Source organism: Lacerta agilis, chromosome 2 (genome assembly GCF_009819535.1).
Source record: "Lacerta agilis isolate rLacAgi1 chromosome 2, rLacAgi1.pri, whole genome shotgun sequence".
NCBI classification, from domain to species: Eukaryota; Metazoa; Chordata; class Lepidosauria; order Squamata; family Lacertidae; genus Lacerta; species Lacerta agilis.
In genome coordinates this window covers 112202955-112272641 of record NC_046313.1, presented here as the reverse complement: position 1 = coordinate 112272641, position 69687 = coordinate 112202955, and the positions used below count along the sequence as shown (strand labels likewise).

Below are 69687 nucleotides of genomic sequence, written 5' to 3'. Positions count from 1 at the left end.
TTAGCTAAAGTGGTGCTTCAGGTTAAGAACGGACCTCCAGAACAAATTAAGTACGTAACCAGAGGTACCACTGTCCATTTCTCCCGACTATCTCCAGCCCCTTGGAAAAACCTACAGGCGAAACTCGAAAAATTAGAGTATCGTGGAAAAATCCATTTATGTAAGCAATTGTTTTCATTAGCTACTGAGTTTAATATATGAGATAGACTCATGACACGCAAAGTGAGATATGTCAAGCCTTTATTTGTTATAATTGAGATGATTATGGCGTACAGCTGATGAAAACCCCAAAGTTGAAATTGTTAATTTGGAGTTCTCATCAGCTGTACGCCATAATCATCACAATTACAACAAATAAAGGCTTGACATATCTCGCTTTGCATGTCATGAGTCTATCTCATATATTAGTTTCACCTTTTAAGTTGAATCACTGAAAGAAATGAACCTTTCCATGATATTCTAATTTTTCGAGTTTCACCTGTAAACTACAAATATTAAAATATGTGCATGTATACACCTGAAAACCGGAAAAGAAATACTCTGACACACACACAGAGAGAGAGAGAGAGCTGGTTGAGGTAAGGTGGGAAAATACCCTGCAGTTAATACTGTGGGAGATCCTACTGGGCTGATTGCTATTCTTTCACTCTTTTCTTCTATCACATTGTCTAAGGTGGGGCTGGTAGAGTTGGGACTCTCTTCATTCCCTCACAGGGAAATTTTACAGGGCTCACATGGCACCAGAGGCAAAAATACAAATTTGTATGCAGAGCAACATACAGATTTAGTTTCTACACACACCGCCCCCCTCTGTGCTCCATCTCAACAAGAGAGAGACATTAATCATTTAAGAGTTTAAGGCCACCAGGCAAAAAAACATTCAAGGTCACAGAGCCTGGGGACACTGGTGTGGGGTGGGTGAAGTTCAAAGGGCCGAAGAGAAGGGTCTGGAGGGCCGCTTTTTACTCCAAGGGCCAGAGGTTTAAAAGGCAGGTGGCATGTATAAACTCGCAGAAATCTATGGCTCAAGCACAGGCTGGGCAAGGCAGAACCAAACGCGGAAGCCAGAAGATGCAAATCACCCATTCGATTCTAAAGAGTTTTATTCAGAGCTATATCCTTCGTGAAATGCAAGCGAAGACAAGGGTTTTTATATAGTGCTGACATAGATAAAAGCCAGATGGGGGGCTTCAACGACCAGAAGGATTGAGAGAGAGGGAGGAGGTGATCTTGGTAGATATTTCAATAATTTTGAAGCAGCTGCACGATAACCCAAGCCCTGAAAAGGGACTGAGTTTCCGCACAGAACTCGTGAGAAGGTTAAAGATACTCTGCCGCAGCGGCGTATGTAAAAAGCTTTTTCTTTTCTTTTTTTTTCTTTTTAAAAAAATCAGGTTCAGCAAACTGGCTAGCTTCCAGAATCCTGCATGGGAAAGAAAACAAAAGAGCATCACAACGATTTGCTAAATGAGAGAGAGAGAATAAATACAAACACATCTTTCTAATATCAGGGCATGAAAATACTTGCAAGCATCCTTTCCACAAGTAATAAAAGACCTGTTCCTAAAACAGTTGTAGATTAATGTCCACAGCTATGTGAAAGCCATGTTGGTTTAAAAAACAAAATGAAACACAGATTTATGCATTTAGGAAATTTCTGCCCTGGTCAAAGCTTTTGAGCCTTATCATGTAATATGGTCTTCACTTGCATAACTTATTCTGTATTTCATATACAGTATATATCTTTGCTTTGGCCACCTCCATTGTTGTTGTTGTTGTTGTTCAGTCGTTCAGTCGTGTCCGACTCTTCGTGACCCCATGGACCAGAGCACGCCAGGCACGCCTATCCTTCACTGCCTCTCGCAGTTTGGCCAAACTCAGTAGCTTCGAGAACACTGTCCAACCATCTCATCCTCTGTCGTCCCCTTCTCCTTGTGCCCTCCATCTTTCCCAACATCAGGGTCTTTTCCAGGGAGTCTTCTCTTCTCATGAGGTGGCCAAAGTACTGGAGCCTCAACTTCAGGATCTGTCCTTCTAGTGAGCACTCAGGGCTGATTTCTTTAAGGATGGATAGGTTTGATCTTCTTGCAGTCCATGGGACTCTCAAGAGTCTCCTCCAGCACCATAATGATATTATTTTAAATAGCCATGGCTTCTCCCCAAAGTATTCTGGGAATTGTAGTTTGTTAAGGGTGCAGAAGTTTGTTAGGAGACTCCTATTCCCCTCAGAGAACTATTATTCTCAGAGTGGTTTGACAATCCCTATTCACAGGGAAATCTGGGAACTGTAGCTCTGTAAGAGGACTAGGGATCTAACAACCCTTATAACTATGGGAGTTGTAGTTTGCTTTGTGCCGCTGGAGACACAAGGCAGGGTCTGCATTGTTGACCTGAGTGCACTATCTATATACCCGCAGGTCCCACTTACTGAACACATTGCATTCCTTGGAAATCATTCATTAAGTGAGTGTTCGCATAACAAGATTTCCATTGATTCCTATGGGAATATTTCTAACTGGGGATTTGTACAATCTCTCTGTGGTTCCTTCCCGATGTGGCTGCAGCCAACCAGCAAGGTTTGGGCATAATTATTTACGCTCGGATAAATGAATTTTCTAAGAGTGAGTGGGTGGATAGCGGGACCTACCTGTACCTGTATCTACAGGTGAAACTCGAAAAATTTGAATATTGTGGAAAGGTTCATTTCTTTCAGTAATTCAACTTAAAAGGTGAAACTAATATATGAAATAGACTCATGACATGCAAAGTGAGATATGTCAAGCCTTTATTTGTTATAATTGTGATGATTATGGCATACAGTTGATGAGAACCCCAAATTAACAATCTCAACTTTGGGGTTTTCATCAGCTGGACGCCATAACCATCACAATTATAAAAAACAAAGGCTTGACATATCCTGCTTTGCATGTCATGAGTCTATCTCATATATTAAACTCCAGTAGCTAATGAAAACAATTGCTTACATAAATGAACTTTTCCACAATATTCTAATTTTATGAGTTTCACCTGTATGTCTATACTTCTTTAACAAAATTTCACAATACTGCCTGATTGCATTGATTATAAATACAAAGGAAAAAGTGTAATATATGAACATATAATATGAAAGGGAATAAGTTGTCAATTTTATTATGCTGTCAATTCTATGAAGTTGTATTCAGAGCAGACCCATGGAAATGGAGTTACGTTAGTCATGTCCATTGTTTTCAATCAGTCTACTCTGAGTAAGCTGGAGACAACCCTCTGATGTTCAATGAAGCTATTCATTTTTACAGCTTTGTCGTTCTTTCCATCTCCTCATTCCTGTCGTTTCTAACAGCATATTCTTTCTGAATACAGGGGTACCTCAGTTTTCGAACGTAATCCATTCTGGAGGACCATTCGGGTTCCGAAACATTCGACAACTGAGGCGCAAAAGGCGGTCTGCAGTTTCAATGGAGAAAATTGGGGAAAACGCAGTGGAAGCCGTTCAACTTCTGAGGCGTGTGTAAAAACGGAAGCATTTTAATGTGTTTTTAATCTTTGTTGGAAGCTGCCCAGAGTGGCTGGGGAAACCCAGCCAGGTGGGCAGGGTACAAATAATAAATTATTATTATTATTATTATTATTATTATTATTAAGCATTTACCTCCGAGTTTTCGGTGTTTGAAAACCGAAATGCTCGGCTTCCAAGACGCTCAAAAACCGAAGTACCACTGTATGTCGAAACCAACCAGAATGTTTGGGAGGCAAAGGTGCATTAGAAACGGAGACCCTACTTCTATACATTTATTCTGCTTAAACAGGATGCTAATAAACATCTCTCCAGAGTTTATTAATAAAATCAATTGGGCATGGGTGACCAGCAGGTTCTTAAGGGAGAAGGTGGTTTTTAAGATATCTGAGGGATTTCAAGGTAATAAAGCAGCATTTTTAATGGGTCTGGGAATTATTACTATTTGCTGTGCTTATATCCCATTCTCCTGGTGGGATACAGCAGCTTCTCCACTCTTTCTCACCCCTGTTTTATCCTTGCAACACGGAGGATAAACTAAGGAGGAGGAACTGGCCTATCGTCATACAGGAAACTCCGTGGATGGACCATGGAATTTGATTCTTTGTCTGCCTGGTCATCACACAAAAGTCCAGGCTCCACAACACACCGGCTGTTGCTCGTCTTACCCCAGTGCAGCTTCCCGACGTTTCCTGCTCTATACAGCCGTGGTCAAAATAATGGCATTGCAATCCAAGCTCATCTGGAACAATCAAAGAGTGTTATGAATAAGTTACAAGTAGGTAGCCATGTTGGTCTGCTGTAGTCAAAACAAAATAAAAAATAAAAAAAATTCCTTCCAGTAGCACCTTAGAGACCAACTAAGTTTGTTCTTTGTATGAGCTTTTGTGTGCATGCACACTTCTTCAGATACACACAAAAGCTCATACCAAGAACAAACTTAGTTGGTCTCTAAGGTGCTACTGGATTGATTTTTTTTTATTTTTTTATGAATAAGAAAGATGTCATCTACACAGCCCAGCCAAGGAAAGGCAGCTTTGGCAGATCCAGACTTGGACGTGGTTTAAGTTTAAGGCTCCTGTGAGGGATCCTATTCCCTCCCCTTTCGATACTTCCACGACTGTGACTCTCCCTAAATTTCACTGACAACTAGGATGAATCCTTCAGTGTTCATATGGGAGCTGTCTCTGGGGTACCTCAGGGCTCTACGTTTGAAAACCTCTTGCCACCTATGGGATCTCCCTACCAGGGTTCCCAACTACTGCAGTTTGCCTTCACTTTAGGCAACTACGTGGCACATTTGGCTTCACTGTCCAGCCCTCTGTATGACAGGAGAATAAGCAAACAGTTTCCTCTTCCACAGGAAAGCTTTGTTCTCTCCTCTTAGTCACACCTCTTAAGGTACTGATCCACTGCCACAGTCAGCGAATGTTTAAGCACATTTAACTTTATTAGGTAACTTGAAAACATGGATGTCTCGGGTTATTACTAGTACAAATCTTCTACTCATGCAATTCAGCTTTGTTATAATATTTCCTGCATCACTTTAGCAATGGTAATGACCTTTCCTCCCATTCCCCAAAGCCTAACCTCCTAGTTTCTCTTTCTAATCCTCCACCCCCAACTGCCAAACCCCCAACTGCCTTTCAAGGTTGTTCCCCCTCCTTTTAGAATGCCAACTAGCTCCGCCTCCCAGGGAACACCTACCTAACATGGGAGTGATAGGTTAACCCCTGATGAACCAGGCATTATTCCGCCACAGCTCCCATCTGCATTACTACTTTGAAAGGACTTAACCGTGAAGGACCCCTGGATGGTTAAGTCGACTCAAAAGCAACTATGGGGTTGCGGCGCTCATCTCGCTTTCAGGCCGAGGGAGCCGGCATTTGTTCACAGACAGCTTTCCGGGTAATGTGGCCAGCAGGACTAAACTGCTTCTGGCACAACAGGAAACTGTGATGGAAGCCAGAGCACACGGAAACGTTGTTTACCTATTTATCTACTTGCGCTGGCGTGCTTTCGAACTGCTAGGTTGGCAGGAGCTGGGACAGAGAAATGTGAGCTCACCCCGTCGCAGGGATTCGAACCGCCAACCTTCCGACTGGCAAGCCCAAGAGGCTCAGTGGTTTAGGCCACAGCGCCACTTTAAGCAGTCATGGCTTCCCCTAAAGGATCGTGGGAACTGTAGTCTGTTATGGGTGCTGAGGATTGTTAGGAGAACCTCCGTTCCCCTCCCAGAACTCCATTTCCCAAGGTGGCTAAACAATCAGTCCGCCTTCCCAGGGAATTCTGGGAATGAACTCTGGTAACAGCTCCAGGGAGGTGAGGGAGCGAGCATAAATCTCGCTGGCTGAGCAAAGGTAACATTTCATTGGCTGCCCCCCCTCTGGCCCCGCCCACCAGTCATGTGGCCCCAGCGGATTCCCCAGAAAGGAATGAAAAGGGGCCTTCCCCGATTCCTGTCATAGACTAAAGAAATAACGATGTGGTGTAATTAAAAGCTTTCCTAGGCAAAGCAAAATGAGAGCTGTTCCTTACCACGGCGGTGCTGATTTCCTCCACGGTGAGCTCCGTAGATTCGGCAATGAAGCCTGAAATGTACAAAAATAAATTGGTACAGCGTTTTTATTCAAGGGGAGTGGGGAGACCACAAAAGGGGCAGGTGGGGGAACAACAAGGAGGATGTGGGCGTGTCATGTTCTGAGGTGGTTGTTGTTGTTGTTGTTGTTGTTATTATTATTATCATTAATTGAATTTATATACCGCCCTATACCCAGAGGTCTCAGGGCGGTTCTCATAAAAGATTGACATAAAAAACCAGAATGTACTGTATAATCAACATAAAAAACAACCCAATAACCCCCCCCCAAAAAAAGAAAGAGCCACGTTTTAAAAGGGCATATAGGATGGTTAAAAAGGAGGCTTAGCTATGGGCTGTTCCTTGGCATGCTGCCAGAGATCCTGACAAGACAGAAGTACTGTTTTGGGGGGACAGGGTGCGAGCGGGTGTGGGGGACTCCCTGGTCCTGAATGGGGTAACTGTGTCCCCGAAGGACCAGGTGCGCAGCCTGGGAGTCATTTTGGACTCTCAGCTGTCCATGGAGGCACAGGTCAATTCTGTGTCCAGGGTAGCTGTCTACCAACTCCATCTGGTACGCAGGCTGAGGCCCTACCTGCCCGCAGACTGTCTCACCAGAGTGGTGCATGCTCTAGTTGTCTCCCGCTTGGACTACTGCAATGCGCTCTATGTGGGGCTACCTTTGAAGGTGACCTGGAAACTGCAATTAATCCAGAATGCGGAAGCTGGACTGCTGACTGGGAGTGGCCGCTAAGACCATATAACACCAGTCCTGAAAGACCTACATGGGCTCCCAGTATGTTTCTGAGCACAATTCGAAGTGTTGGTGCTGACCTTTAAAGCCCTAAACGGCCTCGGTCCTGTATACCTGAAGGAGCATCTGCACCCCCATCATCCAGTCTGGACACTGAGGTCCAGCTCTGAGGGTCTCCTGGCAGTTCCCTCACTGCGAGAAGCCGAGGTTACAAGGAACCAGGCAGAGGGCCTTCTCAGTGGTGGCACCTGCCCTGTGGAACGCCCTCACATCAGATGCCAAGGAAATAAACAACTACCTGGCTTTTAGAAGACATCCTGTTTAGGTTAGTTTTTTATGTTTGATGTTTTGTCGTGTTTTTAATATTCTGTTGGGAGCCACCCAGAGTGGCTGGGGTATAAATAATAATAATAATAATAATAATAATAATAATAATAATAATTATTATTATTATTATTATTACTTTTAATCCAGGTATTCCTGGGGTCGAACCTGGAAAGGAGGTGCTCCACTCACAGAAGCAAATCACCCCACGCTATCCATGCCGCTTCTCACCTATGTGCATCCTTTCATGTTCGGCGAGCTGGGATCTCCTGCTGAAGCTTTCCGTGCACTCCGAGCACTGATACGGTTTCTTTCCCGTGTGAGCCGCCTTGTGCGTGATCAGGGACTTTTTCCAGCTGAAGCTTTTCCCGCACTCGGAGCACTTGTAGGGCTTCTCCCCCGTGTGGGTCCTCTTGTGCACGAGGAGGGCGACTTTCTGGTTGAAGCTCTTCCCGCAGTCGAAACAGGTGTACGGCTTCTCTCCCGTGTGGATGATCTCGTGGCGCGCCAGGTGGTCCTTCTTGTGGAAGCACTTCCCGCACGAGGCGCAGGCGTACGGCTTCTCCCCCGTGTGGATCCTCATGTGGTTGATCAGGCCGACTTTCCAGTTGAAGCCTTTTCCGCACTCGGAGCACTGGTAGGGCTTCTCTCCCGTGTGGGTCCTCTTGTGCGTCATGAGGCGGTCTTTCTTGTAGAAGCTCTTCCCGCACTCTGCGCACTCGTACGGCTTCTCCCCCGTGTGAGTTCGCATGTGCGCGACGAAGTTGGCTTTCACGCTGTAGCTCTTCCCGCACTCGGAGCACTCGTGCGGCTTCTCCCCCGTGTGGGTCCTCTGGTGCGCAAGGAGAGAGGACTTAACGTGGAAGCATTTCCCGCACTCGGGGCATTCGTATGGCTTCTCCCCCGTGTGGATTCTCTTGTGCTGAATGAGGATCCATTTGCCGCTGAAACTCTTCCCACACTCAGAGCACACGTACGGCTTCTCCCCAGTGTGGGTTCTCATGTGCACGTTAAGAGCGGATGACCAGCTGAAGCTTTTGCCACAGATGGCGCAGTCGTGTACGTTCTGCTCCCCTGTATGTTTCCTCATGTGCATGATCAGGGACCGTTTCCAATGGAAACTTTGGCCACAGTCAGAGCATATGTGCGATCGCTCCCCGGTGTGGGTTTTCTCATGTCTTAAAAGGTAAGAGGAGCACGAGAACCCTTTCCCACAGTGTGAACACTGATATGGTCTCTCCCCGGTGTGAGTCCGCTTATGCACGTCAAGGTACGATTTCAGGATGAAGGATTTCCCGCAATCGGAACATCCATATGGCTTCTCTCCGGTGTGGGTTCTCCGGTGCGTAATAAGGCCCGAAATCTGCTTGAAGCTTTTGTCGCACTCGGAGCACTCGTAAGGCTTCTCTCCCGTGTGAGTCCTCTTATGCGTGACGAGGGTTGCGCCGTGGTTGAAGCTCTTCCCGCACACGGAGCACATGTACGGCTTCTCTCCGGTATGGATTCTCCGGTGTGTGATAAGGTAATCTTTGCGGCCAAAGCTCTTCCCGCACTCAGGGCACTCGTAGGATTTCACGACGGGTCCTACCGAATGGGACTTCTTGTGTCTCCGGAACGATGCCGCATAGCGGAAGCACTTCCCGCACTCGGAGCACTGAAACGGCTTCTCCGCCGTGTGGCTCTGCTTGTGTATGTTGAGGGTCCCTTTCTCGCGGAAGCTCTTCCCGCAGTCGGAGCACTGGTACGGCTTCTCTTCGGAATGGGTCCTCATGTGCACATTGAGAGCAGATTTCACAGTGAAGTTCTTCCCACAGTCGGAGCATTCGTAGGGTTTCTCCCCCGTGTGGATCCTCCTGTGCACGGCAAGGTGAGGCTTCCGATTGAAGCTCTTCCCACAGTCCGGGCACTTGTACAGCTTCTCTCCTGTGTGGATTCTCTCGTGCAGAATAAGGGACCCTCTGCGATAGAAGCTCTTCCCGCACTCGGAGCACGTATATGGCCTGTCCCCCGTGTGGATCCTCTTGTGCTGGACAACGTACGCTTGTTCCCGAAAGCTCTTCCCGCAGTCTGAGCACTGATAAGGTTTCTCTTCCGTGTGGCTTGTCTCGTGGCCGAGAAGCTCGGGGCGGGAAGAGAAACCCTGGCCGCACTGGGAGCAACTGTACGGTTTCTCTCCAGCATGACCCCTCTGGTGTATAACCAGCTGAGACCGTTTATGGAAACTTTCCTCGCAGGAGAGGCATTTATATGGATTCTCTTTCGCTGGTATCTCCTTCGGATGCTCTGTGTGCTGCAGGATTCCAGGTGTCCCTTCAGTCTTAAGACCCTGGGGAGATTTCCCGCTGACTGTCCCCAAAGTTTCTCCTCCTCCTCGCTCAGCTGTTTCCAGGTGACTCTCCTCTTCATTCCCTGGCACTTGATCACTGCCTGCTAGAACAAAATGAGAGAGAGGGAGAAGGGTGTCACAAATGGGTCCTGCAATAAAACATTACAGTGTGGAGTGTTCCTCTGGTCGGCCAGCCATACCCCCTCCTACGAGACTCCATTCCGTTGCCTCTCCCATCTGATTTTCTGGGTCCCCCGGTCCCCAACAATCAGCATGCGACATCCTCATTGGGCTTTTTGGAAGAGTGGATTCTACCTTAGGGATTTTTTGTATTTCTGAAAGCCTTGAGGTTTCACCAAGCCCACGGATAGCTTCTCCTTGTGTGTACAGGTGAAACTCGAAAAATAAGAATATCGTGGAAAGGTTCATTTCTTTCAGTAATTCTTCTTAAAAGGTAAAACTAATATATGAGATAGACTCATGACATGCAAAGTGAGATATGTCAAGCCTTTATTTGTTATAACTGTGATGATTATGGCATACAGCTGATGAGAACCCCAAATTAACTGTACGCCATAATCATCACAATTATAAAAAACAAAGGCTTGACATATCTCGCTTTGCATGTCATGAGTCTATCTCATATATTCAACTCCAGTAGCTAATGAAAACAATTGCTTACATAAATGGACTTTTCCACAATATTCTAATTTTTCAAGTTTCACCTGTATGTACGTGCGTGTAATGTGTTGTTCTGCTTGGATAATGCAACATAAAAACCATGGAAATAGCCTGCCAGTTCAGATCGAAGACTCATCTGGCCCATCAGCCTATTCTCACACAGCAGCTGGTCTTTGGGAAACCCCAAGAAACATTAGAGAATCTGCACTTTTTTTTAAAAAAAGAATATCCCTCCCTCTCCTGTACACGAGAGGAAATTGTTTTTTGAAGCCCATCTTAAAAGAGACATTCTTCCTTCTCGCACAAGGGTAAACGCCTCTAACACACACATACGCATTTGAGTTCAAAATCAAATTGTTTCTACTCACAAACAAATTTAAAGTCAAATTGATTAAATTATGATATTAGCAACAGTATGTTTATGCCACTTGTTTAAAATGTTTAGAGTGAAATTGTGTTCCAGAGCAGTTTACACAATTAAAATGTGGGGAGTGCAATAAAAAATCACATAATAAATTGAGAAGCAAAGCAAAATCAGCAGATGAAACAGTTGGCAAGCCAGTATTGTGTGGAAGTATGGGAAGACCAGGGTTCAAATCCCTACTCAGCCATGAAACTCATTGGGTGACCTTGGGCCAGTCACTGCTTCTCAGCCTAACCCACCTCAAAGGGTTGTTGTGGGGATCAAATGAGGAGGGGGAGAACCACGTCCGCAGGCTATGTCCCAAATGTTTGATGTTTTTATTATGTTTTTAGATATGCTGTAAGCTGCCCAGAGTGGTTGGGGAAGCCCAGCCAGATGAGCGGGGTATAATATGATATGATACGATATGATATATTAATATAATATAATATAACATAATATAAAAATTTTCCCAGTAGTAATGTATGGAAGTGAGAGCTGGACCATAAAGAAGGCTGATTGCCAAAGAATTGATGCTTTTGAATTATGGTGCTGGAGGAGACTCTTGAGAGTCCCATGGACTGCAAGAAGATCGAAGCTAAGGCTCCAGTACTTTGGCCACCTCATGAGAAGAGAAGACTCCCTGGAAAAGACCCTGATGTTGGGAAAGATGGAGGGCACAAGGAGAAGGGGACGACAGAGGATGAGATGGTTGGACAGTGTTCTCGAAGCGACTGGCATGAGTTTGGCCAAACTGCGGGAGGCAGTGGAGGATAGGCGTGCCTGGCGTGCTCTGGTCCATGGGGTCACGAAGAGTCAGACACGACTGAACAACAACAAAATATAAAAATAATAATGTAGTGGTACCTTGGTTGTCAAACTTAATCCGTTCTGGGAGTCCGTTTGACTCCTGAAATGGTTCAAAACCAAGGCGTCGGACGTTTGGCTTCCGGAAAATGTTTGCAAACCGGAACACTCACTTTCAGGTTTGCAGCGTTTGGGAGCCGATTTGTTCGGGAGCTAAGGTGTTTGAGTACCAAGGTACCATTGTAATAATAAATATGTATTATTATTATTATTATTATTATTATTATTATTATTATTATTATTATTATTATTATTATTATTATTATTATTCTGGACGTATTGCAACCCTAACAGAACAATTGCTAAAGTGAATAGCTAGTCAAGAAAATTATAAACAACTACATAGGATGAGACGCCGGAAAGTCAAAGGCAAGTATTCTATTGATATATTGCAGTTATTTTAATTGCTATATTTCTATAACTCATCTCAGACCATTTGATGACAAGCAGGGTATAAATACAAACTAAAACTGTATCTTTATTGTTCTAAAGAGATGGATAGATTTATATATATATATATGTCTGTGGCCTTCCAGATGTTGCTGAACTTTCCGCTCCAATCATCCCTGACCAGTGGCCATCAGGTTAGAAGTGAGGAAATCAAATGGAATGTACCATGTCAGACGACAGGGGGAGGAAGGGCACTTCTGAGTGCTCCACTTCCAGAAAGGGGGGGGGGGGGGAAAGACCACATAATTGAAGTGGCAGATGTTAAAAAACAAGAGAGGTTGGGGTGTGGAACAAAAAGGTGACTAGACGACAATAAAAAAAAAAAGCTGTGAGCCCAGGTGCTCTAAGGCACTTGGGCTCACCCAAGCCTGTACAGCTGAACTGTGTGTGTTTGTGCGGAGGTTCTGAGTTCCGAAACAGAAGGAAGGTGCGCCTGTGAGAAGATGAAGCCCATCTGGCAGAAAGCCAGTGCTTACAGCCTCTTCTTCTTCAACAACCTCTTCTTTGTTCTGGGGGCCGTGCTCATGGGCTCCGGAATATGGCTCTTGTTTGACAAGAGAAACGTCGTCACCGTTCTGCAGATCTCGACATCCACCATGAACATCGTGCCTTACACCCTGATCGGCGTCGGGGCCGTCACCATGGTGATGGGGTTCCTGGGCTGCGTCGGGGCCTCCAGCGGGACCCGCTGTTTCTTGGGGCTGTACTTTGTCGGCCTGCTGCTGCTCCTGGTGGCCCAGACCGCCACCGGCCTGCTCATCTACCGCCGTGCGAAGGCCATCCAGACAGAAACGCCCGCCTCTGTCCTCCACCTCATCCAGTACTACGACCTGAGGCACGAAACCAACAGGTCCGCCATGCTCGCCTGGGACTATTTCCAATCCAAGATGTCTTGCTGCGGATGGATCGGGCCGGAAAACTGGAAGCTGAACCTCTTCCTCCGGCACATAAATTACACGCAGTACCCTTGCTCTTGCGGCGTCAACGCCACCGGCTCGGGGACGGAGATAGGCTTCTGCTCTCTGGCCGCTCCATCCGACGACTTTGACAGCTGGCCGGTGAGGAAGACGGGCTGCGTGGTCTCCGCCCGCAACTGGTTTCACGAGAACAACGACGTCATCATGGGGGTGTGCGCAGCCGTCTCTCTCGCCGAGGTGTTGGGAATGGTGCTGTCTGTTTGCCTCTGCAAGAGCAAAGTACCCTAAGGAGAATTCACCGGAAGTGGCCAAGTGGAAAAGGCCACTTTTGATGCCGACACAGAATCGGGCAAATCTCTTCCTTATTTTATATTTTCAGTCCACTTCTGGGCCTGTCTTGACAAGCCTCTGAATGCGCCTCCTCTGCAGCTCTCTGTTATCATGGCTATGTGTAAATAAACCTTGTGCCCTACCCAATTAAGGGTAATTTGGGGGACTTTTGGCCACTGCTGTTGGGAGTGCTATCTCTCTAACTTTCACTGTCAAAAAAGAGAACCCTTACTCTAATTCGCCTCCCTTGCCTTCACTTCCTCAGATCTACTGTAATGTACCTTGAACCGGTCTGCCGCAAATGTTTTCACTACTTCGCTAAAAAAAGAAAAGATTAAAAAAGTAAAATATTTATTTTTGCTTAGTGCTCAGTCTTTCGGACACCAATCGGACTAAGGCTAGGCAAAGACGCAAGCGTACAATTTCACCTCTGGCCCTTTGCAGACAGGGTGTGCACAGCTTGGGAAATTTGATTTTAACCTCGGGTCCTTGCTGCAACGTTTGTCCTCTTCACAGACGGACGGACATGGGGGTGTGTGATGCCCCCTGCCACCCCCACCCCCCCATTTGAACACAGAAACATAGGAAACTGTTTTTATATTATCGGTCTATCTAGCTCAGTACTGTCTACGCTGGCAGGCAGCAGTACTCGAGGGTGGCAGGCCGAGATTGAATATGGGATACCAGAAGTTTTCAACAAGGTACATCACCAAAGCTTGGCAGTCATGGGATAAGTGGAGGGGCCCTCTTGTGGATCAGGAATTGTTGAAGCAGAAAGTAGCGGTTGGCTGAGAGATTTAGAAAGTGGGATCTCCACCCCCCCCCCCAAGGATTGTAACTATGCTTTTTAACTTGTTCATAAAAAAGAGGACCCAATCAGTTCATGGAGCGTAGGACCATCAATGGCCACGAGCCATGATGGCTCTGGTCTGCCTCCACAGTCAGTAACCCATCTGAATACCAGCTGCTGGAAACCACATGAGTGGGGAGTGCTCTTGTGTCCGAATCCTGCTAGCGGATTTCCCACAGGCATCTGGTTGGCCGCTGTGAAAACAGGATGCTGGACTAGATGGGCCACTGACCGGATCCAGCAGGCTATTCTCATGTTCTAAGCAAGGGTTATACCACTGAGGCACGGCCCCATTCCCACATTTTTTTTGGGGGGGGATGTATCCTGCTACAAGAGGTCTGCTACTCTGCCAATTAATCATTGAAAGTGGGAAACGCCCCTGGGACTTTGGGGCTCAAATCTCAATAGCTTAAGGCAGGGGTCCCCAAACTAAGGCCCGGGGGCCGGATGTGGCCCAATCGCCTTCTAAATGCGGCCCGCGGACGGTCCGGGAATCAGCGTGTTTTTACATGAGTAGAATGCGTCCTTTTATTTAAAATGCACCTCTGGGTTATTTGTGGGACCTGCCTGGTGTTTTTACATGAGTAGAATGTGTCCTTTTATTTAAAATGCACCTCTGGGTTATTTGTGGGACCTGCCTGGTGTTTTTACATGAGTAGAATGTGTCCTTTTATTTAAAATGCACCTCTGGGTTATTTGTGGGGCCTGCCTGGTGTTTTTACATGAGTAGAATGTGTGCTTTTATTTAAAATGCACCTCTGGGTTATTTGTGGGGCAGAGGAATTGGTTCATTTTTTTTTTTTTCAAAATATAGTCCGGCCCCCCACAAGGTCTGAGGGACAGTGGACCGGCCCCCTGCTAAAAAAGTTTGCTGACCCCTGGCTTAAGGTGTTTCTCTTCAGCCTGGCCTTTGACACCTGAGGTCAATATTTTCAGCACCTCCCTTATTACTGCAGTTGTGATTTGTTTTAGACTTTTGCTTTTAATGATGTGTTTTACACGGTTGTGACTTACCCTGGGACCTCAGGATGAAGAGCGGGGTAGCAAAAACAACCAAGTGAACAGAAATGAGAGACTACCTGCCAGTTTCTTCTTCCCCTTCTCAGGTGCCTCAGATCCCTGTCGCCTCTTTGTTCTTCCCAGACCCCTGGAGTTCTCCTCAGTCTCTGTGCCCTCGCTTCCTTCGCACGGTGCCCCACACAGCTCCCCTTCGTCGTTGCTCTGCCACCCGTCGCTCACTGGCACAACTATAAGGATGAGAAGGGGGGGGGGAATGGAGCCTGAAAACTGCTGTGCAGAAATGGGGGTACAAGGGATGCAGTCAAACATACACCATTTCTGAGCAACGTTGAAGTTGCTTTGTGATTGTAAGAGGCTCTGGAATGGGTATCTGCTCAGAAAAAATCAACCTAAATATATTTAAAATAAAAACTAATAAATTAGCGAAGGTCTGACTGGTCTGACCTGATTTAATCTGATTTAGTCAGATTAAATCAAATAACCAAGGGATATTCCGTGTTATGTTGGAGGGAATGCCAGGAAACAGGGAGTTGTGTTCACACGTGGTGGGGGTGCAAATAAGTACATTTTTTCTGCCAAAGGGTGTTTAACAGAAATCACTGGGTTAAAGCTGACCAAATGTAGCATCACTATCAATTTACGATGGGGTGGAAGGTTCGCAGGCTAGGAAGGACTCGCTCACAAATTTGTTGGCAGCTGCACGAATTCTTCTAACTAGGAAGTGGAAGGGGCAAGCAGAATATAAAACGGAAGAGTGGTATAAAGAGTTACAGGTAGGTAGCCGTGTTGGTCTGCCATAGTCAAAACAAAATAAAATTAAAAATTCCTTAGCACCTTAGAGACCAACCAAGTTCGTTCTTGGCATGAGCCTTCGTGTGTGCATTTATTTTATTTTATTTGGTATAAAGAGGTGTGGGATATAGCTATTAACGATAAATTGACATTTAAGGTAAGACGGGGAATATGCAGGAGAAATGATTCTGAGGAGATATGGAGGGTGTTTGTAGAATTGGTACTGTTAAAACGGAAAGGGGTCAAACCATCGCAGGAGGTGCTGAAATTTTGGGAGGCTGGATGGTTACAATGGAATGGCCTTGCGGGTGTGGTGCACATTTTTATTCTTATTTATTTATTATTATTACTTTGTCAAAATAAAATAATGGGAGCAGGGGAATAAAAATAAATAAATAAGCAAAGGTCAAATAAATAGCGCTCAGCGCACGTCTGAGAGTTCCTCTCTTGGTTACTCCCTTCTTTCCTTCCATGAGGTAAAATATGAGTGCTGGTCTAACATTCTTAATCCCTTCGAAACCCTGGCAGGCTTAGACCTAGAGACAAGGCCCAGATCTAAGCGCCGCTACCTTTACTCAGGGCGGTATGACAAATACAGATCTATTCTCGACAGAGATTGCTTCTATTAAACCAGGGGTCTGCAACCTTTAAGACCAAAAGAGCCACTTGGACCCGTTTCCGAAGGGAAAAAAAAACCTGGGAGCCGCAAAACCATTGCGACATTTAAAACAAATATAACACTGCATTTTATTTTTAAAAATCTGATTTAAATTTTTAAAAATCCGATTTAAATAAAAAAAAAAATCATTCATTTTTATCCACCCTGGGGACCACTACCAGGTCACAGCCTGATCCAAGGTGGGTTGCAACAGCATACAAATATTTGATTTGTTGTTTTTTTTAAAAAAAAATGAGTCCTCAACTGCACACTTGTGTTAAATGTTTGTCCCATGTCTTATTGAAGACTGCTGGCTTTTACAATAATCTTAGTGTCTTTTACCCTTAATATTCCAGACCAGAGGCTATGTTCACCTCTTCCAACCTCCTCTCTTGCTAAATAAAGCACAGAATTGCACCAGAGAAGCCTGTGATGTTTGTGCTGACTTCCATACAGGTGGCTGTAGTAGTTCGTAGTGTTCAAACCTTTTTAGGGGAGTTCCCTGCCCCCTTAATGACAATGGCGATAGATTTTGCACATGAACACAGATCCAAGTTAGGACTCCTCTCTTCCACGCCAACAGGTGCTTTGTCAAGGCTCCCCTAACACACAATCAGGACAGAGGAAAAACTGCAAAACGTCCCGGCCTTGCTCCGGGGCGGAGAGAGACGCGCGCTCGCGAGAGCGTGGTCTGAGGCTGCGAGCGGAACCAGGAGCGAAGGAGGCAACGGCAGGGAAACAGGCGCCGCTTCCTCAACCATTTTTAAAAAGAGGGCTTCCCCCCTCGCCCGCCACCCGTCGCCCCTGGGCCAGCCCGCAGCTGCCTACCTCGTCATCGTCTCGACGCAGCAGCCAGCAGCCTTCCGAGAGGAACCGCGGCCAGCCCTCCCCCGCAGTCCCACGACCCAGCCGAGGAGTCCTGGCCTCCAGTGCCCGTGCGGGGACGCGTCTGAAGGCCCCCTTCCTGCCCCCATCCCGTCCCGCCTCCCAGCTGCCTCTGGATGCCGCGGGGTCCCACATACCCGCCGACCCCGGAGCTCCCCTGTCCGCCCCAAGGCCGCCTCCCACGCTAGGAAGACTCCCGGAGCTGGGCAGGGTTGGTCCCGCCAGGCAGGCTCGGGGGGCGGCCTCTCCCATTGGCGCCTGCTTCGGAGGCGGAGGTGGGGTCTTCAAAGTTCCCCCTCCCGCTCGCCCAGCTCCATCTCTTCCCGAAGGAGCGTGCGCGCCTCAGGCGCGCTCCCCGCCAGAGCCCTCGGCTGAGCTGCACCACTTCTACTGCGTCCCCACCGCCTCCGAGCCCCGCTGCCCCGCTGTTCAAGGCCAGGTGATCCTGGGTACGCCCCTGAGCAGCGCCCTCAGCCTCCGGAGGGCGGGCCGCCGGCCAGCTGTAGGGCGGTCGCTGCCAGCTGGAGAAGTGGACGGGCGTATCCGCCCCAGAGCCCCGGAGCCGCGGCAGCCGTGTAAAAGAGCCGCATGCGGCTCCGGAGCCGCAGGTTGCTGACCCCCGTATTAAACGAACACCATATTTAATGAGTACCCACTTTCAGCAGCCTCAGTCACAGAGGAAACTTCCTCCTGAGACACTACTTCTTCAGATGCAGGGACCTCGTCTTGAATGATCTCAGCCTGGTTGTTGTCGCTCGCAGGCACATCTTCTGGAGGATCAAGACAGACAGAGATGGGGGAAATGAATTCTAAGGAAGAAGGAAAAAACTCTCTCTCTCTCAAGAAATCACCTAAGAAACCAATGGGTAAAGGGTGCCATATATGGTTTGCTTCAGGGCTTTTTTTTTTTCAGCCGGAACTTTCCGGAACTCAGTTCTGGCACCTCTCAGGTGGCCGCCATTACCATTACATGGGAAACTCGGTTTTCAAATGTAATCCGTTGTAGAAGACCGTTTGACTTCTGAAACGTTCGAAAACCGAGGATCAATGGGCAGTCGGCAAAATCCATGGAAAAAATGAAAAACATGCAGCAGAAGCCGTTTGACTTCTGAGGCATGTTCGAAAACGGAAGCAATTACTTCCGGGTTTTTGGTGTTCACGTTCTGAATCATTCGGCTTCCGAGACGCTCGAAAACCGAGGTTCAACTGTATATTAGAACAAGGGAGGTGTTTGTGGCGAGTTCCAGCACCTCTTTTTCTAGAAAAATGGCACTGGTTTGCTTCCATAGTTGGCTACGGTGTCCTAAAAAGACCTCCATTTTAGATTCTGTCTGCACTGCTTTAGTTAGGAGTCCACTGGCACATCTAGTTTAGAACGGTCCACACTGACTGGCAGCAGTTGCCCGGAATTACAGATAGGGTTGCCAGGTCTGCTTCCAAAAAATAGCGGACAAGCGGGGTGGGGGTGGGGTTAAATTAGCCTAAATTAAATTATATATTTTCTTACAAACATTTTAACACGTATTAAAATACCATTTCATCATAAAGCTTTTGAATAAAAAAAAAAATGCCCGCTATTTTGTGAAGAAAAATAGTGAACATAATGTGAAAAAGTGGACCGTCCACTCAAATAGTGGACACCTGGCAACCCTAATTACAGACTGGGGTCTCTCCCAGCCGTACCTGGAGACACCATTGGGGAGGTTGAACCTGGGATTTTCTGCATTCTCTACCACTGCGATATGGTCACTCCCTTTATAGATAAAGTAATAGCCCAGTCCTCCTACTTCTAAAGAAACAGAGAATCCTTTTTGTGACAGGCTGGGGGTAAGAACGGCCCCTCACAAAGGACTAGCGCATAGCTGTCAACCCTCCCTGCTGTTCTCCACTGCTATAAAAAGGGAATTTCCCGCAAAAAAAAGGAAAAGGTTGACTGCTGTGGACTAGAGTCTTGTAACAGCAGCCCTCAGAATGTGAGGCAGGCAATGGAGGAGGGGAAGAGGAGGCGAGAGAAAAGACATGTCACAGGAACAGGAGTGGGGAACCTTTGGCCCTGCAGGTGCTGCTGAACTACAACTCCCATCAGCCTTTGCAAGCAATGTCAATGTATGATGGGAGTCCAGCAACATCTGGAGGGCTGGATTTCCCCCCTTCACCCGCCGTAAGGGAAGCACAAAGAATTGTTACCCAGCACAGGAGAACTTCCATCTCCCTTCCTGGTGGGCCTCCTGACCCGCAGCGAACGCCGCACCTCTGGGGGAGCCTTCTCGGACTCGGGGAGATTGGCTGCCATCTCGGCCAGCGGCCTGCGCACCTACAAACAGGAAAACGGGTGAGGGAGAGAACGCGGCGCAGCCCAGAAAGGGATAGGCTCTGTTTGTTCAGGTCTGTGCGGCACTGTGTCTGCTGGCGAGGTAGCTGCCGTCAATGTGGCAGTGTTAAGAACGCAACAAAAGCCTGACTGCTGGATCCAGTACGTTCAGGATTGGCACTGTCCATAAGAAATCCAGTTGCAACAGAGTTAACTTAAACCTACGATGACTTATAATAAGACTAAATCTTAACACTAAGCATACAGAACACCACACCAGACGGAAAAGAGATAGAAAGAGAAAGTAGAAACCCAGGCTCCTTCTGGCCTCTTATTATAGACAGCATGACCTTGACTGAAAGAAATAACAGAACCAGTGTAAACCAACTGTATTCAGTGTCTCTGAAGGAATAACCCAAACAGGGCACACCAATACACATATCACGCACACAAGAGGTTCCCTGTTGCAGTTCTGCCTGAGTCTATGCTCAATACTCAGCTTCTTTCCCTTTGAGATGGCCACTCTTGTTGGAACTCTATGCTATCAGCTTGTGCAACCGGTCTCCGTGGCCTGGATCTGCCATAGGGGGAATGAACTCACCTCTTCCCCTTGCCCTCTCTTCAGGAAATCCTCGGCAAGGGTCACGGCACTATCACAGTTTGTTGGTTGTTCTTCCTTGACGTAGTCCTGCATCTCCCAGGGAAGACTGGCCAGGAACTGCTCCAGGATCACCAGCTCCAGAATCTGCAATTTGGTGTGCTTCCCGGGCTTTAGCCACTGGTGGCAAAGTTCCCAGAGCCGGTTGCAAAGCTCTCGGGGCCCTTTGACCTCCTCGTAGCGGAACTGGCGGAAACGCTGGCGGTGGGCGTCCGAGTTGTCGACGGGCTCCTCCGAGATGTTTTGCCATGTCCTCTCCCTGCATTCCCTCCAAGGCCTGGGCTGGAGGAAACGATGGCCTTTTCCCGCCGTGGGGTCAGTCAGGCCGTGCTCCCGCGCAAATGCCAAGCGAAGATCCCGGGCTAACAGTTTTTAAGGACAAGAGGTGAATACCAGGATGGGGCATTTGATGGTCAATTCAATTGGCTCAATAGCAAACTATAAATTACGTTGCTCAATAAAAAAATATTTTTAGGGGTTATTTATGTGGGATGTAATCCATTGGAGCAGTCAAATACAACATTCCTCGTTTCCCTAGAGTGGACACAGGCAGGGGGATGTTACTCCAGTCAGTATAACTTCCTGTTCCACTGGTCTGTAGTGTCCTCCCCCTGCATGTGAAGAGGGAGATGGGTGTGACCCTCTCTGACTCCATAAAAGAACCGAGTCACGCAGCCATCTTCCTCTTGCTGCCATGCTGCTCTCCTGCAGCCATTTTCTTCTCTTGATGCTGTTCTCTTAATGTATTTTGCTGTCTGCTGGCTCTCAGCCAGCAGCACGTGGGCTCAATCCCCATATGGGATGAACTCACACTTTGTTATGTAGCTACTAGCTAAAGCCTGCCTTCAGGGATCATACTGTGAACTGAATGTGAGTAAACGTCTTGTTACTGTTAAGGAAAGACTCTTGTGTCTTTTAAGACGGATAAAAGGGGACACCAGGAATAATCCATCTGGGCAAGCCAGATTGGATTGCTTAACTAAAGCGATTCAAACAAATCCGCAAACTAGCTTCCTGCTGAATTGAGGGGAATCTGCTCCGCTACATGACTCAGTAGCGTGAGTGACAATATTTAACCAATGTATCCTCTCCTACTATCCTTAACATTCCCACAATTTATCTATTAAATTTGTATACTGCCCTGTACCCGCAGGTCTCAGGGCGGTTCACAAGATAAAACCACAAAATAAAATCACAAAATACGTAATCCAGTAACACACACACAACCCAACACATTTTAAAAGGGCGTCAGCAAAAGGCCTGGCTGAAGAGGAACATTTTTGCAACCTCCCTGGGGAGAGCATTCCACAAACTCACAGGCTTGGGCTCTTTTTACAGAAAGCTGTATTCCAGCAGCGCCTTTTGTGAAATTTAGTCGCTGACCTACCTGGACTGGCTGGGAGAGAGTAGGAGTGCTCTAACCCGACAACATCACTTCCAGGGGAAGGCACTTCTGCATCACTCTCCTTGGTTTTCAACTGACGGCTTGGTGGAGGATCACGGCGGACGTGGGGCCGCCTCTTTTTACCACCCTATATGAAAATAAAACTTTCAGCAGTGGCCTACCATTGGCCTATGGGATAATAATAATAAAATAAACAACAACAACAACAACAACAACAATACTTTACTGTATTTATTTATACCCAGAACATCTGGCTGGGTTTCCCCAGCCACACTGGGCGGCTCCCAACAGAATATTAAAACATCAAACATTTAAAACATCAAACATTTAAAACTTCCCTAAACAGGACTGCCTTCATACGTTTTCTAAAAGGCAAATAGTTGTTTATTTCCTTGACATCTGATGGGAGGGTATTCCACAGGGCGGGTGCCACTACCGAAAAAGCCCTCTGCCTGGTTCCCTGTAACCTCACTTCTTGCAGGGAGGGAACCACCAGAAGGCGCTTGGAACTGGACCTCAAAGTTCGGGCTGAACGATGGGGGTGGAGACGCTCCAGGTATACTTTCAAGGTCATCACCAACACTTTGAATTGTGCTCGGAAACATACTAGGAGCCAATGTAGGTCTTTCAGGACCGGTGTTATACGGTCTCGGTGGCCACTCCCAGTCTCCAGTCCAGCTGTTGCATTTTCCGGGTCACCTTCAAAGGTAGCCCCATGTAGAGCGCATTGCAGTAGTCCAAGTGGGAGATAACTAGAGCATGCGTGCAAGCACACCAGCACACTCCCTACTTATGATTCAGAGGCATACCACCTCCAGCTATGGAAGTAATAAAGGCCCTCTCTACGCACTGGGTCTAAAATGCTCCCACGAGATCTCACAAGAGCACCCCAGGGCATCTGGAGTCAGAGCACAGAGTGCGCCTTGCTCCCTAAGGAAGGCAGAGAGGCAAAGATTCTTCTCTCTAAGGAGGAAGGGGTTCCTGCATGGTGAGGCTGCTCTCGCCAGCGGCTCCAGGTGCAACAAAAAAAGTCAAATTTTAAGAGGCTCTGAGTTCCTTGGGGCAGCGAGGCCCTTTCAGCAAGCCAGCTACAGGGAAACCGGTATACTTGTGAAGGGACGGCTCCAAGGGTTCGAGTACACACATTTCTGCATATACGCAAACACTCTGAGCCAGACCCCCGCATAAGGCACAATCGTACTGTATTGCAAAGGCATCCGTCCATGAGATGTATGGGAGGAGGGTGAGATTTACCTTCTTTAGCCGCTCGGGTATGTTAAACACTGTCGGAATTGCTTCAGGCTTTAAGTACCGCCTCCCAGAAGCTACGTTTTCAAGGTAGTCCGTCTCGCAAAAATGTTCCGAGCAGATCACATGGTGCCGCGTGGGAGTGAAGTTCTTGCGGCGGATGTTCCAAACCCACTTTTTCAACAGATCTTTTTTCCCCAGAGGAAACCTATGACCAGTGAGATATATATTAAATAATGCATTCATGTTCAAAGCACAAATGGGTTAAAGTCCCAGACTCCTCTCCTCAGAGATAACCAGAAGCTGTGCTCATAACTATAAAACAAACACACACGGCTATAATTAGATAGAGAGATAGAATCAGAGAGATGGAAGGGACCTCAGGATCATATTCTAGACCAACCCCCTGCCATGCAGAAATATGCATCTGGCCCACACGGGGTTTGAACCTGCAACCTTGGTGTTATTAGCACCATGCTCTAACCAAATGAGCTATCCCGGCAAGAACTGCCTGACCTTTAGTCAGACCCTTGGTTCATCTAGTTTAGCACATTCTCCCTCACAGAGCTACAATCTCCAGAAGGGTTTGACAGCCAATCCCTCTCCCCAGGGAACTCTGGAAATTATAGTTCTGTGAGGAGCATAGGGGGTTCTCCTAAGAACTCTCCGCACCCTTAACAAACTACAGCTCCCAGAATTCTTTGGGAGAAACCATGACTGTGTTGAAGGAGGTTTACTCTTGCCCAGGAAAAATGTAAGTGCTGATTGCTTATATCTGGCCAAATCTGCATGGCAACTGCTGAATCAGCAACTGGCATCCGGCCAGGATGTGATTGCCCTGCCTACATAAAGAGGACTACACCAGCGAATTCTACCTGCTGCACAATATCTCTGCTGTATGACACCTACCTGCTCGCTGCTGCTGGGCTATGTGCTGTGCTTGGAGCTACATATGAACCTGCAACCTGGATCTGTACTTTGCTGTGAGTTTTGCTGTGCAGGCCCGGTGGCAATTCTCCATCTAAAGGAGTACCCCTGCTAGTGCTCTAGCAGGAGACTCTGCAAACACGTGTAACTGTGTATGCTCAAGCCTGCCAGTAAATGAAGCCACTGACTGAAGTTTGCCGTTTATTTTTCCCTTTCACTGGTGCAAAGTGAACTAGCTCAGGCCTCTCACATTTGGAGCTGTTTCCTGACCGTGCCCAAGTGCTCCAACAGACTGTGTAGAGTGGTATGATATTGCTTTAAAGTTATAGTGCAGATGGGGCCACAGATGTTGATGGAGGGGGGCAGAGGAGCAAGGAAGCAGGAACACTGGCTGGCTTCTAAGAATCCCAGCATCGGCGTGTTGATTACAGATTTAGTTTGGGGAACTACCAGTTTGTGGGCTTAATCCAGCCCACCAAGTCTCTGAAGGTAGTCCCCAGTACTCTTCCTATGCCCCGGCTCTCTCCTGAAGTGCAACTTTATGAGCAGCAGAGCATCACCAGGGCCGGTGGAGGCGGAACCACAGAGTGGAGATGACAGTACGTTTCCGAGCACAATTCAAAGTGTTGGTGCTGACCTTTAAAGCCCTAAACGGCCTCGGTCCTGTATACCTGAAGGAGCGTCTCCACCCCCATCATTCAGCCCGGACACTGAGATCCAGTGCTGAGGGCCTTCTGGCGGTTCCCTCACTGCGAGAAGCAAAGCTACAGGGAACCAGGCAGAGGGCCTTCTCGGTAGAATAATAGAATCATAGAGTTGGAAGAGACCACAAGGGCCATCCAGTCCAACCCCCTGCCCGCCCTGTGGTACGCCCTCCCATCAGGGGTCAGAGAGATAAACAACTACCTGACATTCAGAAAATACCTGAAGGCAGCCCTTTTCAGGGAAGTTTTTAATGTGTGATATTTTTGTATCTGATTTTTGTTGGAAGCCGCCCAGAGTGGCTGGAGAAATCCAGCCAGATGGGCGGGGTACAAATTATTATTATTATTATTATTATTATTATTATTATTATTATTATTATTATTACTACAGCTCAGCAATGGGGAAGAATGAGCTTGCAGTCAAAGCTGTATGCAGACAGTACCATTTCAGACTGCAGGTGGGGTGCTCACATAATTTCAATGCTCAAACGTTTCCCGCTTTAGTTAATAATATATATGTATTATATATAATACATGGCGTTATGGGTTAAACCACAGAGCCTAGGGCTTGCCGATCAGAAGGTCAGCAGTTCGAATCCCCATGACGGGATGAGCTCCCATTGCTCGGTCCCAGCTCCTGCCCACCTAGCAGTTCAAAAGCACATCAACGTGAAAGTAGATAAATAGGTACCACTCCGGCGGGAAGGTAAACGGTGTTTCCGTGTGCTGCTCTGGTTTGCCAGAAGCAGCTTAGTCATGCTGGCCACATGACCCAGAAGCTGTATGCCAGCTTCCTTGGCCAGTAATGCGAGATGAGCGCCGCAACCCCAGAGTCGGACACGACTGGACCTAATGGTCAGGGGTCCCTTTACCTTTATTTAAAGATTCCTTGCTTAGAACATCAGGAGGAAGCCATAATTATAAACCATCCTCTCTGACACGGTAACATAAAAATTGGTAGAAGAACCCTGCCAGATCAGACCAATGATGCTGCCACATCACTCACTGAACATCCTCCATTATTTGCTAGCTTTCTAGATGCAGGGAATGTAACAAGTATGGAGAAAATTCAGTTCAAGCCTAAGGGCACCTTACCTGTGAAATGAGATATTGTTGCCCAGCAAAAATTTGTTGTTGCAGTTTATTGCACAACATGATTTCACCATGATCGCAGAGATGTAGCTGCTGGCCGAAAACTGTAAAGGATAACGGTAGAGTGTGGTTAACAGTATGGAGCACAATTTGCAAGAGGGATCTGAAAGACTTCTCCTCCCTTACATACTTTCTCAGGGGTTAAGATCAGCAGCAGAGGGGGTTGTCTTGGTAGTTCCGCCACCCTCATTCCGGGGGGGGGGGGCAGCCCAAGAGAAGGCTGTCAAACGTCCTTTTTTTGCATTGGGAAACGGCCATAGCTGTCAACTTTCCCTTTTTTGGCAATGGGAAACGGCGCTGGGATAAGGGAATTTCCCGCAAAAAAAGGGAAAGTTGACAGCTATGACCAGGTATCTTCATTGTACAGCTTGCAGTACATGCAAAAGACACCCATCTTTACTTTGGCGTGCGTTCACACACACAAACACACTCGACCCCCCCCCCCAGGGTCATCTAGTTTAACCTCCTGCAATGCAGGAATCTTTTTAGATCATATTTTTTATTAATTTTCAATTTCAATCCAATAATACCCTCGTTATAACAATACCAAATTATAATACAATTACAAATACCAATTGTTCAAATACCAAGTTATATAATTTAGGTGGCCTCCCGTGTGCTACAATCGATGTTTTGATGATTTTCTTTATTCCTGCGTTGCAAAATCTTACTACTTTCAATTACATCCCAGTCAAAATAATAATCCCTTATACAACAACTGCAATATTAATAACTTCTATTCATGCTGACACATTAAATGATTTATAGAACTACAAATGAGGAACTCAATCTATATCCTTGTTCTTCCTGTTCGTGGCAATTACTCTGTCCATGTTATTTCTGTAAACTGTTTTGTCTATCTTTTCCCGGTTGTTGCTGTTCTCCATCATGCCTGAGCTGATATCCCATTGCTGTTTCAGAGATTTCTCCATTGCTCCGCCCCATGCTTCGTTGTTTTGCAACTTTAACAACAGCTGCAAAAAGTTGCAAAGTTGCAATGCAGGAATCCCAACCAAATCATAGATGGCCATCTAACCCAGTGTTTTTCAACCACTGTTCCGTGGCACACTAGTGTGCCGCGAGATGTTGCCTGGTGTGCCGTGGGAAAAATTGAAAAATTAAAGAGAATTACTTTATATATAGTCAATATAGGCACAGAGTTAAATTTTTTAACATTTTCTAATGGTGGTGTGCCTCGTGATTTTTTTCATGAAACAAGTGTGCCTTTGCCCAAAAAAGGTTGAAAAACACTGATCTAACCTCCCCTCCACCACACTTATGAAAGATTTCATAGAATCATAGAGTTGGAAGAGACCACAAGGGCCATCCAGTCCAACCCCCTGCCAAGCAGGAAACACCATCAAAGCATTCCTGACAGATGGCTGTCAAGCCTCCGCTTAAAGACCTCCAAAGAAGGAGACTCCACCACACTCCTTGGCAGCAAATTCCACTGTCAAACAGCTCTTACTGTCAGGAAGTTCTTCCTAATGTTTAGGTGGAATCTTCTTTCTTGTAGTTTGAATCCATTGCCCCATGTCCGCTTCTCTGGAGCAGCAGAAAACAACCTTTCTCCCTCCTCTATATGACATCCTTTTAAACATTTGAACATGGCTATCATATCACCCCTTAATCTTCTCTTCTCCAGGCTAAACATACCCAGCTCCCTAAGCCATTCCTCATAAGGCATTGTTTCCAGGCCTTTGACCATTTGGGTTGCCCTCCTCTGGACACATTCCAGCTTGTCAGTATCCTTCTTGAACTGTGGTGCCCAGAACTGGACACAGTATTCCAGGTGAGGTCTGACCAGAGCGGAATACAGTGGTACTATTACTTCCCTTGATCTAGATGCTATACTCCTATTGATGCAGCCCAGAATTGCATTGGCCTTTTTAGCTGCTGCATCACACTGTTGACTCATGTCAAGTTTGTGGTCTACCAAGACTCCTAGATCCTTTTCACATGTACTGCTCTCAAGCCAGGTGTCACCCATCCTGTATTTGTGCCTTTTGTTATTTTTTATTTTTGCCCAAGTGTAGTACTTTACATTTCTCCCTGTTAAAATTTATCTTGTTTGCTTTGGCCCAGTTCTCTAATCTGTTACGGTCATTTTGAATGTATTACATTTCAAAGGCCTGTCTGATGGGGCTGTAACTCAGCTAATTGGGAACCACTGAAGACCAATCCTATGTGAAGTACTGTGGACCCCCTGCTTTTCAAAAGGCCAGCCACAGACCCCCTACATTTGAAAATGTTGACACCTCTATGGTCGTTTTTGTTATGTGAATGGTGCTCACGGACCCCTGGGTGGGTTACCTAGCCCCCCTGGGGTTCCACAGACCACCGGTCTAAAACATTAACAGCCACCTTGGACACAGAATTAACCTGCGCCTCCATGGAATCTGTTGAGTCCAATATGACTCCCAGGCTGTGCACCTGGTCCTTCAGGGGCACAGTTACCCCATTCAGGACCAGGGAGTCCCCCACACCCGCCCACACCCTGTCCCCCCAAAACAGTACTTCTGTCTTGTCAGGATTCACCCTCAATCTGTTAGCCACCATCCATCCTCCAACCGTCTCCAGGCACTCACAAAGGACATTCACCACCTTCACTCGTTCTGATTTCCTTCTGATGCCTTCCCAGCCTTTAACCCCTCGGGAGTTGCTGTTTCTCCCCCTTCTGCTATCTTCTCCCTATCAAACCATAACCACAACATTATGGGTAGGTAGCCGTGATGGCCTGCCGTAGTCAAAACAAAATAAAATAAAAAATTCCTTCCAGTAGCACCTTAGAGACCAACTAAGTTTGTTCTTGGTATGAGCTTTCGTGGTATCTGAAGAAGTGTGCATGCATTTCGTGCATGCACACGAAATATGGTCTGAAGCTCAACATCAAAAAAACTAAGATCATGGCCACTGGTCCCATCACCTCCTGGCAAATAGAAGGGGAAGAAATGGAGGCAGTGAGAGATTTCACTTTCTTGGGTTCCATGATCACTGCAGATGGTGACAGCAGTCACGAAATTAGAAGACGCCTGCTTCTTGGGAGAAAAGCAATGACAAACCTAGACAGCATCTTAAAAAGCAAAGACATCACCTTGCCGACAAAGGTCCGTATAGTTAAAGCTATGGTTTTCCCAGTAGTAATGTACGGAAGTGAGAGCTGGACCATAAAGAAGGCTGATCGCCGAAGAATTGATGCTTTTGAATTATGGTGCTGGAGGAGACTCTTGAGAGTCCCATGGACTGCAAGAAGATCAAACCTATCCATTCTCAAAGAAATCAGCCCTGAGTACTCACTAGAAGGACAGATCCTGAAGTTGAGGCTCCAGTACTTTGGCCACCTCATGAGAAGAGAAGAATCCCTAGAAAAGACCCTGATGTTGGGAAAGATGGAGGGCACAAGGAGAAGGGGACGACAGAGGATGAGATGGTTGGACAGTGTTCTTGAAGCTACTAACATGAGTTTGTCCAAACTGCAAGAGGCAGTGAAGGATAGGAGTGCCTGGCGTACTCTGGTCCATGGGGTCACGAAGAGTCGGACACGACTGAACAACAACAAAAGGTGCTACTGGAAGGAATTTTTGTTGTTGTTTTGTTTTCACAACATTATGGTTCCTAACCCAGTTTTCCCCCCGTTCTTTTTCTGGAGGCGAAGGGCAGCGAAAATCAAAGGCGGGTCACCATCTCTGAAGGTAGGAGATCCCAGGATCCACCCCCAATGGCATCTGCAGGAAGGACTCCCTTCGGAAACCCTGGACAGCTGGCTAGAGCAGCTCCCCTAAGTTCCTAGTCCCTAAGAGAGGCGGCATTTGAACCAGCGGCTTACGGGCTCCAGCCTTTGAAGCCGCCCTCCGAGCAACCGCCTTCTGCCTCCACGGCCGCCCACAGCAACGGGGTTCCCCACTTCCCGCCCCCTCCCCCCGCTCACCCCCCAAAAAACAAAATCAAAACCGCCGCACCTTTCGCTGGCGACTCCCTCCATGCAACCAGCCTCCAGCTGCTCTGCGAGGCAATGGGGCTCTTCCTTCGTGGCCCGAGAGGAAAGGGACCGGAAGGTGCACCCGCTATTCTTTCCCCGCAACAACATCCGGGCCTTGGCTCCAAAGGTCTCCTTCCTTTCTAGGAAGGCGAGAGTTCGGCTGCTGGTTGCCTTAACCCCTTCATTGCGGGATCCAACCGCCAGGTGTCAGCGGACTCTCTCTCTCCCCCCCCCCCCGTCTTTGTTTCTTCTGGGTTACTGGTACTTACTTACTTACTAAATAAATAAATAAATAAATGCATTTTTATTTTAAAAAGGGGAGGTTGGTAGAGCAAGAAGAATTGCATTTCACGGGTTCTGCAGGGTTGGGCTTTTGTTTTGTTTTTTAAGTTGGAATGGAACACGCATTTTACAAAACGCACTCACACGAGAAAGTGCAACCGACGAAGAATCTTGAAAGTTGCGAGAACGAGGGGGAGAGAGAGAAAGAAAGAGAAAGAGAGAGGGAGAGGGAGAAAGAAAAAGAAAGAGACAGCGAAAGAAAGAAAGAAAGAAAGAAAGAAAGAAAGAAAGAAAGGCATTTCAGATTGTAAGCTTCACTTTTCTCGTTTGTTCGTTTTGTTTTGTTTTTAAACCAGGGTGTTGTTAATGGGAGGGGAAGGCGGGCTTAAGACAACCTGACAGTTTATCCCTGTTTATTGACTTGCTCAAAATCTTTTGTGTCCTCTGAGAGAGGTGGCCTTCTTGGTGGTGGCCCCCTAAAATATAGAAACACACCTCCCCCCCCCCAACACACACACAGAGGTCTGGGTCTCTGGCCCCATCTCTTTACGCCTTCCAGTTGGTTGATGAAGAAGTACTTCGAAAACCGAAGATTTTTGACTGCCATCTATCTAATACGGTTTCTTTGTTGCATTTCTATCCCACCATCTTGCCCAAAGAGCTCGCGCTGGTGCACATGGTTCTTCTCCCCCTCCTCAATGAATTGCTCCCCCAACAGCCCTGTGAGGTAGGCTAGGCTGAGAGTCAGCTTCATGGCAGAGCGCAGATTTGAACCCTGGTCTCGTTGTTAACTTTCAGGAGGAATTTCAAAGCATTCCCTGCTTACCCAAAGATTTGGTGGCTGGAAGATCTGCCCTGGCAACCCTGAAATTACTGGTTTTGAGAGCGGGTGTTGAGTTTTAGGACTTTTAAACTGTTTTTAGAAGTTTTGATTGTATTGTATCAGCATTGTTTGAAACCCTGGGCTCTTTTGGAGGAAGGTGAAATATAAACTTAAGTAAACTACCGTAGGCACATGGTTTTGGGAGTAAAAATTCCCATTTGCTTCGAGTAGGTTTTACAAAGCAATAAGTTAATTTCCGCCTGTCCCAGAGTCCATTTCTGTCTCTCCCTAAACTACACCAAGGCTTCACTTCGTCCTATATTTGACTTTCAAGTGCTTTTTGAGAACTTTTTTATGCCAACAGCTGTATGCCATTGTTTAAAATTTATCTAAATTTTCTCTTTTTTTAAAAAAATCTGTTTAAATTTCTCTTTAAAAGTAGCCAGCCACTTCCCTGATTGTTCTGTATTGCTTTAAAATGTTTTAATGTATGGCTGCATTGAATCATTGAAGACATGACTACTCTTGCCACTTGTGAGTGGATTGCTTATAAATGTAGACTTTGCATGGAAAAGTGTATAAACGAGTTTTCGATTTCATTACAACATATAGATTAAAAATAAATATAAATATGTATTTGGATAATAATATCTATACATTAGATAAGAATATATGGAATTGTAATTCTTATGGTGATATAGCATGCCTTTCTTTTTTATATAAAAAAATCACGTTCTCACTCTTCCCCCCTATGTTCTTTATTTTGTTGTTAAAAATGCAGTCCTTCCTTGTCTCCTGAGATGGATGGATGCTAATAATAATAATAATAATAATAATAATAATAATAATAATAATAAAATGAATAAAACATTTTAATGATGCTGCCCTCCTCTCTGAAGTTTTGCAAGAGCGTAGCGTATAAATGAATACTTTAATAAATAAACAAAATACAATTTCTTGCAAGGAAGATGCCCATTGAGCTCTGTGAGGCTTGCATCTGAGTTAAAACACACAGGGATCATCATATTCCCTTTCACTAGCAGATGATGTTTCTCCAAAACCGCTATCTTATTCCTGATGGTTGCACACACTGTCGCTGGCTTGCCCAGGATGTTTTCATTATTTTCTTTCCTGGTCTCTCTCTCTCTCTCTCTCTCTCTCTCTCTCTCTCTCTCCCCCCCCCCCCCAGCTTTGTAACTGCCCCACCACAGAGATAGAAAAAGAGAGGTATTGCAACAGAGCCTTCACTTCCGGCTCCTGTCTTAAGGCCTCTGCAAGGAGCATAATGCAAAGAGCAAGTTTTCCTCCACCAGCCCACCTCTGACCGTTTAATGCTATTAGTGTTGTTGTTCTTTATGTGGCGGCATTAATATGCACGGCACTTTGTTTGGGGGAGCAACAACTCATTAAAAAAAAAAAAGCAAATATAGCTCTGCTGGTCCATAAGAGGATGGTGAAATTCACAGCTACATTGACTGGTCTCCTGGACTACAACTCCCATCAGTCCCAGTGAGCAAGGGTTGTAGGAAAAAATATATGAGGGGGCACCAAGTCTGGCCTTAAAGCGGACTGTGTCGAGCTGGAAAGGGATTAGTTTAGTCTCTGGTTTGCTAGTAATTAAAACTGTATCGCGAAATGGTGCATGTCTAAAATGTGTGTCGCCAATATGAAAAGTTTGGAAAGAGTCTAGCTGTTTAAGGCTGAATCTGCAACCAGAGGATTTTCCGCCACCTGAAGATAAGGCTTTGCATTTTGTGAGGATTGCATTCCCCTCTGACCATAAGGAAATCACCTCAATTGACTACTTTTAATAGCAATAATAATTTTATGAGTTATACCTCGCCTGGGCCATCTGGCTGGGTTGCCCCAATCACTCTTTTAGCTAGAAAACCATTCAAAAGCAATTCCTGGTGTGTGTTTTGCTACGGATAAATATACAAGCTGAATGTTGAAAGATTCGGGACAGATTTTAAAAAAATCCTTCATGCAGCGCAGAGTTAAACTGTGGAACTCACTCCCACAGGATTCTACGGCATAAACTGCCTCTGATAAACGTGTACACAAGCTGACCTTGCGGGGTTACATCCAGCCAAATTTTGGTACTGTACTTAACAAAGAGCTCTTAATGATGATGAAAGGTTCTGTGGAACCCAGAGGCTTGCCAGGCATTCTGCCAGATAAGGGTTTAACTTTGAGTTGCATTTTATTGTTTTATGCCTTTTATTCTGGTTTATTTATTAGTCTTGCAATGTAGCTTCAGCTACACAGATAAATATTATTATTTAACTTCTGTACCACCCCTTATCTGAAGATCACAAGGTGGCTTATGCTATAGAAACAATATTCCAAATATAAACACAGCTATATAAATATTCAGAATATAAACACAATATTTGGAAGCTTTCCACACTATTGTGATATCTGGGTTGGAACCAGAACTCAATCCGTTGCCCCAAATACCTAACAATTTTGAAACGGCAGTCCGCAAGATGCTATGATTTCCACCATCACCTTCCGATTGCTACCCATCTATGGTTTCCATTCATCACTCCCCACAGGAGGAGAAAGTGCTCTTGGGCATAAATCCTGCTTGTGAGTTTCCCCACGGGCATCTGGTTGGAATCATAAGAGTGGGAAGGGAGACCCCAAGAAGTCATCTAGTCCAACCCCCTGCAATGCAGGAATCCCAGGAACGCCTTGTGGGGAAAACTCCCTGTCTGAAACGGCGGAGAGCTGCTGCCTGTCAGTGCAAACAATACGAAAGCTTATCCTAGAACAAACTTAGTTGGTCTATAATGTGCTACTAGACAATTTTATTCATTTATTTAGCTATAACTAACTAGCTAACTAACTAACTAACTAAAACACAGAGCTGGATAAGAAGCGCAATTTATTATTTTGGACCAGCAAACGCAAGGAACCCACAACACGCTCCTCTGCCTCCCCCCTTTTCATCTTTCATTTAGGGTGGCTCTTATTACACCAAACGGGAAGCGGCGCTAAAATGGACTGCGCCATTTCAGGCCACAGGGTGGGTAGGTTTATTTTTTAAAAAAACTAAGTAAAAATAAACCAACTGCACCTTGCAATGAGAAAGGTGCCGCTGTAGGAGGTTTTTTTTTCCCTCGTGCCGTGCTGCTTTTCTGCTTGCAGCGATTTTGAAACGGCCTGCATACACAGTATATAATTTCATTTAAAACTTGGTATGTCCCGCTAGCTGCCTGTCTGGAGCGGAGCAGACCATTTCGCCACCTTGTTCCGGGGGGTGGGGGGTGGGGAGGAGGAGTTGGAGATAGAGAGAGGAAAAAGAAGGAAGAGACCAAAGGCCTAAATCATTCCTGACTTCTTTTTTAATAGTTTAAGCCGGCTAAAGGGGTGGAAAGGGAGGCTTCCCCAGAAAGGAAGGAGAGGGGAGACTTTCCTTGACCCAACCCGCGAACGTGTGCATGCGACTCCTGGCAGGCTACAGTGTTTGCAAAAAAAGGGGGGAGAAACAGAGGAGGAGAATCTGGGCTCCGGCGAGTTTCCTTGCAAAAGGGGCTGAGTGCATTGGAAGGAGAAGCAAGTGAGTGCTGTTGTTTTCCTGCCCCTTCCTCCAAATGTGCAAGGGGGGCCCAAAAGGTGCGGAGCGGTGGGGTTACCTCTTTGCATTTCTGGGTGTCTTTGGTAGCGCGCTCGCGCTCCAAAACGTAGACTTATTAAAAAAGGCTGCATAGACTGAAGAGCCTCATTGTCCGCAGAGGAGACTTCGCAGTCGCTTGCGAAGCCATTTTGTTTGCGAGGAAGGCAGAGCTTTGCCTAGCAGAGAAAACACACCCTGGATGATTTATTATTATTATTATTATTATTATTATTATTATTATTTATTAATTAAACAGGGAGCTGTGGTTTTGGTGGCAGGGGAGGGGAGTTTCTGTGTTTTTGTTTTCTAACTCGCATCTTATTTCCTAGTGGAAATTTGTGGTTGTTGCTGCGTTGATGTTTTTAAAATACGCATTTGTTGGTTTTGAAAAAATGCTCGTGGGAAGGCAGGTTTAGCAAGCGGGGAGCAAGCCTTAGCCCAGTGGCTTTGAGGCCCCAGGTTCAGTCTCCGGGTAGAGCCTGGAGGCCCCAGCCTGAAAACCTGGAGAGCTGCTGCCAGCCCGTGTTGACTATATGGAGCTGTGCGCCCTGAGCTAGGTGGGCTCCATGGGATGGAGTCAACGCTCCTCCTGCTCAGAGTAAACCCATGAACATGCTTGACTTTAATTTCAGTGGGTCTGCTCTAGGCAAAACTTAAGTTGCAAGTGTAAGGCAGCTTTTTGTGTTGCAAAGGAAAGTATTTTTGTCACTGTCCTCAGTGTTGTGGAAACATGGGTGGCGACGACCCTGTAGGGTAGCCCTGGTGCACAAAGTGGACAGGACTCTTGCACCCTTTATTTGTCCAGCTGGGATAGCTCAGTTGGTTAGAGCGTGGGGCTGGTGACGGCAAGGTTGCAGGTTCGATTCCTGAATGGGCAGCTGCATTTTCCTGCATTGCATGGGGCTCCGACTAGATGCTGCTTAGGGTCCCTTCCAACTCTGTGATTCTATAATCTCTGATTAGTCACATCAAAGAGGGAGTTTCCTTCCTCTACATAACTGTTAAAGCTGTAAGGGCCCTGGCCTCATTTGCAACCTTACATCCCTTCAAGGTAGTCCACTGCTTATAGTGTGAGTTGCGAGGGTGGTTTTGTGCCAAACTTGCAATTCAGTCCAGTGCGGTTACGCTCTCGGGCAGCAATCCTGTACCCGTTTACCTGGGAGTAAGTTCCATTGAGCTTGTGAGGTACTGAGGCGTACTTCTGAGTAGGCTCATATATCAGCATGGTACTGTGGCTGCAGGTTGAGGGTTCCTGGGGTGGGTCATGTATCCCATATTACTACTACTACTACTACTACTAATTTATTATTTGTACCCCACCCATTTGGCTGGGTTTCCCCAGCCACTCTGGGCGGCTTCCAACAAAGATTAAAAATACATTAAAATATCACACATTAAAAACTTGCATAAACACTGTTTATTGCATTTATATCCCACTTTTTACTCCAGAGAGCTCAAGGGGGCATTTATGGTTCCCCCCCTCTAAATCATTAACAACAAGAACAACAAAGCACTCCTGGCAATAACAATAAACGACTCCTGGCATCCTCAGGCAAGGCTGAGAGAAGCTCCCTCCCTCCCTGGAAAACAGCTGCCAATCAATATGAACAATTTGTTGTTCAGGCGTGTCCGGCTCTTCGTGACCCCATGGACCAGAGCATGCCAGGCACGTCTATCCTTCACTGCCTCTCACAGTTTGGCCAAACTCATGTTAGTAGCTTCGAGAACACTGTCCAACCATCTCATCCGCTGTCGTCCCCTTCTCCTTGTGCTCTCCATCTTTCCCAACATCAGGGTCTTTTCTAGGGAGTCTTCTCTTCTCATAAGGTGGCCAAAGTACTGGAGCCTCAACTTCAGGATCTGTCCTCCTAGTGAGCACTCAGGGCTGATTTCTTTAAGAATGGATAGGTTTGATCTTCTTGCAGTCCATGGGACTCTCAAGAGTCTCCTCCAGCACCATAATTCAAAAGCATCAATTCTTCGGCGATCAGCATTCTTTATGGTCCAGCTCTCACTTCCGTACATTACTACTGGGAAAACCATAACTTTAACTATACGGACCTTTGTCTGAACAATACCGAGCTATAAAGGCCACAGCAATTGTGTTCAAGGCACTTTCCTAGGTCCCTAATTTCAGGAGTTCCCAATCCAGTTCCCCCCGCCCCAATTATATTTGTTTTTTTTTTAACAGAATTTATTGACATTTTCATAATATAACATAAACCCAACCCACACCTACAAATAACAAAACAAATACAATACACATAATGTCAGGATTCCTTTTCTTATCTATATACTTTACAAAAAAAATAAATTTCTAGTTCAGAATCTTGACTCTTGACTTCCCCCGCCTATACACCTTCGGATTTTAAATCAATATACTATTTCCTTAACAACTTTTCTCTATAAAAAATTTAACTTTACTTAAAAAGAAAAAACACAATTGTCTTAATCTTTGCCTTATAACCTAAATCTTAACCAGATATTCTTATAGCTAAACTTATTTCTTCTATCCTTTATCATGCTGCTTTTAACTTAAAGTTCAATATCTCCTTACTTTTTTTTAAAATAAACTTGTAATTAACAGGCTTTACACTCCGATCTCGGATACCATGGCAGACTATTCAGATTATACATTTATTACTTCAACCCACTCCCCTTCTGTCCATTGTCTTTTTCTGTCTTTCACCAGAACCGGGTCTCCAATTATCTTCCTCTAGATGTCCACAGGTCCAGGCTGCATCCACAACAAACCTTGCATCGAGCCCAAGGATATTCATCCCCTCCATTCTGGGTTTCTCCGTTTCTTTGTACCATACTTCTTCTTCTTGTAAAAATCTCAATTCCATGTCCCTTGCCCCCGAGCTGCCACCTCGGAGTCTGGATATTGTATTGTATTTTCCCGTTCCAGGGCTGCCACCCCCAGAAACCGGCCCCCCTTCCATTCGGAGTTGCCCAGCCATCTCAGACCATCCATCCAACACCTCTCCCAGCTCTTTGCAAAAGTCTGTTTCCATTGTATGGAACTTTTGAAAAGCCTCTTCTGTGGAAAGTAGGTTCTTTCCATTTACAATTCCACTCAAGACTTGTAGTTTTCGACCAAGCAGTTCCAGTTGAAAGATAGTAAGCATTTCCTCATCCTCCAAATGAGAGTTCAGTATCAGCGCGAGCGCAAAGTCCAGCATCTTGGGGGGAAGGGTGGGTATCAAGTTTCAGTTCCTGTCTCTTCCTTCCTTTGTTTCAGTTTTTTCCCACGAAAGTCCAAACCGCCGCCATTTCTCCGATGCCGGAGTACAAAGACCAAAACTTCAAAAGGAGATATTTTTTCCCCAGTTAACCCCCGAAGGGAAATCTCAATAGTCTCAGTTTTCAATTTCCAGATGCTTTCTGTCAAGTAGTGTAGCAGCAGTCACTTAAAGGGTTAATTCCTTTCGTCTGCCGAAGGGAGGGAGGCGGGCTGCCTTTCTTCTTTCCCCCAGATCGTTCCAAAGATACAAAGAGTCAATCCATTACTCACCGCCTCTGGGTTCTTTTCACTCACTAAAGACAGGTAGAACTTAGACGCTCATCACAGGCTCTGTCGCCGCAATTTACATCCCGGTTGGGGCATGTCCCCTATAGCCCGGCTCCGTCGCCCCTTCACCCCCACTCCCCCTTTACAGGGGGAGCGGGGGAAGGGTTCGGAGCCACAACGGGCACAGCCGGGGAGCCCAGGGAGCGGGCGCTCTTCCCGCCCCCCAACCGGAGCCCCGCTTTGCGGTAGCGGGGCTCCTAACCCCCGGGATGGACTGGGTGCCTCGTAGCCGAAGCAACCCACGACCACCCGCAATGGCGTCAGCCGCCGGAAGTCCCCGCCCCAATTATATTTGATCAAGTTTCAACATTTTTAACACATGCCGTCAAACCACAGTTAATAATAATAGTTTATTATTTGTACCCTGCCCATCTGGCTAAGTTTCCCCAGACACTCTAAACCATGTACACCACCCTGAGGTTGGTTTGCTGAATTTTATTCCCTACCCCAAATAAAGCGCTGAGAAGTGAATATTTGCATTTAATGCCTCTTTTGTCCTCTCATTCTTTGCCCTTGAGATTCTCTCTAGAGGGTTAAATCCACCAAGTCCAGATTCCTAGAGGAATACCTGTCAAGGACCAAAGATGCGAACGGTCAAAGTCCTAGACAGGCAAGACATTGACTAGGCTCTTGCATACCACTCTACCATAGTGGCAGTATTCTCTATGGAAAGAACCCCAGCAATTGAGGGGTTTTGAGCACCATCCAGGACCCAGCGTGCTTCCGGAAAGGTGGGCGAGTGGAAAATACATTCTGCTTTGCCATTTATTTATTTTAGGTTGGATCCAGCTCTTTTCAACTGTACACTCATAACAGCTGGAGTTAACACAGAGGAGTAAACGTCCATCTGCCCGTTGGGTCGACCTCAGAAAGAGACCGCATGCAGACATGGCGAGCTGTTGCTCAGTGCCCAGATGCAACAACCGGCGTTGGCGTGGAGCCCGTGTCACGTTTCACAGGTAAGCTGGGCCACCTGGAAGGAATTGCGGTGGGTGGGGTATGAATGATTGCGAAATCTCCTCCTGCCTTGCTCCAGATATAGTGCAGTTGTGTGACACAATTCTGGGCACCACCATTTAAGAACGATGTTGACAAGCTGGAACGTGTGCAGCCAAGATGATATGGGGTCAGTTACACTGAGTAAACTGGCAGAAACGTATAAATCCAAATCAAAAAAGTGTTGGAAATGTAAAGAGAAAGGAGGTTGTTTTTATCGTATGTAGTAAGGTTACAGCTTACTGGGAAATGATATATAATGAATTGAAAAAGATGTTTAAAATAACATTTGTAAAAAATAACCGAAGCTTTCCTTTTGGGAATTATAGAGACACGACTACCTAACAACTGTATAGATTTTTTTTTTTAATGTAAGCAACTGTAGCGGCAAGAATGTTACTTGCCTAAGAGTGGAAAGAAGAAGAAGTCCCAGCAAAAGAAGAATAGGTGGATACAAAAACTTGCAGAATCTGCAGAATTAGTGAAACTTGCTGGAAAAATAAGAAATCAAGATAACATACTTATTATAAAAGAATGGAAATGGTTTATTGAATATTTACAAATAAACTGTAAACAGATAAGAACACTGGCAGGATTATTGTAATAACCTGCAGTTTTATAAGAGTATATATTTAAAGGAGAGGAATAAATGAGCAAAATAAGTTAATTTGGTTATACAGAAAATATTAAAAATAAATTGTAGGGACCGCAGAAAGAGGGGGAAGGAAGCCAAGGTTTGAAATGTTAACATAATTGTAAAATTATTGAAATGTATAAAATTGAAAATCAAAATAAAATAAGATGATCAAGGGTCTGGAAACCAAGCCTTACGAGGAGCGCTTGAAGGAGCTGGGTATGTTTAGCCTGGAAAAGAGGAGACAGGGAGGAGATACGATAGCCATCTTCAAAGATCTCAAGGGCTGTCACATGGAAGATGGTGGAAGCTTGTTTTCTCCTGTTCTGGAGGGTAGGACTCGAACCCATGGCTTCAAGTTACAAGAAAGGAGATTCCGACTAAACATCCGGAAGAACTTTCTGATAGCGAGAGTTGTTTGACAGTGGAACGGTCTCCCTCGGGAGGTGCTGGACTCTCCCTCCTTGGAGGCTTTTAAGCAGAGGTTGGATGGCCCTCTGTCGTGGATGCTTTTGCTGAGATTCCTGCATTGTGGGGGGTTGGACTAGATGACCCTCTGGGTCCCTTTCCAACTCTACAATTATATGATTCTGTGACACTGTACGTAAGAAGAGCCTGGCTGCTGGATCGGGCCAGTGGCCCACCTAGTCCAGCATCCTGTTCTCAAAGATGCCCCATTGGGAAGCCCACAAGCAGGATCTGAACCCAACACCGCTCTCCCCTCCTGCGGTTTCCAGCAACTGGTATTCAGATGCAGTGGAGATGGAACGTAGCCGTCAGGTTAATGTAACGTAGTAATGGATGGAGATTTCCACGACTCTTGTGAATGCCCAACTCTTTAAAATTCAAAACAAAATTGTTTCAGGTTTCCTCTCACCAAGAAAGACCAGTTGAAAAAGTGGCTCGTGAACATCGGACGCCAGAACTTCACTCCCTCGCACAACGACGTCGTGTGCTCAGAGCACTTTAGGAGGACGGATTTTTGGGGCAAAGTGGCTTCTGGGCGGCGGGAACTCAAACCCGGAGCAGTCCCGACTGTCGTTCGTCGACCGAAAAAGGTGAGGGGATTTACTTATTTTTGTTAGACGAAACAGAGGGTGTGCACGTGCCGTATATTTAAACTACTGGGAAGTTAGTTTGTTCAGGGGGTTGGGGGGTTGTAGCTCTGTGAGGGTAAACTACCGTTTCCAGGATTATTTTTTGAGAAACTCGTGTGCCTTAAATGTAAGGTGTGTGCAAAGCCTGATGGTCCGGTCGACGATCCTCAGAAATTACTTGTCTGTGTTTTTATCTTGTGAACAACCCTGAGAACTTTGGAAGAGTATAAATCTAATTAATAACAATAATAATAATAGAGAAAATAAAGTCTGGTATATAAATCTAATAAATAAAAATAACAGCAACAATAATAAAATCAGTCATTGTTATTTGATTTAATGTACTCTTTAAAAATATAGGAATGGGGGGAGGCAAATTCCTTTATTCAAGGAACTGATGGAACAAGGTCCCCACACAGGAGGGAGAAGAACCCAGAGCAATGGTGTGCAAGCCCTTATATAAACTTTAGAAATTGCCCACCCTGTAGCCCAAGACCACCCCCCCCCAAAAAGTAACATCATATATACATCACAGAAGGAGGCAGTCTACAGCGGAAGTCCTGCCTGCCAGGACACCTGATAATGGTCACTGATTGCATTACCTGGGCAGCCTGGCCATTCTTTTGTGATGGTTAATACTTTAGGTCCTGAATCCAGGTCACAGGTTCACCCTATTCATACAAAAATATGCCCTTAAGACAGGATTTATAAGTGAAAAGGCTTCCCCCATTTGCCTTCCTTACTGCAGAGGAATATCTGAGGTCATTGGGAGAGTCGAAATGGCTTCAGGGTTGCTCTCCTGTGCTATTTCAGACACATGGTTCATATATTTAGATACATTTATGAATATTTCTTCTGTATTTGAGACCTTAAAATTCTTACAACAGCCGGAACAACTCTGTATTGCACCCCTCTGTCTTGGATCATAAACGTCATTGTGGACTCCATCCTTTTATAATGGCCACGGAGCTCCTTTAAGTGCCCTGCTGCTAAATTGGCCTACCATGCCCCAGGCTGCCTACCCCAGGGGTAGCCATTGTGGTGACTTCCAGATTTTGTGGACTCCAACTCCCATGAGCCCCAGAAAGCACGGCCAGTTGTCGGGAATGATGGGAGTTGCAGTCTACCACACCTGGACTACTTTTTGCCTGTTTCAAGATTGAGGAAGCTGTGGTCCCCCAGATATTGTCGAACCCTGACCATTAACCCTGCTGGCTGGGACTGATGGTATCTGAAGGTATACTTCATTAGCCATCAGAAGGAGGAGGGGAAAGAAAGATGTGTTCCTATCGGTCTGGTGCTCTTTGGTTTGTTTTACATTTGCAAATGACAAAGGCACAATTGGCAGAAGGGAGAGGATGGTTTGCAACCAGGAACCGTTGCAAATGGGCCTTGCTTTCTGTGACAAAGACTCTCGCCAGGCCAAAATCCAAGCTCTCTTCTCCCACAGCAAAAGCGGCTTCAGTTGCTGTGGTTGTTGTTGCATTTTAGGACTGCTTCGTAAGTGCCCTCTGTTTTACTTCCCTTTTGCAGGGCTCTGGGAAGGGTCTCGCTAAAATGAGAAAGTGCCTCGTCCGGCGTAAACCGCCCGATCTGGAACCAAGCAGCCCAACATTGGCGGATGGCGAAAGCAGTGTCGAAGCAGCAGCCTCCTCCAAGAGCGATATCGTGATCCTGGAGCATTCGTACTCAGCGCCAGCAAGCCCAGGTGAAGCCAGCCACTCGATGCCACAAAAGTTCATAATAAATGACGGACCTCTGTGAAAGACGCTCAGCTTGGTGGCGCTAAGCAGAAGAACGTTTTATTTTTTGGGAGGGGGGAGAGAAGCGTTCAACGCCCACTTCTTCCTTGGAACGACCCCTGTGTCCTCATAGCCTACGGAAACGGAAATCAAACTACAGTGGAACCTCGGTTCCCGAACGCCTCTGTTGTTGTAGGTTTTGGTTCTCGAACACCGAAAACCCGGAAGTACCGTATTTTCCGGTGTATAAGACGACTGGGCGTATAAGACAACCCCCAACTTTTCCAGTTAAAATATAGAGTTTGAGATATACTCGACCGCAGATTCTCCAACCAGCATATAAGACGACCCCCGACATTTGAGAATATTTTCCTGGATTAAAAAGTAGTCTTATACACCAGAATATACAGTAAATGCTTCCATTTTAGAACATTTTTCGGAACCCGAATGTGCAACGCAGCTTCCGCGAGAAGCTCTTGCAACCAGTGGGAAGCCGTGCCTCGGTTTTCAAACATTTCGGGAGCCAAACAGGCATCTGGAACGGATTTCGTTCGAGAACCGGGGTACCACTGTACGTGTAACTCAGTCTGGCGCACTCTTGCTAGGGCTGCTGGGAGCTGTAGTCCACAATGGCTGAAGGGCACCAGGTTGGGGAAGGGTGATGCAACAGTGACCTAGTGAGAGCCCCGGGGGCCAGGTAAAATGCCATGGGGGGCCACATTTGGCTCCCAGCCCTGTGCAGTCCTCCACCACTGTTCTGCATGAATTTTATACCGGTGCTGTGTTGGTCTGTGTTGCTTTTATGCTCTCTGAATACAATTTTAATAAGCATTTTCCTATTTATTACTGGTGCCTTTTATAATTTGTTGTAAACCACTCAGAGGGAAGGGCTGTAGTTCAATGCAGGTTCATTTCTCTGTGTTCTCCGAGTAGGGCTGAGGAAGCCTCCTTGCCTTAAATCAGGGTGGATTTGATTTAAATCAAATTGATTTAAATCACTATCACTAGTCAGTAAGACTTGATTTACAGTAAATCATTTTTTTACAGAAAGACTCATTCTTGCTGGTATAATCTTAATATTTACAAGCAGATGAAGGTTTCATTTTTGGAATAATACATTTTCAGAGTAGTCTTTACAATTATATTAAAAAATTACTGATTTGGTTATACATAGACAGATAATTATGAAATTATTGTGAGGGTTAATAAGTTAACTGTTTATATTTGGACAACGTTTCTGCTGTACTTATTGGAAGGAGAAAAGTAATCATTTCCTTAATAACAATTTAAACAATTTATTTAACTAAAACAATAACGTTATAGCATATGTATCCATGTTTGTTAACTGATGTGGTTAAACAATTAAAAAAAAGAAACTTAGACTGAGTTTTAGCACACATGAAAAACTTAAAACAAATCCTTATTTCCTGATGAATAGCCTTCAGACTATAATGTTACTTAAAACAGAAAACTATTTTTAGAAATATTTTCCTCCAAAAGCATTTTATTTTAAAAATCCGATTAAAAAAAAATCAATTTTTTAAAAAAATAATAATCAGTGATTTCTATCCACCCTGCCTGAAATCTTTGACAGCTGCTGCCAGTCAGTGTAGGCAGTATAGAACTATATAGGCCAATGGTCTGGCCTTGTACAAGGCAGCTTCCTTTGTGTTGTGGATGGTCAATGATAGAGTAATGAATGGGTGGATTATGTGTAGCTTTTGCTCTAGTATGGAAAACTGTCCTCCTCACGATGAATTTTTATGTGGCATGCCCCCCTTTCCCCTGCAGCCCCTTCCGCCTTGGATCTCCGGGTGCCGTCGATCCGGGAGAAAAGCAGCGCGGCAGACTCGGAGGCGAGGAAAAGCCCTCGGCTCCTCCAGGCGAGGATCAGGAGGGAGTGCAGAGAGAAGTCGGGGTCAAACGTCCCGGAGGAGCCCATCGACAACTCGGATGCCCAGCGCCAGTGTTTCCGCCAGTTCCGCTACGAGGAGGTCAGAGGGCCCCGAGAGCTTTGCAACCGGCTCTGGGACCTTTGCCACCAGTGGCTGAAACCCGGGAAGCACACCAAATTGCAGATGTTGGAGCTGGTGATCCTGGAGCAGTTCCTGGCCATCCTGCCCCGGGAGATGCAGGACTACGTCAAGGAAGAGGGACCCACGGACTGTGACCACGCAGTGACACTGGCGGAGGATTTTCTACAGAGTCAGCAAGAAGCAGAGGTCAGCCCCTTTTATTCCAGTTGGTGATTCCAGTGGGCTTTGCTCAGATCCTCTGATGGAGCAATTCTGGTCCCCGGTTGAGCCTTCAGTGTGGCCATTCCTTCCTGCCCCCCAATATCATTTTTATTAAGCCTCCAAAAATATTTCAAAGCATTTCTCAACATATACATTTTTTAACATGCAGAGTTTCTTCTTCACTTCCCACCTCTCCTTTCCTGATGTTTTTCCCCCTTATTCTCCTTTTTATGAGCTGTTTTATGACACACATATTTTTATTGTCTAAACCCCGCTACCATTAAATGTTTCCACTGCTTATGCTTCAAATCCTGCCAGCAACTTCATATATGGGTGATAATTTGATAGATTGTCCACGAGTGGTCTCCATTCTTCCTTAAACACTTCTGTCCTCTTAACTTGGCAGTTACCTTTGCCATTTATTCAGTGTGGCAGTTCCTGCCCTGAGGAACTCCCCGCCACTAGAGGCTAGGGCTAGGCAGGAATCACCCCTACTTACGTTGGCTACTGGCCTCGATGGCTGTGCTCTGTCTCCACAATTAAGCTCTCTTACGGTCTGAAAGCTTTTCCTGATAATTTTAGTCAGAATCTCTTTTCCATGCTGAACATACCCAGCTCTGAGTGGCCTAAGTCCTACTCAGAGTAGACCCTGTTGAAATCAATAGACCTAACTTAGTCACATTCATTAACTGCAGTGGGTCTGCACTGAGTAGGGCTAGCATTGGAGACAACCCTGGTCGGAGCTGCCCTCTCATACTTCCCTCCTTGATCTCAGGGTTGTGGGTTTGAATCCCGCATTGGGCAGAAGATTCCTCAGAGCCATCTATGACTCTACGATCCATTTGCTATCTCTCTTTCTCTCTCTCTGCCCTGTTTCAGGAGGGGGTGACTGATTTGTCCAAAGCAAAGAAGGCTCCCTCGCAAGCTCGGCGTACGCCACAAACCAGAAGAATTGTCAAGAAAGAGGACTGGGATGCTGCTGCCACACTGGGTAAGTGTTTCTTGTGTCTCTGTCATGGTGGAGTACACAGGTCCTGGGACAAGATTAATCCCTGGCTCTTCTCGCACCAGGCCGAAACTTTTGAGAACTTGCTTTCGCAATCTGCTAGTCCTCTGTGAGGGAAACGCTTGTCTCCAGGCTCCCTTTACTAACAGGCTCCCTATATGCAGATGGCATTTGAGATGTCTTACATTCGTATATAGAAAATGAATGTTCATTGGGGAAAGATGGGAAGTCTAATCACTGTGATGAATGTTTTTTTTTTTCCTTTTCCCTTTTTCCTCCCCCCCTTTCCCCCCTTTTCCCTTTTTTGTTTCCTCCCCCCCTTTTAATGTAGTTGATGTTTAATAGGGATAAACGAATATAATATGTGTAGTTTACCCAGCCAGATGGGCGGGGTACAAATAATAAATTATTATTATTAGTAGTAGTAGTAGTAGTAGTAGTAGTAGTTTTATTTCTTCTATTATTATTATTATTATTATTATTATTAGCATCATTCTTATTATTGTGTGTATGAGGAAGCAAGGAAAAGAGAGCCAATGAATGTTAAACCACATAGGGGAATGTACATATATTTTATTAATTTGTACAGTGGAACAAAAAATGTAAAACAAGTATAAAATCTATGATACATTGGCGAATGTAAGAAGTTGGAAAAATATAAAAAAATTAATTAAAAAAAGAGAGAGAGAAAAGATACTTGTACATCTAGGATCGAGAGGGGGAGAGATGTCTTAAATGCTCAGTTGGCAGGCACAAAGAGATATTGCCTTTCAATAATAATAATAATAATAATAATAATAATAAATTAATATAATGGAGGACACATTTTATTTTAAAAAGCTATCTATCTATCTATCTATCTATCTATCTATCTATCAAATCTATCCATCTCTTTAGAACAATAAAAATATAATTTTAATTTGTATTTGTAGCCTGCTTTTCATCAAATGGTCTCAGATGAGTCACAGAAATACAGCAATCAAAATAACTACAATATATAATTGGAATACTTGGCTTTGACTTTCAGGTGTCTCTCGATAGGCCTATGTAGTCGTTTATAGTTTTCTCGAGTAGCTATTCCCTTGGACGGTTGTTCTGTTAGGGTTGCCATATGTCCATAATAATATTAATTATGACTATCATTATCGTTCTTTTATTATTTGTACCCCGCCCAACATATAGCCTATAACAAGCATAACAAACACATCACACGTTAAATCGTCTGCTTGCTTCCTTTCTGGGAGAGGGGACAGGCTTGTTCATTCTAGAATTAATTAATTAATGCCATTTATTTATTTATTAATTAATAATAATTTCCCCCCCTTTCTCCTCTAGAAGACGTGACTGTGAGTGACAGCCGGGCGGAGGGCGTCCCAGAGGAGGCCCCTGTGCCAGAAGAAGTCGTATTTCAGGAGGAAGTCTCCACTGTGGTTGAGGCTGCTGAAAGTGGGTCCCCATTATGGATATTTGGGGTAGTTACCGGGGGTCCCCATATTGCCAGCCACGCCTCTGTTGGAGACAGTGTCGTATAGTGGTTAGAGCGGGGGGGGAGAACCTGTGGACTCTAATTCCCATCATCCCCGGTTGCTAGCCATACCTGCAGGGGCTGATGGGATTTGGAGTCCGGGCGGCGTGTGGGGCCAATGCGATGGGGCGACTTTTTCTGGGGGGTGGGCAATGGTTTTCCGTTTGATTTGAGCTTGCTGGAAGGAAGCTGAGCTAAAAATGTCGCCATAATGTAAAAACAGGTGGCTGTTTACCTCAGAGTAAGCCTCATTAAACTCAGTAGGGCTTACATCTGAGGAGACATATATAGGTTTCCGCAGCTAGTGAACACGCTTCCCTGCTTCAAGGCAATAAAAGGCTTGGATACACTGTTCATATTTTTTATTATTATTTTTTTAAAAAAGAAATCCTGTCACAGGATTATTTGGGGGATGGGATTCGCAATATCATTCGGCCTAAAAAATAAGACACTTTTCTGCTCAGTCGAAGCCTGCCAGGATTCAGAAAGGGACTGGGCGAAATGCTCTGAAGTTATTATGGTTTTAATTGCTGCGAAACACATATGAACACAGTGATAAAGCGGTGTCGAAATAACTGTATAAATAAATAAAATTAACAAGCCGGCCTTGGGTCTGAATTTGGCTTCCTTTTACCTCTTCCCTTTATTTAACAAAATTAATACATCGCTTAAGCAGCTGCACCTCAAAGCGGTTTACATGAAATATAAAATATGTGTTGAAATTGCCAGTAAAACCAGATGTTGAAAGACGAGCTAGCCTCAAAAATTTAAAAATGTAGTTTTAAAATAGCCGACTAAATTCTACACTGAGTAGATCCATTGACAGCAATTAATTTTAGTCATTAACTTCATTGGGTCAGCTCTTGAGTAGGACTAGTTTTGGATGCCATCTTTTTGTTTAGACTTTCCCTGACCCATAAGACCAGACCCTGTTATTTCAGATTTCCTCTTTTTACTTCTTCCTGATTTGTAATGCTATTTACCTGTTTTTTTGTTTTTGTTTTGTTTTGTTTACTGCTTAGGGGTTTTTTTGTTTTTGTTTTTAAAGTGGTTTCGAAAAGCTTTTAAATAAAACAATAAATAAATACAGGTGAAACTCAAAAAAATAGAATATCATGGAAAAGTCCATTTATGTAAGCAATTGTTTTCATTAGCTACTGGAGTTTAATATATGATATAGACTCATGACATGCAAAGCAAGATATGTCAAGCCTTTGTTTTTTATAATTGTGATGGTTATGGCGTCCAGCTGATGAAAACCCCAAAGTTGAGATTATTAATTTGGGGTTCTCATCAGCTGTACGCCATAATCATCACAATTATAACAAATAAAGGCTTCACATATCTCGCTTTGCATGTCATGAGTCTATCTCATATATTAGTTTCAGCTTGTAAGTTGAATTACTAAAAGAAATGAACCTTTCCACAATATTCTAATTTTTCGAGTTTCACCTGTAACTTTGAGTAATGAATGAGGGGCATAGCTTGTGGGCCGACAAAGCAAAGTGTAACTCTTCTTGACAGGATTGAATATGTTATGTAAAAGTCTAGTAGGAACCGAAAATTAGCAGCCAATAGGAAATGAAGAGGAAGAAAATTTGGGAGGGGGGATCAAGGATAAAATGGTGAAATATTTTAAGTTTTCGAAATGTAATTTGGAAATGTACATAATATTGAGCAGCTCATAAGGGTGGGCAGGCAATATCAAGATGGCGGGGTGGGGTGTCACTTTTAAATTTGTATTAAATTTGAATTAATGTGATGCTAAATACATTAAACATTTTTAAAAAGTAAAAAAAAAAATTGGGTGGTGGGGGGCAACGAAGGGCACAGCGCATGATCAACAGTTCCTTGAGAATTCCCCCTTAGCAGGATTGCAACAGCACTTGTAATGAAGCAAGTACTGTATTATGGAGACAATGGAGTTATTTAAAACATAGATTATTCAAAAAGATGCAGTAGAAAAGGTTTAATAATAGGACCCATGGAGGAGAGGTGGGAAGTCCAGAGATTCAGAGGAATCTGTAAATGTGGGTGTGTATGGTTGTATTGCTATAATTTTATACATCTAAAACCAAATTTTTTTAAAAAAATCTTTAAAAATAAAATAAAATCCCCCTTTCAAAATGCCACCCCTTCAAAATACCACTGCCGGCTCCCCAGATTCCCTGGGCAAGGTGAAGGAATGCATGCTCTCTTGAAAGCAATAATTTATTAGCATGCTTCCCTGTTCAGACAGCCTCCACACCAGCACATGTGGTAAGAGATCCAAAGCAGGCCCTGGTTCAGATCCGAACTCAGCGGCGACTAGAGTTTGCCAAGTAACTTTGGGACAGCGACTATTTCTTGGTGTCACCTTGTTGTTGTGAGGTTGGACATCAGGGGAGAACTTAGCATTTCCCTTGGGAGAGGCGAGGGGGAAGCTGATGTATAAATTCAAGCCGCAAATAAACCGAGGCTCCATTTCTCTCGTGTATCTTTGGGGATTTTTAGCAGGCGCCGTGATGGGGAGCCAAGGCGAGGAGGGGAAGTCCTGCGAAGAATTGCCAGGCGGAGGGGAGGACAAAGACATGGAAGAGAACAGAGCGACGGAGAAAGAGAAGGAGACAATGGCAGGTAGCTGAACAGAGATGAGTGGCGGTAGCCAAGGTTGGTTCTTGGGCTTGCTGCCCATGGTTCCTTTGAGGGGAAACAATAGTCCAAACCATGACTTAGCTCCTGGCATCGCAGCAACTGCAAGACTGGAGGAGGAGCAAAGAGTCCTGCTTTCCCCATGCTGCACATTCCCCTTTTAAGTCATTGTTAAGCTTAACTATGGCTTAGTGCAAGTGTGGAGAATCTTTTGGCGTTCTAGATATTGCAGAACCACCGTTCCCACTGGCATGGCCAAAGGAACACCTTATTTTATTTGGTCAACTTTCAATGCATTTTGGGAAATGGGAGGGGGAACTTATTCTTTGAGGGGGCCCTGCTTTGAAGACCTACATTGGATCCCAGTACGTTTCCAAGCACAATTCAAAGTGTTGGTGCTGACCTTAAAAGCCCTAGTTACAGGTAGGTATCCGTGTTGGTCTGCCATAGTCAAAACAAAATAAAAAATAAAAAAATCCTTCCAGTAGCACCTTAGAGACCAACTAAGTTTGTTCATGGTATGAGCTTTCGTGTGCATGCACACTTCTTCAGATACACTGAAACAGAAGTCACCAGACCCTTATATATAGTGAGAGAGTGAGGAGGGGTATTACTCAGAACAGTGCCCTTCAGCTCTCTATATCGGACAAACAGGCCAAACCCTACGCCAAAGGATAAATGGACATAAGTCTGATATCAGGAATCACAAGACAGAGAAACCAGTAGGAGAACACTTCAATCTCCCAGGACATTCTATACAAGATCTCAAAGTAGCTGTCTTAATGCAAAGGAATTTCAGAAATAGACTGGAAAGAGAAGTGGCTGAATTGCAACTAATCACCAAACTCAAAACCACGGAGAGACCTGGTCTGAACAAAGACATTGGATTCTTATCTCATTATACATGACAAAGCTATCTTTAGCCATCTCACCCCTTGCTTTTTCCTTTAGGACTAATTGCAGTCGTTAACAGTCATCAACAGGTTTTCCACACCCATCAGCCAATCACCCATTCCCACCATCCTTCTGAGTATAACCCCTCCTCACTCTCTCACTATATATAAGGGTCTGGTGACTTCTATTTCAGTGTATCTGAAGAAGTGTGCATGCACACGAAAGCTCATACCAAGAACATACTTAGTTGGTCTCTAAGGTACTACTGGAAGGATTTTTATTATTTTTTATTAAAAGCGCTAAACGGCCTTGGCTCAGTATACCCAAAGGAGTGTCTCCACGCCTATCGCTCAGCCCAGACACTGAGGTCCAGCTCCTTCTCGGTAGTAGACCCATCAGATGTCAAGGAAATGAACAACTGTCTGACTTTTAGAAGACATCTGAAGGCAGCCCTGTTTAGGGAAGTTTTTAGTGTTTGATGTTTTATCGTGTTTTTTAATATTCTGTTGGGAGCTGCCCAGAGCAGCAATATTAAATTTATTATTATTAAATTTATTATTATTATTATTATTATTATTATTATTATTATTATTATTATTATTATTAAATATTAAAATTATTCTTGCCATGTTGTAAACTCTTATCGATGGGAACATGTGGGAACATGTGCTTGTCATTCTCATTTCTCGTACTTGTAGCAAATGGGTGGCAAACACATACTTAATATAGGTTTTAGAAAACATTGGGCCCAGGATTTCAGTGTTTTTCATTTAGCTTGTGTGATTACATCCCATCTTCTTTGTAATTCTTTCATTTAATCCAGCAGGAAACGACCAAGCGCAGAAGAACGAAGATGAAAACTGTCAGGCAGAAGGACCTGGGCAGGCAGGCAGCAGTGTGACATCACTGGAAGACCGTGAAGGCGATGGTTTGCAGGGTCTGAACCTCACTGTTCACGAGAGGTCTCATATGGGGGAGAAGCCTTTTGGCTGCTCCAAGTGTGGGAAAAGCTTCAGCCACAAATCACTCCTTCTCGAACACCGAAGATCGCACCCAGGAGACACGCGATACGGATGTTCCGTTTGTGAAAAAAGGTTCAACAAGCGAGCACGCCTCATTGCACATGAGAGATCTCATACAGGAGACAAACCCTATCAGTGCTCTGACTGTGGGAAGTCCTTTGGTCAGGAAGCATCCCTTGCTACGCACCAGAGGACCCATACTGGGGAGAAACCGTACGAGTGCCTCGAGTGTGGCAAAAGTTACCCGTGGAAAACATCCCTTGCTGTACATCAGAAAATCCATGCGGGAGAGACCTACACGTGCCCCGTCTGTGAGAAAAGCTTCAACCAGAAATCCTTGCTTAGGATACACAAGAGAATCCACACAGCTGAGAAGCTGTACAAGTGCTCAGATTGCGACCAGAGCTTCACCCTTGAAAAATACCTGAATGCACACAGGGTGAGGGCTCACACCCGAGAGAGGCCTCACGCGTGCACCCATTGCGACAAAACCTTCATTTTCAAATATTCCCTCATTGAGCATCAGAGAATGCACACAGACGAGAGGCCCTTCAAATGCTCAGACTGTGGCAAGCGCTACAACGGGAAAGCGGCTCTCGTCGTACACCAGAATACCCATGCGGGAGAGAAACCCTACCTTTGCCAAGACTGTGGTAAGAGCTTCAAAACCAAATGTGCCTTGACCGGACATGAGAAGCGCCACAAAGGAGAGAAGCCCCACAAATGCTCGCACTGCGACAAAAGCTTCTACTGGAAGCATCGCCTTATTTTACACGAGAGAATCCACACGGGAGAAAGGCCGTACCAGTGCCCCGAGTGCGGGAAAAGCTTCAGGTACAGAAACAACTTGACGAAGCACAAAAGGAACACGCACGAGACGATTCGCACGGGGGACAGGACCTACCAGTGCTCGATCTGCGGCAAAAGCTTCCGATGGCGACGGAGTTTCATTTTGCACGAGAGAGCCCACACTGGGGAGAAGCCCTACAAGTGCCCGGAATGCGGGAAGAGCTTCATGAGCAGAGTGTCCCTCATAGTTCACAAGAGGATCCACACAGGAGAGAGGCCCTACCAGTGCCCCGAGTGTGGGAAGAAGTTCATTAAAAAGCAGGCCCTCAGTAAACACAAGACAGTCCACACAGGGGAGAGGAGATACCTGTGTACCGTATGCGGGCGGAGGTTCTCTAACAAAGGGAACCTGATCAGGCACATGAAAATCCACACCGGCGAGAAACCGTACGTCTGCCCGATATGTGGGAAGAGTTTCATTCAGAAGGTGTGTCTGATTGAACACGAGCCGACCCACAGCAAAGAGAAGCCCTATGCCTGCCCGGAGTGTGGGAAAAGGTTCAAGCGGAAAAGGGGGTACCTGTTGCATGTGAGAATGCACAGAGGGGAGGTGCCCCGCGAAAGCCCCAAGAAAAGCGTTAACGGCGGGGAATCTATCAGCGCAGGCACCAAGCCCCCCGCAAAAGAGAAGTCCCACCCCTGTTTGGACTGCGGGAAGAGCTTCCACTCCGAATGCCACCTTATTATGCACCAGAGGACGCACACGGGAGAGAAGCCGTACCAGTGCACCGAGTGCGGGAAGAGGTTCAGTCAGCAGTCGTCCCTCAACACGCACCAGAGAGTCCACACGGGGGAGAAGCCGTCGCTGTGCACCGAGTGCGGGAAGCGCTTCCACAACAAGAGCAACCTGGCGCGGCACCAGCGGATCCACACGGGGGAGAAGCCCTTTGCGTGCCCCGAGTGCGGGAAAACCTTCAACCAGAAGGCCTCCCTGGAGGCGCACAAGGCCACTCACAGCAAAGAGAGCCCCTTCTCGTGCGCGGACTGCGGGAAGAGGTTCAAGCTAAAGGTGTCCCTCCTCGTGCACCAGAGGACGCACACGGGGGAGAAACCCTACGAGTGCTTGCAGTGCGGGAAAAGGTATATCAGGTGCTCGCAGCTGAGGAGGCACGAAAGGACGCACGTCACGCAGACAGGTGAGAAGGGGCAGGGGGAGGTGGTTGTTGTTGCGATTGTCGTTGTCAATTAAATTTGTATACCACCCTTCGTCCGTAGGTCTCAGGGCAGTTCACAAAATTACAGTATGAAAAACACAAAACGCGTAATAAAAACAAGAACAAAAACAAACCAATAACCCCCTGCCCCTTCACAATGTATTTTTAAAAGGGCGTCGGATGTCAATCAGACAAAGGCCTGGTGGAAGAGTTAACGTTTTTGCAGATAAACTGTCATAGAATCATAGAATTGTAGGGTTGCAAGGGATCCCCTCCAATGTAGAAATCAATAAAAGTGGAGGTAGAGTATTGGACTAGGAGCTAATAGACCAGAATTCAAATACTGCTTTGGCCCCAAAGCTCACTGTGTGACCTTGGGCCAGTCACTGTCTGTTATCCAATGCAATTCTGGGCTGCATCAATAGGAGTATAGCATCTAGATCAAGGGAAGTAATAGTACCACTGTATTCCGCTCTGGTCAGACCTCACCTGGAATACTGTGTCCAGTTCTGGGCACCACAGTTCAAGAAGGATACTGACAAGCTGGAACGTGTCCAGAAGAGGGCAACCAAAATGGTCAAAGGCCTGGAAACGATGCCTTATGAGGAACGGCTTAGGGAGCTGGGTATGTTTAGCCTGGAGAAGAGAAGGTTAAGGGGTGATATGATAGCCATGTTCAAATATATAAAAGGATGTCTCATAGAGGAGGGTGAAAGGTTGTTTTCTGCTGCTCCAGAGAAGCGGACACGGGGCAATGGATTCAAACTACAAGAAAGAAGATTCCACCTAAACATTAGGAAGAACTTCCTGACAGTGAGAGCTGTCCGGCAGTGGAATTTGCTGCCAAGGAGTGTGGTGGAGTCTCCTTCTTTGGAGGTCTTTATGCAGAGGCTTGACAGCCATCTGTCAGGAATGCTTTGATGGTGTTTCCTGCTTGGCAGGGGGTTGGACTGGATGGCCCTTGTGGTCTCTTCCAACTCTATGATTCTATGATCCTAATCTACCTCAAGTGGGGGGCGGAAAACCTTGTATGCCAGTTTCATCTCCTTTGAGAAAATGGTGGGAGGACGTTTGTTTATTATTTTTATTTCATAGCATTTATTTCAAAGTGGTCGTTGTTGTCGTCAGTAATGCCAATAATAAAAAGAATAATATTAAAGAAATAAACCCATAACAATAATATTAAATGAATCAACCTGAACACACCGGATAAGTGAAATGTCTGACTGAAGATGCTGGTCTCCCTTTCCCCTTCACTGTTTTTGTCATGGCCTCATGGACCACCTGAAATCCCTGCAGTGGGAAATGAGGGCTGGACTGTTTACCCCAATTCAGGGATTGTCAGTCTCTGTTTACTTCATCCCGTACTTCTGCCTAGATGATCGTGTTTTGACACAAGCCAAACAACTTTGTCCATTTCAGAGTTGGTTGCCGAACCTGTTGAAGTTACAGAATTTCCTGTGGAAGCAATAAGCACTGCTGTGGTAAGAAATGAATTGTTGTTTTTTCGGTTGCTAGAGAAACTTTAAATATGCTGTCTTCTTACTCTCTGTGGTGAAGTCCCACCGAGCTTTGCGACATGAAGGGATGTGTCTGTAGATACAGTTCCTTTGCCAGCTTCAGCTTGACTGCCATTATTTCTTTGTATCATTCCAGATAAGTGTGGATGGTGATTTATTTTTAGTGCAAACTACCGCATAGATTCAGATTGGCTACACCGGGGAACGGAGGTGAGGTAAGACCACTATCCTATCAAAAGCCACCAACATTCTGTGACTCCAGATCTTTCCTTTTATATAAGTAATACCTGAGATGAAGTTGCCTTTTTAAAGATTTGGAACAGTTAGTTATTGTAGAGTAGATAATCCCAAAATATATTCCTGGCTTGTCTGTTAACGATGGGGTTTCCATGAGCGTTTAATCAGATTAGTCCAGTGTTCTTCATTCTTGGCTCACTAGATGTTCTGGGACTACAACTCCCATCATGCCCAGCTGTCTTGGCTGTCTGATCTCTTATTCCCCACCTTGATCTATGAGATCCTCTGATGGGGCTTCCCCACAGTGCTAAGATTCATTTGGCCTTCACTGGGGACTGAGCTTCCAGCTTCCTTGCCCTGTGGAACTCCCTTCCGGAAGAGGTTCAGCAAGAACCATCCCTCCCTTTTTTCAAAGGCCTTTTGAAAACCATATTGTTTACACAGGCCTTTGCCGTATAAATTCTGCCTTTTTAACGAATCAATACTTGTTAAGGTTTTGTTTCTGTTTTTCACGTTTTTTGCCGCTTTTATTTTTATATGCATTTTACAAGGGGCTCGCCCACCTGGGATGGTAGCCCATCTAGGAGAAGGAAAACTCTGACCCTTAACCTCTACTGCCTTACGGGATGTCTCCGGGAGGAGAAAAGGCTAAGGAGTAAACCCTACACAAATCTGGAGTGGAGTCCCTAAAATGTTTGGAAAGGGCCTTGTACACTTCCTTTCGGCAATTCCTGCAGACAAGCTGGTTCAAATATCTTGTTCTGCTTTCCTTTGGACCACATCAACGAGGCTGATAGGGGGGTCTTGTCTGGGCAGCCCAGGACCTCCAGACACACTGCCCAGTCTTCCGCCCCAGGGAGGTCACTTCCGTGCTGCTAACACAGTGCTTTGACTTGACCCCCTGATGCGTTCTCCATTGTCCATCGAGACAGATGGAGTGACGCACTGTTTATTTCCTGGTCAGTCCTACTTTCTCTTTTGACCGGAGCGGCAGACATGTCGTCTGTAAGCCCGGGAGTGTCCGTTGATTTATGCCTGTAAATAAAGCTTGCTTGACTTGAAACAAGCTGGACTGTGTGGGAGTTTAATTGCTGGCAAGAAAGGCACACATACCGTTGCGCAAGAAGAAGTTTGAAGTTTGAACAACTCTGCAAAAGCACTGGAGAAGCAGGGAAACGCGGCAGGAAGCGTAGCTGGACACCACTCCAAGTGCTATACTGGTTTGGAGGCTTTTCCAGTTAAAATTAAAAGCCCCAACATGGAGGCCAACAATTTTTATATGTCATTACCACCTTGATGTATTTTTATGACAGTGCATATTAGAGCATTTTCCTCAGTCTGGCATTGACTGTGGCTGACAGTAATCCAGAACAGGTTGCCAGAGTCTGCATTAAAATAAATCTAGGCCCCCTTAGGACCGGTGTGGGGACTTTTTGGCACTACAGATCTTACTAGAACTCCCCTCATTAGGACAGGTAAGACCTGCATTCAAATGCCAACCTCGCCATAGAAAATCTCTCACTGGGTGACTTTGGGCCAGCCTCTCTCTTTTTCTCTCTCTCTCTCTCTCTCACCCCCATCCTAACCTTGTTGTGAAGATAAAATACTGTAGGTATCAGGGAGAAGAATCCTTTGCGTTTCCCTGAGCTTAGAAACAAATAAATGTTCACTTTCTTTTTCAGGTTCCTCGATCAAGATTGCCTGCCTGAAAATGAAAAAAAGTTTTTATTAATTTACGTATTACGTTTTTTGTTAATACTGCTCCGTGGCCCAAAGCCCTCTGTGAGTGGTTTATAGTTAAGTGCAGGGTTTTTTTTTTAAAAAAAGAAAAAGCACCGGAATATATGAAATTGCAATATATAACAGTATATAGATAAATGTCGTTAATAATGTAATTTAAATACATGCACTCTGGAATGAAGTAAGTCTTCGGCTGGTTGATCTCAGGCCCTCAGCCTCCACTTCCCTTCGTTGCGACTGCAAGGATAAAATATTGAGGGCGAGGGCACCTTTTAATGGCCAAGTTGGAAACGTGTCTATGCATACGTACACACATTAAACACATGTCTGCGCATGCCTGCCGAAAGGCAGCAGGTGGATGCCTGACAAACCTCCTTGTACGAAAGGTCCCAGGATTGGGGTCCCATTGCTGAGAGAGGTCTCTGTCCCGTAGCAACCCACCCATCTCATATGGCACGGCCTCTTTATCCTGACTGCTCGGCTGTACCAAGATAATGATCTTTTAGAAACCATGTTCCTCGCACAGCATGGAGGCAGGGGTAGCGGGGTTATACTAGATACACCGCCTCTGCCACGTCCCTGCTGCCCCTCTCTTCCCTGTAGAGGCTCCTTGCATTATTTAGATTGGGACCAGGAGGACTTCCTGTTCCAGACCTTCACTCCCCCATGTATCTGGGGAGGAGGGTGCATGGCTCAGGACGAGGATGCAGTGGGGTAGGGGTGGAGGCATGGCACGCCGGCTGCCCAGCACATTTCTCCTCTCCTTTAGCCGATTCTATTCTAAAAGCCCGAAAAAAGCTCTGGTTTAACTGGAAACCCCTGAATCACTTTATACCAGGCTACTATTTGTTCTGCCTCCTCCCGTGGTCATTTCTTAAAAACTTAAATCGGTATAGAAATGAAATAATAATAATAATAATCGCAATATCCAGTTTGAATGTAACTAGTTCTACTAGCAAACTTACAAGCCCTTGTTCGACTTGTTGTAATTAAAAACAAACAAACAAACCTGCTTTGTAGCCATGCTCTAGATACTGTTCTCCAAGTGCTTCTAATTATTTTTGTATATCGGTAAGAGATTATTTTGAACCGCTGACTACTAAATAAAGCAACGTTACCTGTACAATCGCTGGTGTTTTTTCCCCGTGGGTGGGGGGTAGTTGCCTGCTGCTTTCTATATTTTTTTCAGTGTGCTTTCCCTCACCACCTTCCGCTCTGTCCCCTAGTGCAGTGTTTTTCAACCACTGTTCCGCGGCACACTAGTGTGCCGCGAGATGTTGCCTGGTGTGCCGTGGGAAAAATTGAAAAATTATTTTATATATAGTCAATATAGGCACAGAGTTAATTTTTTTAACATTTTCTAATGGTGGTGTGCCTCGTGATTTTTTTCATGAAACAAGTGTGCCTTTGCCCAAAAAGGTTGAAAAACACTGCCCTAGTGAGTTTTAACAGGCTGGGACAGGTGACATTTTCTAAACCGGATTCCCATTTTCTAAACTGGTATGGTGTGAGATGTGCCGAATCTACAGTAACTGTATTTTCTTCTTTGGAGATGGTATTTAACACGTCAGATTAAATCAAATAAACGAGGAATATTGGGTGTTATGTTGAAGGGGATGACAGGAAACAGGGAATTCTGTTCACATGTGGTAGAGGCGTGAATCCGTACTTTTTTGGCAGAGTGTTTAAGGAGATAACAGAAATCACTGGGTTAAAGCTGACTGAAAGTCCAGAGGTAGCATCATTATCAATTTACGATGGGGTGGAAGGTTCACAGGCTAGGAAGGACTTGCTCACAAATTTATTGACAGCCGCACAAATTACGATAGCTAGGAAGTGGAAGGGGCAAGCAGAATATAAAATGGAAGAATGGTATAAAGAGGTGTGGGATATAGCTATTAACGATAAATTAACATGTGCCGTTAAGGTAAGACGGGGAATACGCAGGAGAAATTATTTTGAGGAGCTACGGAAGGTGTTTGTAGAATTTGTACTGTTAAAACGGAAAGGGGTCAAACTACCAAAGAGGTGTTGAAATTTTGGGAGGTTGGATGGTTGCAATGGAATGGTCTTGGTGGTGGGGTGCACATTTTTATCCTTGCGTATTTATGATTATCACTTTTTAAAAATAAAATAGAAAAAAATAAATATTTTTTCTCTCTCTACCCTGTCTGTGCCACACATAATTTTATAAACTTCTGTCATGCCACCTTCTTCCTTGTCTTTTCTCTAAACGGTCTCAAATGCTGCAACATTTCTTCATAGGGGAGTTGTCCCCCCTCCTTGATCATTGTCTCTTGTTGCTTCTGTTTTCTGTAGGCTGCCTAGAAGTACTTTTAATATATTAAGCGGTATAGAAATGAAATAATCATTAATAAATCAGCTGGGCTGTCCTTTTTTTGAACCTTTTCCAACTCTGCAATATCCTTTTTGAGGAGAGGTGACCAGAACTGGTACTCGGTATTCCAAATTTCAGTCTTTTTTTTTTTTAGTAGGAGACACAGCTACCTATTGCACACCCTTGGCTACCTGAGGTTCAGGCAGGCCTGGACAAGGAAAATAAAATATTTGCAGCATGTCAGTAACTGCTGGGCAGTTAACTTTAGGAACTGTCATTTATTCCACGGTGCCACTCCAGGAGATTTGGGGAAATTTAAAGGTTCACAACACTGCTGTTTGTCAACTAAGACCCCAGAGGCTCATCACCGTGAGACAGGTGTGGGGAATGTTTGGCCCTCGGGATGTTGCTGAACTACAACTCCCACCAGTCCCAACAAGGATGGTCAATGGCCAGGGATGATGGGAATTGTAGTTCAGCGACAACTGAAGGGCCAAAGGTTCCCTGGCTCCTGAAACAGGAGGAGGCCTACCAGAGGGCACTTTGCACCTCAGACCTAGTGCCATCTTTGGTGACCGGGCAAAGGCTGGCACTACCACTAAGAAGAGTGGGGCAACTGCCTTTTTGAGCTCCCCCCCCCATCCATTCCAGGGGGAGAGGATTGCGCTGAAGGGGGGGGGTGTATATTGCTGGCTCCCTCTGCTCCACCACCTGGAGATGGTCCCAACTGGGTCAGCAGACAGAAAGATTGGCCTTAGGGTCGGCCCTACTGTTAGGCAGAATGAGGCAACTGGCCCCACAAGCAGGGCATGAACTCAATGGCAACTGTATCCACTTGGGATTGCCAGTGACTGGTATTCAGATCTTTACGACCCCCGATAATGGAGATAAGAGCATAGGCTTTGGAGTACTAGACAGTAGTAGCCACAGGTGGCCTGATCCTCTGTAAAACTGCTGGGATATTTCAGTCGGTAGAGCATGAGACTCTTAATCTCAGGGTTGTGGGTTTGAGGCCCACGTTGGGCAAAATATTCCTGCATTGCAGGGGGTGGGACTAGATGACCCTCTGACCCCCTTCCAACTCTGCCATCCTATTAATTTGTCTAATCAGCAGCTAGCTTGATTTTAATTTTACTTATATGTTGTTCAGGCGTGTCCGATTCTTCGTGACCCCATGGACCAGAGCACGCCAGGCACCCCTATCGTCCACTGCCTCCCGCAGTTTGGCCAAACTCATGCTAGTCACTTCCAGAACACTGTCCAACCATCTCATCCTCTGTCTTCCCCTTCTCCTTGTGCCCTCCATCTTTCCCAACATCAGGGTCTTTTCTAGGGAGTCTTCTCTTCTCATGAGGTGGCCAAAGTACTTATATACTGCCTCTTTAAAAAAGCACCTCTAAGTGGACTGTATGAAATCATATAAAATAGATGCAAGAATGCACAGATACAAGAAACACTTTAAAAACAAGTAGTCATAATAAAATTACCAGCTAAATATTGTGGCTAGCCATCTCTGACTGTTCCCTATCTGAAAATGGGGTCTGTTTCTGAGATTAAATAGTGAAATTAAATGATGGTTTGAAATTAAATGATGGCTTGAGAAAGGGGTTTGCCTGCGTGGCAGAACATCTGTTTGGGGTGCCGAAGGTTCAATCCTGTAGCTTCTCCAGGGAGGGCTTGGAGAAAGACCTGCCAGAAATCCTGGACAGCTGCTGCAAGTCAGTGCAGACAGTACTGACCTAGATGGACCTATGGTCTGATTCAGAAGAAGCCAGCTTCCTATGCCCCCTTATGTAAGCAGTGGGCAGCATCGCAGCGGTGCAATATTTGCCTTGCCTGTGGAAGGTCCCAGGTTCAAATTCTGACATCCCCACGCACAGATGGGAGAGTCCTATGAAATCATGGGCAGCACACATTACTGAGCTAAACGGACCAGCTGCTCTTAGTATGGCAGCTTCCATATCTTCCACAGTATAATTTCGCGATGGGCTCTCTGCCGAACAGCATGTCATTTTGTCTGGCCCGATTGAATCACCCAGCAGGATTGCACTGTTATTGAATATGGTTTCAATAACCCTTTTTCCACACCTGACTGCAAATCCCAAACTTCCGCTCTCTAGCCTTTCCCTTAAAAAACTTTTTTTTGGTAAACTTAAAAGAAAAACAATTATTTAGCCAGATGCCACTTTTCCAGGGTGGTGGGTTCCCACCTCCTTACGGGTTAAGGGTTAATCTGACCGAGTGCTGCATTCCTAGAGGGTCCCTTCAGGAGGCGAGGTTGATTCGTTGCTGGAGGCACTTCCGGCCAACCTTGCCTATCCCCCCCTTGCAAAAAATAAAAAGGGGGGGGTGGATGGGCTTTGGAATTTCTCCTGAAAAGAGGTGAGTGCAAAATGCATTTGGCGTGAAAAGGGTGCAGTGGAGAGCTGGCGTAGCAGGAAAAACTATTGCAGACCAGATTTCATATTTATAGGAATGACTGTCACAAATATATATTTATTTAAAGAAATTGCAGGTTGGTCTATTGAGAGGGTGGGAAAAAATATCTAAAAGTAATGGTAGTAATAAAGGCACCTTTATTGCGAGCAGAGAAGGCCACAGTCCTGCTTGCATTTACCTGGGAATAAAATCCCACTTATTCATTGGGACTTAGACTGTGCACCCACCATGCAATTAAAGGATGTTTAAATCCCATTCTGCACCCCCCAAAAAAGAAACTGGGGAACCGTAGTCTGACCCCCAAGGAAGTACAATCCTCAGCACCCTTTGCAAACTACAGTTCCCAGGGTTCGGGGCATAACTGTCAACCTTTTCCTTTTTTGCGGGAAATTCCCTTATTATAGCATTGGGAAACAGCAGGGAGGGTTGACAGCTATGTATATAGCAGTGGGGAACAGCAGGGAGGGTTGACGGGGAGGGCAGGGAGGGAAGCATACTTTAAATGTAGGGTTATCCAATTCCTGAAACCTTTGCTAACTCCGGGAAGCAGAAACGGTTTATTCTTTTTGTGCGACGCTGGCAGATTTGTGACACATGCAGTGGCGCTTTATAATCTGGCTGCAAGAAAGATTAGAATCATAGAATTATAGAGTTGGAAGAGACCACAAAGACCATCCAGTCCAACCCCCTGTCAAGCTGGAAACACCATCAAAGCATTCCTGACAGATGGCTGTCAAGCCTCCGCTTAAAGACCTCCAAAGAAGGAGACGCCACCACACTCATCTTCTCCAGTCCTCTGGCCACTGCTGAGTTTTCCAAACTTGCTGGCATATTGAGTGTAGCACCTTAACAGCATCATCCTTTAAAATTTTAAATAACTTCAGGATCTGCCCTTCCAGTGAGATTAGAGAGAGCTAGACAGTATTGCAAATAAGTTGTGTAGGAGATTCAGAGGTCTGGCGGATGTTCAGCTAGGTATGAGCTAGAAGAAGAAGAAGAAGAGTTTGGATTTGATATCCCACTTTTCAGTACCCAAAGGAGTACACTACACCACACTGGCTCCCGTCGCTCAGTCCCAGCTCCTGCCAGTTAGCAGTTCGAAAGCATACAAGTGCAAGTAGATAAATAGGTACCACTGCGGCGGGAAGGTAAACAGCATTTCCGTGCACTCTGGTTTCCATCACGGTGTCCCATTGCACCAGAAGCGGTTTAGTCATGCTCGCCACATGATCTGGAAAGCTGTCTGTGGACAAATGCCGGCTCCCTCGGCCTGAAAGCGAGATGAGCGCCACAACCCCATAGGTCGCTTATGACTGGACTTAACCGTCCAGGGGTCCTTTAGCTTTTTTATTACTATTCAGCTTCTGTTTCCATAGGGAGAAGAATCTCCTCGGTAACCGGATATATTGCTTGGCTAGAGCAAATGCTGTTGAACCGTGGGACTGAGCCCCATTGCCAGGAGAGAGGGAGAGAGAGAACATGGCTGCCGTAAAGCAAGGTGATCTGTTGGCTGCGGGACTGGAGTCCGAGAAGGCTCTCCAAGACTCAGCTGCCCTCAAAGCAGAGAGGAGGAGGACTGAAAGCGCTCCGGCTGGGTGTGGCATGGAAACCTGCAGAAAAACGTCTCCAGAGATCTTGAATCGAGATGCTCCAAATTCCGGTGCCGAGTTCAGGCAGTTCAGGTACCAAGAGGCCATTGGCCCCCACGAGGTTTGCAGCCGGCTCCTGGACCTTTGCTGCCGGTGGCTGAGGCCCAAGAGACTCACCAAGGAAGAGATGTTGGAGCTGGTGGTCCTGGAACAGTTCCTGGCCGTCCTGCCCCCGGAGATGGAGAGGTGGGTCAGGGAAGGCCGCCCAGGGAGCTGTGTCCAGGCCGTAACCCTGGCGGAAGGTTTTCTACTGAAGCAGCAGAAGGACAGAAGGCAAATGGTGAGCAGGTTACATTTTGGTGGTTCATGCTGTGGGCGTGAAGAAATTGTACACCAGGGCTGAGGAAGCTGCAGCCTTCCTGGTGTCGTCGGACTCCACCAGGCCCAGCCAGCATGCAGTCTGGTAGCACCTGGGGGGGGGGGCTATCCCAATTCAGTTCTAACAACAACACTGCCTAATAGCTTGGCTTAAGTCCCCTGCCCCCAATAAAGCTGTTGCACAGCCTTTCTTAGAAGCTTTGCTCTGTTGGTCACCCATCTAAAATAAATAAATGATGGATTAATAGACAATATGCAGGAGCAAGACGAGGGGAGGAGGGAAGTCCAGGAGATTCTTCAGAACCCTCTTTTTATGTTGGTTGGCTGATAGTTGTTTGCAAATTTTAAAATCTGAAAAACTAAATAAAATTTAAATGAATGAATGAATATCATGGAGCTGAGAAAGGAGTAGAAAAGGGGGAATCACAGAATTGTAGAGTTGAAAGGGACCCCAAGGGTTATCTAGTCCAACCCCATGCTCTCCAGGAATCTCAGCTAAAGCATCCATGACAGATGGCCAGCCATTAAGAACATATTCTGATGCCCTTAATCCTCTCTCCTGTTTTAGGTCCAGGAGCCGTTCATGGAGGTGGCCGGCCTTTTATCTGGTGCAAAGAAGGTTCCGTCGGACGACTTTGACAGGCCGGGACCTGGGGCCAAAACCAGCACAATGAAATTCCACAGAGATAAAGGTAAAACCCTGCATTTAGTGTTGGGGGAGGTGGTGAGATCTCATTTGGCAATACTACGCACGATAAGGATCTGGGTGTCTTAGTGGATCACAAGCTTAACATGATCTACCAGGGTGTGACACTTTGTAATGTGCTGTTTTGTTTTGCTTTGCATCTTCAATTCCACCCCCAGGCTAGGAAGCTGTTTAAAAATAAGCCTCGATTGATTGGCTAGGAGGCAGATGAAAAATTAGATGCCGATTGGCTAGGAGGCTGATTAAAAAATAAACCCTGATTGGCTAGGAGGCTGATTTTAAATCTTTGTTTGGCCCTCTGCTTCTGATTCTACCTCCGTTTCATTAACAGACAGTGAAATGGCACCTGAGGCACATTCTGAAACTTCTCCTTTTTCTGCTGGAGTGGGAAAAGCCACCAACCAGCAAATTCAGGTAGGAGAAAGCCCGCTGGGGAGACGTATTTTGGATAAATGGGGTGCCACCTTCTTACATATCCCTGGGCTTCTTTGGGAGGAAGGGTGGCATAGAAGCACAGTAACTCGTTGTCGCTCACAAAATACCACCGTTAGCACCCCCGAAAATAATTCTCACAATTCCCTAATGAATATAATTACGTACTATCATCAAAATTCCACAAAAGAGCCTCTCTCAATTTCCCTCCTTCTCTTTTCAGTCTTCAAGATCAAGGATTTTGTGTGTGTGTGTGTGCGCGTGCAATTATAAGCCTGAGGGCCACATTCCGTTCTGGGCATCCTATCAGGGGCCACATGCCAGCAGTGGGCGGGGCCAGAGGCAAAAGTAGGCGGAGCAGCAAATGCAACTCTTACCTTTGTACAGTAGAGAGGCTGGGGAGGGGTGCATTTGGCCACTCCCTGTTCAGAGCCCTCAAAGCCACCCACGGGGAAAGCTTTGAGTTCAGCCCATTTTGATGGTATGAAACTTTGAACCTTGCAGAAGAGGGATGGGGAACCTGTTGCCCTCTCGGTGTCGCTGCAGTGCAACACCCATCACGCCTGACAGTTGGCTGTGCTGGCTGGGTGACTGATGGTAATAATAATAATAATAATAATAATAATAATAATAATAATAATAATAATAATGTAATATTTCACTCTGGGTGGCTTCCAAGACATAAAAACGCAATAAAACATCAAACATTAATATTAACAATCTAATCCAATATAAAGGGACGCGGGTAGTGCTGTGGGTTAAGCCACAGAACCTAGGGCTTGCCGATCAGGAGGTTGGCGGTTCAAATCCCCTTGACGGGGTGAGCTCCCGTTGCTCAGTCCCTGCTCCTGCCAACCTGCAGTTGAAAAGTACGTCAAAGTGCAAGTAGATAAATAGGTACCACTCCGACAGGAAGGTAAACGGCGTTTCCATGCGCTGCTCTGGTTCGCCAGAAGCGGCTTAGTCATGCTGGCCACGTGACCCAGAAGCTGTACGCCAGCTCCCTCGGCCAGTAAAGCGAGATGAGCACCGTAACCCCAGAGTCGGACACGACTGGACCTAATGGTCAGGGGTCCCTTTACCTTTACCTTTACCAGAAGAATAAGAAATCAAGATAAACTTTTTGTAAAAGAATGGAAATGGTTTATTGAATATTTACAGATAAATTGTAAACAGATAAGAACATTGGCAGGATTATTGTAATAATCTGCATTTTTATAAGAGCATACATTTAAAGTAGATGAATAAATGAGCAAATTAAGTTAATTTGGATGTGCAGAAGATATTGAAAATAAATTTTAAGAAGGAGGGGGGAAGGAAGACGAGTTTTGAAATGTTAAAATGATTGTAAAATTATTGAAATGTATAAACCTGAAAAGCATAAATAAAATAATAATAATAATAATAAAATAGTTTTGTACGTGTTTCAGGAGCAGGTGGTTTTCGATGAGGTGGCTGTGAGTTTCACAGAGGAGGAGTGGGCCCTGCTGGATCCAGGCCAGAGAGCATTGTACCGGGAGGTCATGTTGCAGAATTACGGGATGGTGGCCTCTCTAGGTAAGGACGCCTTTGGCCGTAGATGAGGCGGGGGGGGCGGGGACCTTTGGTCCTCCGGATGTTGTTGGACTCCAACTTCCCTTAGCCCCCACCCCAGCCAGCCCATGCCAAATCAGGTAAACCACTCTGTAATTGTCACTCTTATGGTGGGAATAGGGGAGCTCCTAACCACTCCCAGCAGCCTTATCAAACTCCACCTTCCAGAATTCCTTGGGGGAAGCCATAATCATTTAAAGTGGCATGATAGTGCTTTTAAATGTGAGGTGTGAATGTGGCCTAACCAGCAGTCTCTGTCCGGGGTTTCAGGCCGGTGAATCTCTCCAAGACGTACCTGGAGGTACCAGGAATTGAATCTGGGTCTCTCTACATACAAAAGTAAATGCCGTAGCACCGAGCAACAGTCCTTCCTACGTGGATGGAAAGAGCTTGGAAGCTCTCTTGCAGCCCCTACATAACCAGCTGTTTGATTTTTATGTTTTGATCTCCTAGAAGCTCTGCTGATTCCTAAGCCTGACCTCATCTGCCAGTTGGAAGAGGAAGAGCTCATCGAGCAGTGTACTGCGGAAGGGGAGAGTTTTAAAGGTGGGCAAAAGACTCATCGTCTGTTTCTCTTGCAGCATCATTGTTCACAACTTAGAAGCAGGAAATAAACAAGCATCTCTGTTTATTTCAGGCTGGAAGAGGGAGAATGAGGATGAACTTTATGAGGCTTCTGCGGAGAGAAACGAGACTCGAGATGTGAACGAGATATTTGTGAGTGAAGATGGACCAGAGATGCAGGTTGGAAAGCCGGCAGTGAAGTGGAAGGACAGATTCCTTTATCTGCAGGATGTGGAGTTCCACGAAAGCTCCTTCCAAAAGGAACCGTGCAAAGTAAGGAGGAGGAACGAGTGCGCTGTGTGTGGGCAGATCTTCAGTCACAAATCGAGCCTTGTTACTCATCAGAGAATCCACACAGGCGAGAGGCCCTATAAATGTGCAGTTTGTGGAAAGAGCTTCAACCGAAGGACGCGGCTCACTTCACATCAGAGGCTGCACACAGGGGAGAAGCTGTATAGCTGTTCAGACTGCAGCAAGAGCTTTTGCGAAAAATCGAGTCTTAACGCCCATCAGAGAATCCACACAGGAGAGAGACCCTATAAATGCTTGAACTGTGGGAAAAGCTTCAGCCGCAGCTCAAACCTTATTGCTCACCAGAAAATCCACGCGACACAGAAACCCCGTAATCACTCAAAAGGTAGCAAGGGCTTCTCTGTTCAGTCTAAGCATGTTTCACATGAAAGAATTCACAAAGGAGAGAAGGATCTATGTAGTTCTGTAATCTTTAGCAAGAGCATCTCTGATGACATGAGTCTTATCGGACATCCAGAAATATATGCGGAAGAAGATCCTTATAAATGTTTTGACTATGGGGAAAGCTTCAGTAAGAGCTCCAACCTTTTTAACCACCAGAGAATTCACTTAGAGGAGAAACCATACAAATTCTGTAGCAATAGCTTTTCAGACAAATCTGGTCTTATGACACATCAAGGCATCCACTCGGGAGAAAAAACATATAAATGCCCAGTGTGTGAAAAGAGCTTCAGTCGTAACTGGAGCCTCCTTACACATCAGAGATACCACAGAGGGGAGAAACCTTATAAATGCTCGGACTGCAGCGAAAGCTTTTGCGACAAATCAAGTCTTATCAGACACCAGAGAATCCACACAGGAGAGAAGCTCTATAAATGCTTCATTTGTGAGAAGAGCTTCAATCAGAGCACAAACCTTTTCACACACCAGAGAATCCACACGGGGGAAAAACCGTATAAGTGCATCGAGTGTGGGAAAAGCTTTAACCAGAGCTCACATCTTATCAGGCATCAGAGGCTCCACACTGGAGAGAAACCCTACAAGTGCTCAGAATGTGGGAAGAGCTTCACTCAGAGTCCGAATCTCATTCGGCACTGGAAAATTCATGCCAGAGAGAACACGTAACGGCAGCTTTTTGACTTTTATGGGAAAAAATAAAAGCATCAGCGCACAAGAGAACGACACATTAGATGACGTGTTACAAGATAAGGAACTTGCTCACACAAATGAGAGGTGGAAGATTCCTGCATTGCAAGTGGTAGATTGGATGACCCTTTGGGTACCTCTATGATATGGTTGTGCAGCAGAACAGATTCATGTGCATGTAACATTTTCCTAGATCCCTCTGCCCCCCCCCTGCAGAGACAGCAATCCCATCCTAGTAGTATAAGCAAGGTAGAGCTATAGAGTTGGAAGTGTGAATGATCTGAGTTTTCGTGAATAAAATAAATAAATGTAGTGCTTAAGCAACTGATAAGAACGTAAGACAGAAGAAGAAGAGTTTGGATTTGATACCCCGCTTTATCACTACCCGAAGGAGTCTCAAAGTGGCTAACATTCTCCTTTCCCTTCTTCTCCAACAACAAACACTCTGTGAGGTGAGTGGGGCTGTGAGACTTCAGAGAAGTGTGACTAGCCCAAGGTCACCCAGCAGCTGCATGTGGAGGAGCGGAGACGCGAACCCGGTTCCCCAGATTACAAGTCTACCGCTCTTAACCACTACACCACACTGGCCCGAGGCCCTGTCTGGTCCAGCACTTTCATCTCACAGTGGCCAACCAGATGCCCCAATGTGAAGCCACCAAGCAGTCCCTGAGCACAAATGGTACCCTCTCCAAACCGCAGTTCCCAGCACCTAGTATACTGCCTCTGACTGTGGAGGCTGATCATGGCCTCTGTTGTGACAGAGCACTAGAAACTAGATAGTCAGTTTTTTTGAATTTTTATACCAATTTCAATCTGCTTGCATCTTGTTCGAGATAAACTTGTTTCCCTCTGCTTTTCTCCTCTCCCTGGTCTGTTGCGCTGGCAAAGAACGACGCGATGGACAGGATGGTATCAACGGGAAGGCGGCCACG

At 45.7% G+C, this 69687-nt stretch overlaps 5 protein-coding genes across 5 annotated transcripts; 4 read left to right on the top strand and 1 right to left on the bottom strand.

The window, feature by feature from the left end:
• Positions 1-1085: 1085 nt before the first annotated feature.
• LOC117042627 (zinc finger protein 585A-like) lies at positions 1086-29813 on the bottom strand. Its single transcript, XM_033142175.1, has 12 exons — positions 29714-29813; positions 25698-25798; positions 22978-23179; positions 21706-21850; positions 20262-20680; positions 19537-19663; positions 18006-18119; positions 15074-15241; positions 7402-9600; positions 6053-6105; positions 4183-4256; positions 1086-1423 (listed from the first exon to the last, which is right to left on the bottom strand). Exons 2-11 carry the CDS (start codon positions 25766-25768, stop codon positions 4212-4214), a joined length of 3543 nt encoding a protein of 1180 aa, XP_032998066.1. The 5' UTR covers positions 25769-25798; positions 29714-29813; the 3' UTR covers positions 1086-1423; positions 4183-4211.
• LOC117042991 (CD82 antigen-like) lies at positions 12341-13102 on the top strand. Its single transcript, XM_033142613.1, has one exon. It carries the CDS (start codon positions 12341-12343, stop codon positions 13100-13102), a length of 762 nt encoding a protein of 253 aa, XP_032998504.1.
• Positions 29814-34121: 4308 nt separating the features above from the next.
• On the top strand, positions 34122-42525 carry LOC117042460 (THAP domain-containing protein 3-like). The gene is made up of 4 exons (XM_033142006.1): positions 34122-34403; positions 38813-38993; positions 40530-40722; positions 42295-42525. Exons 2-4 carry the CDS (start codon positions 38923-38925, stop codon positions 42523-42525), a joined length of 495 nt encoding a protein of 164 aa, XP_032997897.1. The 5' UTR covers positions 34122-34403; positions 38813-38922.
• Positions 42526-44266: 1741 nt separating this feature from the next.
• Positions 44267-57393, top strand: LOC117042459 (zinc finger protein 585A-like). The gene is made up of 8 exons (XM_033142005.1): positions 44267-44725; positions 45620-45731; positions 47082-47192; positions 49765-49887; positions 51620-53803; positions 55244-55305; positions 55478-55556; positions 57261-57393. The coding sequence occupies exons 1-7, from the start codon at positions 44267-44269 to the stop codon at positions 55520-55522; spliced, it is 3096 nt and encodes a 1031-aa protein (XP_032997896.1). The 3' UTR covers positions 55523-55556; positions 57261-57393.
• Positions 57394-63482: 6089 nt separating this feature from the next.
• LOC117042659 (zinc finger protein 879-like) lies at positions 63483-69025 on the top strand. Its single transcript, XM_033142245.1, has 6 exons — positions 63483-64024; positions 64631-64754; positions 65100-65182; positions 66631-66757; positions 67247-67339; positions 67431-69025. Exons 1-6 carry the CDS (start codon positions 63575-63577, stop codon positions 68732-68734), a joined length of 2181 nt encoding a protein of 726 aa, XP_032998136.1. The 5' UTR covers positions 63483-63574; the 3' UTR covers positions 68735-69025.
• Positions 69026-69687: the final 662 nt, after the last annotated feature.

What these genes read in the sequence shown, in the direction of transcription:
- LOC117042991 (XM_033142613.1), top strand. Translation starts at nt 12,341, where the DNA reads ATGAAGCCCATCTGGCAGAAAGCCAGTGCTTACAGCCTCTTCTTCTTC.
- LOC117042627 (XM_033142175.1), bottom strand. Translation starts at nt 25,768, where the DNA reads ATGGTGAAATCATGTTGTGCAATAAACTGCAACAACAAATTTTTGCTG. An exon ending in AACAATATCTCATTTCACAG is followed by an intron (nt 23,180 to 25,697) that starts GTAAGGTGCCCT and finishes CACTGGTCATAG; the next exon opens with GTTTCCTCTGGGGAAAAAAG. An exon ending in GGGGAAGAAGAAACTGGCAG is followed by an intron (nt 9,601 to 15,073) that starts GTAGTCTCTCAT and finishes ATTTTGTTCTAG; the next exon opens with CAGGCAGTGATCAAGTGCCA.
- LOC117042460 (XM_033142006.1), top strand. Translation starts at nt 38,923, where the DNA reads ATGGCGAGCTGTTGCTCAGTGCCCAGATGCAACAACCGGCGTTGGCGT. An exon ending in GCCCGTGTCACGTTTCACAG is followed by an intron (nt 38,994 to 40,529) that starts GTAAGCTGGGCC and finishes AAATTGTTTCAG; the next exon opens with GTTTCCTCTCACCAAGAAAG. An exon ending in TCGTTCGTCGACCGAAAAAG is followed by an intron (nt 40,723 to 42,294) that starts GTGAGGGGATTT and finishes TCCCTTTTGCAG; the next exon opens with GGCTCTGGGAAGGGTCTCGC.
- LOC117042459 (XM_033142005.1), top strand. Translation starts at nt 44,267, where the DNA reads ATGTGGCATGCCCCCCTTTCCCCTGCAGCCCCTTCCGCCTTGGATCTC. An exon ending in AGAGTCAGCAAGAAGCAGAG is followed by an intron (nt 44,726 to 45,619) that starts GTCAGCCCCTTT and finishes GCCCTGTTTCAG; the next exon opens with GAGGGGGTGACTGATTTGTC. An exon ending in GACGCACGTCACGCAGACAG is followed by an intron (nt 53,804 to 55,243) that starts GTGAGAAGGGGC and finishes TGTCCATTTCAG; the next exon opens with AGTTGGTTGCCGAACCTGTT.
- LOC117042659 (XM_033142245.1), top strand. Translation starts at nt 63,575, where the DNA reads ATGGCTGCCGTAAAGCAAGGTGATCTGTTGGCTGCGGGACTGGAGTCC. An exon ending in GAAATTCCACAGAGATAAAG is followed by an intron (nt 64,755 to 65,099) that starts GTAAAACCCTGC and finishes TTTCATTAACAG; the next exon opens with ACAGTGAAATGGCACCTGAG. An exon ending in CCACCAACCAGCAAATTCAG is followed by an intron (nt 65,183 to 66,630) that starts GTAGGAGAAAGC and finishes TACGTGTTTCAG; the next exon opens with GAGCAGGTGGTTTTCGATGA.